Source organism: Amphibalanus amphitrite, unplaced genomic scaffold (assembly GCF_019059575.1).
Source record: "Amphibalanus amphitrite isolate SeventyFive unplaced genomic scaffold, NRLGWU_Aamphi_draft 000759F_arrow, whole genome shotgun sequence".
Classification (NCBI taxonomy): Eukaryota; Metazoa; Arthropoda; class Thecostraca; order Balanomorpha; family Balanidae; genus Amphibalanus; species Amphibalanus amphitrite.
In genome coordinates, this window is record NW_024882253.1 from 275698 (window position 1) to 346684 (window position 70987).

The following is a 70987-nucleotide window of genomic DNA, read 5'->3' on the forward strand; positions in this document are numbered from 1 at the left end:
TATAAACCAAATGCTTACTTCTAGCATTACGACAGATTTGCGGCACAGGTTAAATGCAAATGCCATTGCAATGCCCATTTACTAGCTAAAATGTTCATGACTCATGAGTCATGCATAGGTACCTTTTTGCGACTAACCTAACAAATTGGGTGAACTATGGGCTAGGTCTATGAATGCAATAAATTTAACCAGCAATATACCTATATCGAATGCGTACTTTATCAGTTGACAAGTGTCACGTGATGAAAACATCTTTGAAACTGACAATTCGGTGATAGGTATGCATGGATAAAGAAGAAACTGTTACTAAGCAAATGTTTCAATAACAGTCCGTTGTTCAATGCAAGCCTTGAGGGGTACCTATATGGCCGACGGGCACATCATGTGTAGGGCACCTACCTATATATGTGGGACCTTTGTGGTCGGTGCTACCTAACAATTATCTGACATTCACTATTTTAGATTATTTAAATTTTCAAAAGAAATGATGGAATGTGGATAAGCGGGGAAGGCGATCAATTAGCTTGATTAATGAACATTTTTAATTATTGCCACTTGGGCAAATGCTTTTAGCTCGCGCTCGCGAGCTACAAAAAAGGGATACGTAACAACCACATACCTCGGTGATGATAAATGACAGAGCCCATTTTGGACCGTCCCATATCCGCAAATCTAGAGATGTATCCCGCAAGCACCCTTCCCCGAATGGCTGTCTGAATGCCGGGCTAATTGTGGAATGGCGGACTGTGGCTGGGTAATGGCTGGCCTGCGTTGGTCGCTCTCTGTTTATGGGCCGCTGTTAGATCATTCGTCGCGTCCCCGCTGGATGCCACAACTGGCTGCCACGTGGCCTGGTGTCGGTACTGGCATATACAGGGGCTGCATGGGGCACAGCTGCAGGGGATAATGGAAGGCGTCCCCTCCCGCATACCAGCCATTCGCCTCTCCGTCAGAGGAACAGCAATCTCCCTGCTGACAATGGGGTTAGGTTTGATCCCTCTCCTGACGCTAAACTCGTGCCTCGTAGGTCGATAATTCCCAACTACTAACTAGCGTCAGGAATGCTGATGGAATTGAATGGCATCATATGGGTATTGTAGGTGCAATCAAGTGCACATGGAACTATTTGAGTCAGCCCTCGTGACAACTTGTTAAAGTTTCCGGCAATTCATCTTATACAGGGGCAATTTATTTAACTCAAAAGCTAGGCTTTAAAATGACTAAATCTGTAAACGGTTACTTGTCTTAATACCGTTAAAGTTAGTGAGTATAGCGCAACTTAAATCGCAATTCAGCATGACGAACATTCAAGCCGGGCTTTCGTGTGAATTGCCCGGCCTCACAGGTTTGGCTCGCTATGAATTTCAAAGGAACTATGATAATCTGAGCCGCATGACATACATAACTTGCATACGTTTACTCATTACTCCACAAAAATGAGCCTTTGCTTGCTGTTGTTTAATGCAGGGGATAAACAACTTCATCGCTTCATCGCTTCCCATCTCACAAACCGACTGTCTCCGTCTATGTCTCGGCGTGGCCGGGGCGTCCCCGTCCGTCTGCCACGCCCGTCCGGTTGCCGGTGCCTCCCACGGTGTGGGGCGATGACGAGATCGCCGCCGCTGCCGGTTCCCGCGCCAGCTCCAACATCAAGGCCGGTGCGCAAGGAGGCGTCACGGCAACGCGCTGCACGAGCGGCCGCGCAGAACCCCCGGCGCCGGGGCTCTTCGCTCCGGCGAACCCGACACATGGCGCCGGCACCGGCGGGTGCACGAGCCGTGCCGACCGATTTAGTTGCGTTTCCGGCGGCCGTGCCCTCCCCGATCGCGCCGGAAACGCCCCAGGGACCGCCTCCCGCGGCGCGAGCCGCCCCCTGAGCGCGCGCGCGGCGGGCGCCCGGCGTCTCCCCTGCCTGTATCCGCTGCGCGCAGCGGCCGGTCCTCCCCCATACGGCTCCCCTCCCCCGCCGGGTCTATTTCTATCCGGGAATGGCGTCTCTCGGCCCGTCTCTGGGCTGTTTGCGGCGGCTGGGAGGAGACCGGCGGGGCGGGCGGGCGGCGGCGGCGGGGCGGAGTGGCAGCTGGCACGTGCCCGTTCGCCGGTCCCGCGCGCGTCCCCTCGCCCGCAGGTCATTAACGTGCGGAGTATCGACCGCTGCTGGCCACACGGCACGTAAATACACACCGGACACGGGGGACTCGGCGGACACACCGGACACACCGGACACAGCGCGGACACAGCGCCGGCCGGCGTCACGCGTCCAACAATGAATGGCCGGAGCCGCCGCCACGCAGCAGCTATCGTAACTTCCGGCCGAGCTGCGACGAGCCGCGACAGCCACTGTTGGAGACAGGACGGGAGGGGAGGGGTGACGCCACACCCGACCCGTCCCCGTCTCCGTCTGACACCGGTCCGGCCCGCGGGCGCTGCTGGGCCCCGCGTCTGTGTGTGACCCGAGTGACGAGTGGGGTGGCGTAACCCTGACCTCTTGAGCTCAGCTGGGAACTGTCCCACAGCGAGGCTGCAGACTCGACCGGTGCAGCAGCTGCTACGACACAGGCCTGGGGCGATGTGTGGTTGGTTAGGTCATGTGGTAACAAACGTAGCATGGAAATATAGCAGCAAGCGTAACCCGCATGCATGACCTTTATCCGCATGTTTGACGGTATACGCTGTGTGTGCCGGGATAACGAATCCGAATGTGATTAGGGCCGAACAAATAGCTGATTGAGGTGCATGGGTTAAAAAAAAAATAGTTCAAAGCGATGCCGCGCCTTACTATCGAGATAGGTCCGGGTGGAATATAACTGCGGATTCAGGGCTGCCGGCCGGGATTCCGCTTTGAGCAGTGACGGTTGAGGTGTCGCGTAATCATCTTTTCCACGTTTTATGCAATACCTCCTCTCATTCGCTTTCAGATCTGCAAGACAAAAGTTTCAGGCCAAAAGTTATAGATTTATTCATTTCGGAGCCAATCACGGACTAAGGATGGTCGTCAGCTTACGTAACCCCGCCCACTGATTGCCAGTGTCCACAACAATCGTTGACACTGTTAGGGCGTGGTCGACGTGACACCACCTCTCGACCCCCACCCAGACGCGTCACTCTCAGTCGAGGTCTTCTCTCTGTTATGATTTCTCACGTCTTATCGGTTCGCAAACATCGATCGATGACTTTTCACACGGCCTGAGTGATGAGTAGTGCGTAGGTACTCTCTCGGTGTCTTTCCTACTTGGGGGCTCATTGAGCATATATCAATGATTTCTTACATAATTACGAGTAAAATGCACCTATGTAAATTTCAATGTAAAAAGTACCTATATAATTATAGACATTCGCACATATTGACAAGCTATTGGAAGTGCATATGAATATCAAAATACAGGCATAGGAAGTTACTAATACAGCAATGAACTTTGTCGAATGTTTTGCGGAAAATATTTATTGCTTTGCTCGTTAATCAATCGCTAGTCATTGAATCGTTATAAATTATTATAATCGTGATATCGCTTTGGATACCTGATATGCTGTGAGACTGAGTCTCAAGAGAGACTGTGTCTCAAATGGTCACATATCATTTCCTTGTTCTCATTTGAATCGTGCCCAGTGAAATGCGTGTCTCACGAATCACGATATCGCTGGCTCAACTCAACTCACGACACATTACGACCACGAACAAGAAATTAGAAAACCGTGAACGTAGGGGACTTGGGACACAGTCCTACGTACCAAGCCAGTCATATAGTGTCTCGGTACGGTTCGAATCGGTGACGCCCGATGGCGAATGCCAGTGCCCATAGATCCGCGTGGCACCCCTGTGCAATGACCAATAGCCAACGGCCCAGGCCCATGAGCGCGGCGAACCCTATGGCTGTCGGCTCCTCGGCGGGGTGGACCCCACCTGGTCCAGCACCGTCCAGACATGGGGGCGGAGGGAGGGAGGGGGAGGGTCAGCAGGCATCTGTCGACCGCGCACATGCCGCTCGTCACAATAGATGGGAGAGGATAATTTCCGCCACGCGCCCGACACGCGAGAAAACAGCTGCGGCAGTAGCCGAAAGGCGAAGGACCAAAATCCACCTTTCAGCCGCGGCGAATGAACGCTATCGCCGTGACGGCTGTCGCGTGCGGCCATAAGGGCGAGTTTGCTGTGGTAGGCGGCGGCGGATGGCCCGTAGTGCCGGAGCCAGCTGACGCGGGAGGGGAGAGGCGGCTCGGCGGCGGCGTGCGGGCGGCGCGCGGGACCCAGTCGCTGGCCGGTCGGCGGAGGGGTTGGTGCGTGCGGCGCGAGCGGGCGAGATCAGCTGCGATGTCACCGGAGCAGTGCCGCATGGAGGACTCAGCCGTCATCTCCTGCTGTCCCGACCTCACCGTCACCATCAGGAAGAAAATGAACTCGTTCAAAAAGTTCAAACGGAGGATGGGCCTCGGTGAGTACAATGACCGCCATTTACGCAAACGCATGCCAATGTAAAATGTTAGTAATTGTCGGTCGTGTCATTAATTCGGAAAGGTGGTTAGAATGGTAGCTCACTATTCGACTGTCGTACCTATGTTTGAACTGGAACGTCGATGGAGCTTGAGCTTCGTGTTGGAACACGAATGTAGTGTCTTGGTAGCGTCGCTGGAATAATGACGGACGACTGTTTGCTGCGTTCGCTGTCCGTCTGTGACCTCTGGGGTCATGACACCGTGACCTGAGGTAACACCGCCGTCCCGCTGGTGACCGTCCTGCGCCCTGGGCTGTCTGGGTCGGCGGACAGCGCCAGCCAAGTTGTCAGTCACCCGATACCGTCCCAGAAACGGACCATGGACGACTTACTGCTGGTGTGGATTAGGGGGATCTAGTGTCGGCTGCGGACGGCGGACCCACGGGGATGTGTGGCATTACCGGTCACGAACCGGGCAGGCCGACTCCGCTTGCCAGCCGACTCCTCAGCGGCGTCACCGACGCGCAGCACGCGACGCTGCGGTCTGGCCGGCAGACGGTTCCCTCGCCTTACCGTGTGAGCCGATCCCAAAGCCTGATACCGAGCCAGAAACTATGCAAATCCAGCCACATGCGGCCACCTGCGACGGCGGCGGGCGACTTTTCGAGGCTTTGGCCGTGCCCAGTTCTGTGAACGGTGCAGTGCCACGTCTACCGTGACTGTCAGTCCGCCATGTATGACCGTCCGTCCGTCTCTATGTCACTCCGTAAGCGCTGATACGTTACTTGACCTCATCGAGAAGCCGTCGCCACCTCACCCCCTCCCGTGACTCCACCCTGGCACCAGACGACTGACCTGGAGAGGAGCCAGTCTGCGCGGACTCCGAGCCCAGCCCCACTGTGTCCTCGAGTTGACCGGGCTGGCTGAGGAACTGTGCCGACTTTGCCGACGCTCTATGTTGCCGTAGCGGCGGACAAGTTCCATGCGTTCAAAAGTTGACGTGTCCGTCTCAACGGTGATGTGCGGCGCATTGTTTTGGTCTCAGGAGGACCCGCTTGTCCTTGTAGCTGACCCAAGGTCACCCTCCATCCCCGCTGCCACCACGACCGCAGCTCGACGACAAAGCTTCTGTTCTTGAGCTCTTCTGAGGACAGGCCGGGGGCCATTTTAATTGTCTTCTTGCACTGTAGAATTCTCAGTGAGTTCTCTGTACGGCATTGTTGCTGGTTTTTTTTTTTTTTGCCGAGTCTGGTTCGGACACCGTGAGAGCGCCGACGGTCGGCCGGCCGACAATAAACCCACCCCGACGGCCGGATAACATTTTACCACCGTGGAGTGGTGGTTTTTGAGACTGTGCCGGCGGTCGGTGGCCCGCGCGCGGTCTGATTCTCACGGCTCTCGACGGGTTGTCCCATGACGGTGTCGCCGCGCGGCTGTTCTCTCTGCCGGGCGGTGTTCAGACCGGTGACGGAGACCGCGTTCCTCCGCGCCAGCAGCCCAGTTTCTGCGGTAGCGCACGCCGCCGGCGGTCACGTGAGTCCGACTTCTGCGGTGGCCGGCGCCCGTCGGCAGTCACGTGACCGGCGCTGCTACGGAAGCGGGGTGACGCGCCCCACTCTGAACCGCCCACTTCCCTTTTGAACGGTGGCATTTCCCGCGACTTTCGTTAGTCATTAGGCGCATCCTCTGTGTGCCACATTCCCACCGGACGCGCCGGCGGGCGGGGCTGGCGGGGCCACCCTCGCGCCTGTCCGCCGGAAGGACAGGACAGGCACAGGGGTCCGACGGTGACCTGTCTGAGCTCCGGCGGGTGTCCCGAGTGTCCAGTGTCCACTGTGACCAGTCGCTGGTCCCCCTGGCTCCGGTATGCTATACGACCCAGCTGTCTGCGGCTGGCACGGCTCCCACGCGGCCCCAGCTCGGCCGAGGAGCGCGGTGTCGGGTGCCGTCCGTCCCGTCCGTCCTCGTCTCATGTGACACGGCGCCGGACGTCTTTGTTTCGCCGCACAGCCGTCACGGTATACGGATGCACGGCTGGGTGGCCGGCCCTCCGCTCCGCACCCCTCTCGCTCCCCGCCGCTGTCCCACCGGCTGAGAACTTCTCAGCGCCGATTAACCCCGGCGGTCCCACAGTTTCTAACAAGGCCGGCGGCGGAGCGTGCGCAGTTCGCCATTAGCGCCGCGGCCGCCACGCAGCGGCTCCTGCAGTCCCACACCGCGCCGCAGCCCTTCCCAGGCAGTGTCGGAAAGAACGGCCGAGAACGGCGCCGCGGAACGTCGACAGAGGAACGGGCCGCGGAACGGTGCGCTGATGTCGAGCGAGGCGTGACTGGACGTCAGTCATGTGACGGCTGATGTCAGCTGGATACGGCTGATGTCAGCTGGGTGACGGCCGATGACGGGCACTTCCGGCGGGTGTTGACAGGCGCTGCCGTCATGTCGCGTGAGCGGTGACGGATGACGCGGCCGGCCGTCTGATGACTGATATGATGGCCGGGGACAGATGGGGTCGGACGGCTGGCAGCTGGGGACTGATCCACGGACCTCCCGGCGCTGCGGCTGGGTGCGTGTGTCGCGCGCTGACCAGCGCTGTAACACTTCGGTGGCCATCTGCCGACCGCCGGCCGGCGCTCGGCCTCGCCCCGGCGCTCGCGGCAGCCATATGACGCCGGCCTCACGCCGAGACCCACGCGGCGGCCGGCGGCTAATGGTCGCAGTAAATCCCCGCCATCATTACCCGAGTCCGGGATGAATGGGTGCCGCGCGGCTGCCGTTCCGCGACCTCCGCGCACCAGCTGCGCGTCAGCCGCCGTCCTGCTGCCGGCTCCGACGGACGCCAACTGACGGACGTCGTCTGTTTTCGGCGGATGGCAGCCGGCACACAGCCGCCAACTGGAGCAATTGCAGACAATTGCCCGACAGCATACCGCAGGAGGTCGGCGCGGCGGCGGCCCGCCGAGCTGCGTGAGGCTTTCTCCGGGCACGAGGCCGCCGAGTGCGGGTGCCGGGGCGGCCCAGGGCGCCGTGCCGCTCCCACATGCCTCTCGCCAGTGTTCCGGTACCTTTGTTTTATACCCGACCCGGCCACCGTGGGAGCGGAATGCGCTGGTGACGGGTGCAGTCGCTCCAACAACAATGAGCCCCGTTATATACACATGTTTGGGCAATATGACGGCGCTGCTGAGGCCGTCGACAACATCCCCTGTCAGCGATAGCATCAGCCGACGCACGCCACCAGTTCCGAACCAATCAAAGGGTGAGAAGGTGTGCTCTGCCCGCGGCCACCATTGTTCCCGCCGGCCGATCTCGCGGCGGCCGGCAGGATATCGGCGCCGGCTGCACGCGGCCCGGCGCCCGGCCGCTGCCGCTGCTGGTAGCGGCTTTGTGTAGCCCGCGTCCGGTGCCGAGCGGCGACTTTCCTTCGGCGCCAGCCAGGTGCGGAAGCGGTGCTGCGGCCGGCTGCCCTCGGAGGGCGAGCGGTCGCCGCCGCATCCGGCGCCGTCCTCCGCTCGGCCGAGCGCCGTCGGCCGCCGGCGCACGAGCGAGGAAACGCATTTCCGGCGCCGTGCCGGCCGCCGCCGGAGACACGGCCCGCTGCCGGCCGTCACGGGGTTAAACGAGCCGGCCGGCCGTGTCCCCTAGCCACCACCGCCGCCGCCGCCGCCGCCGCCGCCGCCGCCGCTGCAGTCAGTGACGGAACGAGCTGCCGGCCGCCGGCGCCCGCAGCCGCTCTAGCCGCGAGTGACGGTCGGACGGCCTCGTGACGCACGTCGTTCGTGACGGACCGTCGCGCTCGGGGACAATAGCCGGAACCGACGGCACTTGGTGTGCCCGTCCCGGCAGCGTCAGTGTGTGATAGTGCGTCGTGTCGCGCGGTCACCTCCGCGCCGCGAGGGACCAGCAATGAAGCTGAAGGCGCTCAAAAAGCTCAGGAACATCGGCGGTGGACTCGGTACGTAGTCGTGCGTGTGTGCATGTATAATGCACGTGTCCTCACGCTGATGGGGGAGCCGGCGAGGGGACGCCAGCAGAGCTCCGCAGGGAATGCGGCCCCGTTCGCACGGCTTTGTTTGGGCGCCGGCTGGCGGGGTGACGCTATTCATCGATTTTTGGCCGGCTATCGGCGGCAGCTGGCTGCGGTTCATGGCCCGGACCGGGACGGGGAGCTCAGCTGGAGCGTGCCGGCCGCGTCAGCGGGCCCGCGGGAGCCGCGCGGAGGGGACGCCATTCCCAGGGGGGTCGTCAGGCCTCTGACGTTCAATGGGCGCCGGAACCTGCGCCGACGGACGGCCCGGCGCCGGCGCTGAATGGAAGCATTCAGCAGCAAAAGCGATCCGGCCGTGGGGCGGGATCCGCGGACCGCGCCCTGTTGCGTAATTTGTAGGCGTTGTGTGGTCCGTGCGTGCCGACAATCAACGGCAAAAATACTTTCGAATTTGAACCATTTGGATGAGAATGAGCCTAATTGCTATTGAATTCTTGTATTCGACTAGCACAGTTCAGCTAAGTATTCACTCTCGGTCCCTTGTTCTGCGGCGTGGAACCGGAGACCGGTCATTTCGTTTGGAATGTTGGAGACGAATGTGCGCGTGCGAGCTCCATTAGCATTCCACTCCGCTTACTAAGCCGGCCGACAGTGAAGTGCTCGTCATCCCTCCTTGTGTTATACTTGGCACTAATTACGGACTCGGAGAATGCCCGCTCGCTCTCCCGGAATGCCGTGCCTGCGAACCAGAGCGGCCCGTATCCGGGTTCTGAGGTTACCTGTGTCTCTGCTCCCGGCTCTGGCGGCTGTCTTTTCCTGTCACCGAGATGGTGATCTCAGCGGAATTCCTCGCACGGCAAATCACAGCCGTTCGGTGTGTTTTATCTGCAAGTGCATGAGAATTAAAACGTTCTGGATATAGGACATTTGACTTTCCACAACGAACTCAGTATGATGACGTCTTTGCCCTCGCGACGTCGTCCGTCTCTCAGTTTGTCAGTTGACAGCGCCGCTGATGTCTGAGAAGCCATGGGAAAGTGCCACCCCGGCGCCCCGGTGGACACGGGACAGTGCAGCCGCGGTGGACACGGGGCGGTACCCCTGCCCGGCCGGACGTCGTCGCCCCCGTCGGAGCGTATAGCTAGGGACCGGACGCGTCGACTCGTATCCGGTGTGCGCACCAGTGCGGCTCACCCCGATGAGGGTCTCATCAAGCCCCTCAGTCCACCCCACCTGGATCTGGGTTACCGACGCTGCGGCTCGCTACGGCGGCCGACTGCCGTTCACACTTGGCCAGGCGACGGAACCCCTTCTTCCGGCGTGGGCGGCGGCGCCGGAAGCCAATTAATTCCCGGTCACGGGTCGGCGCTGAGCAAACACCTCCGTCCGGGCCGGATACAAAGGCCAGGACGGGGCGGCGCCGCCGGATGTGTCGGGCGCTCCTCGGCAGCGCTGGGTCCGCCCTCGGCCGGCCCGCTCGGGCGCGCACGTGCGGCCCGGGTCCGCCCTGCCCGACAGGAATTCCAGCGGGCGGGTCCCGGTCCTGCCGCCGACACTGAGGGAGGCGGGAGCGGCGCCGGAAAAAGGACGGGAATAGCGCCGGGCGGGGCGGCCGAGGGGCGCCGCTGTCTCTCCCCTGTCCCGGCTGTCAGCGCACCTGGCGAGGGACCGGGACGGAGACGGACGGGAGACGGGAATGACGGCGCGGACAGACTGGGTCTCAGGGACGGCGGCGGCGGCCTGGCCAGCGCACAGCTGTCGTCGCTCTGAGCACCGCCTGCCGTATAACCGTGGGAATTGGCCGCGTCAGAGGAGACATGTGAGCTCTGTCGGGCGCTGAGCGGCACCAGACTGAGCTGCCGGTGTCTCCTGACGGAGACAGCTCAGCCGAGACGTCGCCTCTGAACGAGCGGGGTCGACTTGCCCTCTGAAGTGCAGACGCGCGCTGCAGAGTGCAGGCTGTCGCGCTGATGTGCTCAATGAGGTGGATTGGTAAACGAGTGCAACGCTTTAGAGCGGTGACACTTGGATCGGTGGGAATTCATTACAGATGATTTGGAACTTGGAACGAACTGAAAAATGAAATAAAATAAATCAACAAGGACTGAGCTGAACGGCGGACACGCCGCTGATAAAGGTTGTTGCTGTACAAAAACCGGCGTTTTGTCAACGTCAGGCCAGTTCAAGTCCTACATAGTCGGTATATTGGGCCTTGGGTCAAGTACTCGTGGACCTGAACTTGGGCGGCCGCGACCGGAGACCTCGTGTGTGTATGTTTACCGATAACCACCCCGGGCCGATAGGAATCGTGTAGTACGATAGCCGCCAGAAACATCACTTTTTCTGGGTGAGAGGGGCCACTCGGCGGGAAGACCACAGTCTCGAGTGTTCGCGCATTTTGTGAAGTCATTGGATGTCGTCAGAAGTCATTTCTTGGAATGTCGGTTACTCTTTTTCCCCTGACCATTGTATGCATATCAGCCAGCACAATGCTCAGTTACGCCCCCTCAAACGCTTACGATCTGTCAAGGAGCCATCTCTCAGCCTTCATCGCTCTCTTCCCACACCTACACTGCAGATGACCTAGCCAGCTGATCTGACCTGATGTGACCTAACCTGCGTTCTCGTCTGTTGCAGCATCGTCCACCAACAACAGCAACCGGTACCAGGCCACCAACAACCTACCTCCGCTGCTGTTCCACCCGTGTCACGGCGAGAACATCCGTCTGATGAACGGCGGCGCCCGCGCTCAGCGCGTGGACTCCTACTGCAAGGGGATCGTGTTCAGCAGCCGGCCCGTCCGCATCAACGAAAAGGTACGCACCGGCTCTCCGCTGCCTCACAGGGTGTGCTCTTGGTGGGAGGGATGGTTGAGTTTTGACCAGATGTGCAGTGAGTGGGGTCGGGATGGTGTGCGACCTTCCCTTTTTCTTGTATCGCTCCGGCTGTTATCTTTATTTCGTCCCACCCCACCCTGTCCTGGCCTCGCCTACTATGGTCAGATCGACCCAGCCCGTCTGTCCCATTTGGCTCGTACCGGAACGGCTCGGCTTGTTAGTCCCACGTGCGCCCCATGTTTTACAAGCCCCGACTCCTCGCCACGCCACCCCTGCCCCCGGCGTAACACCGCCTCCATTTACGACCGATCGGCCGGCTCCCGATCCGCTCCTCATTAGAGCTGTATCTCATTACGGCCCGCTCCGCCGCGATAGGGAGCCGCACTGTGGCTTCCCGGGAGGGCTGATTGCAGAGGGGACGCGGACGGGACTGGGGACCGGAGGAGGACAATGGACGGGGCGCGGTCTCTGTGCACAGGCGTCCGCTCGACACGGCCGGCGCGCATTCCAGGAGGTGCACCGGATGTTGTCTTTGTGCGCTCGGCGGCCGCGTCCCTCCCGGGAGGCCGTCCGTCACTCTCCCCTCCCTCTCTCCCCTCTGTCGGCGGAACCGGCGCGGGGAGGTGGCGGCTCCGCTCGACGGCTGACCCGGCGCGCCGGTGGGTATCCAGCCGGGCCGTGTGGCGGACCTTGTCGGGCCGTCACGCCCAGCCGACCCTGTCGCCGGTCCGCCTGAGAACGGAGGTCACCCGACACAGGCGGCCACGCTCAAATGCCCCGCGGCACCGCCGGGTCACGTTCGAATCCTTTTTTTTTTTGAATTTTGCTCCCGACAGGCCGAGGCCCTGGTCGGGGTAGGGGGAAGTTACTAGCTGGCAATTAGCCAGATCTTCCGTTTTACTTTACTTTAATGCCGGCTATGTTATTCCGGCCCAAGGCAATATTAAGAACAAAGTTTACGTTAGCCCGGCTCATGTGACGTCCGGTGGAAGCAAGTGCAAGGGAAAGCCAGAAAGGGTGCCAGAGTGGCAGTGCCGAGAGGGATTTTGAGTACTTACATTTCTTGCTGCTGAATCTTGATGCTGAAATGTGGTAGTGTTGTAATGTGTGCTGTTGTTGTGTTGTGAGTTCCACCAGGAAAGTCCTAACTAGAAAAACCTGGTGCCTATCTTAGAGGGCAAAACCTGTGCGCTTTTGCCAAATTGCACAGGAAAAATCCCTTTGCTTTGATATTACGTTACGTTATATCGCTAATGTGTAAGTGTGTTTGCGGAGCTATGTGTCTCGAGTGGGCCTCAACCTTTAAGAGGGATCCCTGTCGAGAACCGCGAGAGGGATGGGCAGGTGCCGATTGCCGCCGCCGCCGCCGGAGGGACGCAAACGCGCGCGCTCGCAAACATAGACGAAATCACGGCGCAACAAGAACAATGGAAACAAAAACAATTACGATGAAACCACGAGAGAAACCAAGAGAAACCAAGAAAAACCAAGAGAAAATCATGTGTCCAAGGAGTTGGGGGAGGAGCCCACCGCCGCGTGCCAATGGTCCCCGCGGCGGCGGCTGGTGCCCGTAAGCTCGGGGCTCCTACAAAACCCCCACCAAGTGCTGACTGGTATGATTACAGAACTGACGTTTCAGTGCGGACTCCAGTGACGTAACTCCATTAAACGGGTCGTTGCGGACGGCATAGTGCCGACACCTCTTTCTCCAAGCAGATGGGGGGCAGAGGAGCCCGCCGCCGCGTGCCAATGGTCCCCGCGGCGGCGGCTGGTGCCCGTAAGCTCGGGGCTCCTTAATTGACATGGCCAGTATCCAGGAAATCAAAAAGATTGAGTCCCGCGCCCAGAACCGCTATCGACGGCTTGCCGACCACGGAACTGAGCGCGAGACTGTGCTATATGGATCGGTCTAGCCTGGAATTCTTCAGGAAAGAGAAAAGCAAGTCGAGTAGATCCGGGTGAGAATCGCCGAGGAGAGTAGGAATTGAAAGTGCAAGTTGGTTGTGGGTGATATATTGGATTATAGGTTGCCTCTCTGCTTGATATTGGGGACAGTGGATCAAGAAGTGTTCAATTGTGTATCTTATGTTACAACGTTGGCAGATTGGAGGGGGGCCTTGATCAAAGATATATTCATGTGTCAATTTAGTATGTCCGATTCTAAGTCTGGCTATAATTACTTCTTTAAGCCGGGTATTTTGATAAGCAGTCGACCAGTGTCCGATAATTGGTTTGATTGGGTGAAAGTAGTAATGTGGATTTACGTCCCATTCAAACTAGCACTCTTCGAGGCCAAACTTACCCAACCGATACCCTAACCCTCACAGTCACACCCTGGGGCTGTTCGATCCTGGAATTGTGCGTTATTTCTTGGAAGGACAAAGCTCGTGCGTGACTCATGAATGGTGTCCACTGTCCAGTGTCCAATGTCTAATAGACAGCATAGACAGTGTCTATGCTAATACTGTACCTACTGTAGCGCTGACGTATTTTGCGTTTCATTTTCAGATCATGCTGCGCCTGGCTGATGTGTCTAACCAGTGGAGCGGCGTGGTGCGTCTGGGCTTCACCAGCGTCGATCCGCGCACGCACACCCACGGCCTGCCCAAGTACGCCTGTCCTGGTGAGTATTTCGCCCCTCGCGGCACACTTTTTGCCGTATCTGTTGGTCAAGTAGGGCGGGGCTCCAGTGTTGTTGCAAGCAGGTGCGAGCTCTTGATTCAAGTGGAGATTGGCCTTGTGAGTAATTCTTGGTACGTTTGCGTAGCGTAATATTTAGGTCATGTCAGCAATCGGCACTTTGATGCGCGCGAATAAAGTTCCACATGAGTTATCGGGCACACGGGGCGGGTCAAAGCTCGTTCCTTTCGAGCCGTCTGCGTGTTTGTGTTACCTACTGTTCAAATCGTCTTGCCTCGAAATCAAAACACAGCTCTGTTGACATTCGCGAAAGCTCGGCAAAGCTTTTTGCGGTTATCATCGCGCTGTTTTGTTCGGCGTCTGACTGTCAACGTTTCGGCAGATTTGACCAGCAAGCCTGGTTTCTGGGCCAAGGCGATGTCGGAGCGCTACGCTGAGCCGGGCTGCGTGTTCTTCTACTACGTCACTGCCGGCGGCGATGTCCACTTCGGCCTCAACAACGAGGAGAAGGGCATCTTCTTCTCGGGCGTGGACGTGTCGCGCCCGCTCTGGTGTCTGGTGGACATCTACGGCAACGCCACCGCCCTCGAGATCGTCCGTGAGTTCCCACAGCGCCTCGCCGTGTTATCCGCGCTTGTTTCGCTATCTCATCCGTGTAAACGGCCGGTTCCCATCACTGGCAGGCCCACTTGACTTTAGCTGACCCTGCGACCGAGGCCTTGCTGAGCCGGGTGCGCCGCATAGTTTTCTTTTCTCCATCGGGTCTGCCGGTTTTTGTGGAACGGGACAGCACAGTGAGCACTTGATCTCCAGGGAAGGTTCAAGGCTCGCGAGCCCTGTGGCCGGGCTGCCGAGATTAGAACCTGACTGGCGATAAGTCGCGCGCCCACTTTCCGGGAGCCCGGGAGCGGCGGGCGGCTGGGCTGACCGGCCGAGCGGCGGCGGGTGACGCGTGGGAAAGTGTCGGCCGACGGCGGCGGGCGCGGCGCGCCGCGGCCGATGCGTGTCGCTCACCGGTCGCTGTCGACACGACGCCGAAGCCGTGACGGGCGCCGCCGCCCGCCCGCTGGGAACGGAGAGCAGAGACGGCCGCGTTACGTGCCGCCAGATTTCCCGACTCAGCTTTGTGCTGAGTCGGAGTGGAGTCACAGCGCCGGGCGCTCTCACACAGTCGGCTCTCACGACGGACATTTGGCAACAAAGACGCAGTCCAGGCGTAAAGCGCTCTAGGTCGGCGCGGCCTACCGTGGGACTTTTGTGCAATAATGGAATCATTTGCTGGGCGCAGTTACGAGTTTCGAGTATTCTCTGGTGCTCTCCCACGATTGTCTGAGCACCCAGTGGATGACCGTGTGCTTCAGTATCCATTGTTTGACCGTGTGCTCTCCTTGTGTCCTCAGAGCCGCAGCCGGCGCCTCTGCCCGTGCTTCGGCCGACCAACGAGGAGCTGGAGCGATGGACGCGACCGGCGCTGGCCGCTCTCACCATCAACGCTCCACCGCCGCACGCGCAGCAGCCTCCGCTGCCTCTGCCGGCTCCGCAGCCGCAGCCGCCGGCGCTGGCCGTCAAGTACCACACCCACTGCGTCTTCTCCCCGCTGCTGCTGCACCCGTGAGTATACCGTACCGGGGCGGAGCGGGGAGTCCCGCTGCTTTTCCGCAGACCCGCCTGTGGTTTTCTTGGCACGGCTTTTGATCGGTTAGGCTGATGTTGGCGGTTGGCTGGGGCGGGATGGGGGCGGGGCTGTCAGCGGTCTGCTCCCCAGAAGTCTTTGTTTTCACGGCCAGTCATGTAGCATACCGTTCTCCGCTGTGGCTACGGTACACGAAACCGTCAGCCGCTATCAACGGAACGTTTCGTGATAGAGCTTTGTTCGGTAACGGTGATTTTCTGCTCGGCAGACCGTTTCGATTTGACTGCTGACAACGCACAGTGTCGGGCCCATTCAATCCATGCATTGTACTCGGCCGTCGATATGCCTCGTGCGTTCAGAATCGAGCGCTCGAGTGACACTACTGTGCCTTTCGCCCGCTTCCGGCGACTTTCGCCGAGTCTAGCCATGCTCTGCCTCGTCCCGCTGACATGAACAGTTTTCAACCGTTCTCCGCATCTAATCGATCCCCGCTGCCGTTACCCGTAACTGACGACCCTCCTTCCATTCCCTGTGTCTGACGGCCTTCCTTCTCTCCTTTTCTCTGTGTCTGACCATCCCTCGCCTTCATGCTCTGTGACTGAACTGCCCAGTACCCACGTCTCTCGTTCTCCACGTCTGACGGTCCTCTGTCTCTCTCGTTGCAGGCGTGTGCGTGGCCGGAACGTGACCGTCTCGCCGGACCGGACCGTAGCTGCTCGCCTCGAGGGCGAGTTCTGTAACGGCTACGTGTTCGGCCAGCGGCCGCTGCGGCTCGGCGAGCGGCTGGTCGTGCAGGTGCTCTCCCGGTGCAGCCTGTACGTGGGCGGTCTGGCGTTCGGCCTGACCTCGTGTGACCCGTCTCGGCTGACGCCCGCTGAGCTGCCCGATGATGCTGACCTGCTGTTGGACCGGCCCGAGTACTGGGTGCTGGCGAAGGATGTGGCACGCACCCCGGCGCCTGGTGACGAGCTCAGCTTCAAGATCAACGGCACCGGCGCCGTGGAGTTCTCGAGGAACGGCGGCGCGGCTCAGGTGCTGATGCACGTGGACGCCTCGCTGGACCTGTGGCCGGTGCTGGATGTGTTCGGCGGCACCGGCCGGATCCGCGTGCTCGGCGTCACCTCCGAGCTGACGCCGGGCTGCGCGGCCCCTCCGCCGGTGCGCGCTGGCTCCGAGCACAGTCTGCCGGTGCCGGCGCGGCCGAGCCAGCCGCTGCCGCCGCCGCCGGCCGAGCTGCAGCCGGCCGCCGCCGCCGACTGCGCCGTCTGCTTCGAGCGCGCCTCGGACGCGGCGCTCTACTCGTGCGGCCACGTGTGCATGTGCTACTGCTGCGCCGTGCAGTGGAAGGCGCGCGGTGGTGCAGTGTGCCCCATTTGCCGGGCGCCCATCAGGGACGTGATCAGGCTCTACCGCAGCTAGGACAGGGCGCGGCGGTACAGAGGGACAACTCGGGACAGTAGGTTGGCGAACTCGCGGACCAGACCGACTGTGGGGTACAGAGTTCCGTCTGTAGTCAGGTGTGGCACTGAGCGATAGTCAGGACGCCAGACGAGCTCCGGCGGCGCCGCAGAGGACAGGTGGCGCCCCCCACCGAGCAGAGAGTGTAAGATAGTGAGAGCTGTTCTTCCTCTGGACAGAGCAACAGGCAGCTGGGCTTGCACCGCACGGGAACGGGAGTGGAGTTTGGGAAGTGGGAGTTGATGTGACAAGTTTGTCGGAGGCGTGATATGCTAGTCAAACAATTGCCTCCTTCCTCACTTAGTGTGCGTGTATGTGTGTTTTCTGTATACCATGTAAGTGTTGTTTCTTCGTACATCTGTCGTTGACTAGACACTTGCTAATCTGTTTTCTTCTGCAAGGAAACTATCCCCTGGTTGATTCTAGTCGTAGCCAAGAAGTTGACATATTATTTAACGCAAGAGTATATATGCACATCGTGATTATGTTGTGTATTGTGGGCGCACGCAATACATTTTCTACGTAAATGTACTAATTAGTTTGTCACTGTGACATTTGGATTTTCGGTTAGTCTGGTGGAGGGATGGCCCAGTTACGGTTTGTGAGGATAAGCAGACAGTTCGACGAGCAAGGGAGCGTGGAAATTCATCCGACTTGATAAACCTCCGATGACAAGTCCGTACCTACTCAAAACATTATATGACTCACTTGAAAAGCAAAGCAGATAGTGACAATTAGGATGGGTTTACGCATCAAAGATCGCAAGACGGTTGCCTTCTAGATTTAAAACACCCAGGTGGTCACCGTACAAAGCCTGCCATACCTAAACGCATTAGTTTGGAACTAATCCAGACCGTGCGTTCCTCATAATCAAACAGCGGAACTAAGCCACGTCCGGACCCCTACACTTGACCCCGACCTCTAAACGTCTAAATCATCTCTGGAGACCTTGGCCAGGATAATGAGGATCCAGCTCGGCAATGAGGGTTTGTTTCGGGAGTGAGTAGAATTTCCGCCGTTTGTTTCGTGTGTTTCACCGCTCCTGACATGAGGCCTGTCGCCGGAACTTAGGACAGCGCTGGCTGACGACTGGCTCCCGCTGACGAGCGGTGATGGGATCTGTTGGGAGACCCGTGTTGTCCTGACGGGGTTACATCAATGCCCTGTCGAAATATGACGACGTATCGTGGGTGGGAAAGGCAGAAGAGTAGGGCACTGGGAGACAATCGAGACATGACAGGGTAGATATTGTAACAATGTAAAAGAAGGCGAATTTAGAAACGCTCACCATGATAGGGGCGATTTGATGTAAGGGCAGCATTGCAGCTTTAAGTGTCTAAGAAGCACCGACGGATGAGAACGTAAGAAGCTAGTCGTGTGAGTCTGGAGAGAGTAAAATGATCTGTACTGGGGTCAGAACAGCTAACCCAAGATACGCTGAATGGCGAGCAACGTCTGTGACGGTCAATACATATGGGAACTGTTGGAAGTTTCCACGTATGTACATATCTACGGTACTGCGAAACCACTAATCATTCCTAGTCTGATCAAATTCCAATTCTGCCCCAAACGCGAGCGACTCCTCTGCTCATTTCAGACCCAGGTTCAACCACAATCCGGGTCGGATCACTCATATCTTCTGCTCTCCCGATAACAGCACTTTTCCACTTCAGCGGAAAAAGGAGCGACCAGCGGCACGCGCCCGAGCAAAAAAGGCCGGCACGTGCCCCTCGCCGAGATAAAATAACTGACCGTTGGGATACAGTCGAGAACTGATGGAGAGCGGCGCGCCCGGCGCCCCTGGGTGGGTTTTTGTACGGTCTAGGGACGGTCAGTCGTGACAGGACGGTGATGAAATCGCCGGCAGGAGACCAGAGGACACGCTCAAAACGGGCGGCGTCAGATGCGCCGACGCAGATAGGAGAGAACAGCAGCGACAGCTGGCCATCAGTGACAGTGGTGAAATGTCACATCTGGAATGAGCGAGTATCGGTAACGCAATCGTAGTCAGTACACCTCAGACGTTCTCATTTATGATAAAATGAATGCCAGATTCTCAGAAGTCCATTCCAAAACACAGTAAATTAAGTTATCAGAAACACCATTTATTATATCCGCATTGAAAATGCACGACAGATTTACTCCACCAAACACACATACACACACCACGATGAGTGCCATAGTTGTACACTGCAGACAAACCAAAGTACCAGAGAGAACACAAGTGGTCGAGCGCAAAGACGGAGACGAAAGATTACGTCAAAATCGGGCAGTCGAGTTCGCCTGATGAGCCTAGATTTGCCCATTATTCAGTGACATTGCGATTTTATACCAACCCAGATGGCCAAGTTGGTACAAATCAACAGCTGAAAACGATATAATCAGAATTGGACAGGAGCCACCTCAAGAACGCAGAAGAGACAGGACGAGGAAGGTTTGCTTGTGATGGTATAGGAATTGAAGGAACCAAATATGAGATCCCACATCTAAATACAAATGTACTAACGCTATCTATCCGATGGCGGCAGCGTTCCATTACCTCAGAGCCGAACGGAGGGAGCGGGGAGGATCGATGAAAGAGGGACACGGCTGGGCTGCACGGCCGCAGCGTCCATGCACACACACATGCTACCAATGAGAGCTGGTCGGTGGCTGATGTAGGCATCTGTCACACTAGCCGCGGACCCAGCCCGGGGCGTAGGACCGGTCACCGAGCGCCAAATGGTGATGGCGACCACTGGACCACCACATCGCCAACCAGTCCAGAGGAGACCCAAACAGAAACATCTCAAACAAATCAGTACAAAATATCTAGTGAAAACCAAACCAAACTAAAAACACTAGCTGAACCAAACCAAAATACCTCTAAAATCAAACGTATCTATGCGCCCGCACTAGCAGGGCGTCACATAACTTAACAACAGAGCGGCGGGGACCGGGCGGGGCCGGGGAGGGATGGAACCTCACCTCCCCGCGGTCCGGCCGGCCGTCCGCCGCTCAGAAAGGAACACAGCCATGGGTCTGCCCCCGGTTGACGAGCTCGGCTTCCTCAGACGCGCGACAGCTGGTGGAGGATGTTGGAGGGCAGGATCGCCTCCAGCTTGTCCAGCACGTACTGGATCGGCATGTACGACCAGCTGAGAATCTGTCGGCAAGAGAGAACAGCCTGAAACAATGCCTGCGGAACGCAAGTCCACATAAGAACGGGATACATAAAGGCAGTAAAAAAAGAAGACGAGAGCAGCAATGGAGAACTCAAAACAATGAATAACAGCACAAAACACGAGCACGTTTTCACCGAACACAACACAAAAGCTTGAACAAAAGATGGGTCTCCAAACACAGGCCCCGGCAATGACCACCACCACAGACCGGACCTTGACCATGGATGGATCACGGGCAATCATGGTCAATAGTCACGTAAAACAATGCACGGAACGTCACTGACCGTTTTGGCGACGATGCCCATGGGCTCCGGGTACTGGTGGGTAAGCAGCGCCAGGATAGCCGTGCAGGAGCACAGCGCGCCCGTGAACAGGATGAAAAACGGCAGCTCCTTCTTCGGGTACACGCTCACCTCGTGGAACGCTGAAGCAAAACGAGGGGTGTGCGAGTGAGACAGCTCAGTAGGAACTCCCCAGGAGAATGAATTATACAGAAACGGATGGGCTTCCATCTGGAGCTCAGGCTAGCTGTACAATGTACTGCAACAATTTTCTCTCTTCAACCACTTACGTTAATGAATAAAATAACCAAGTGAACTTTAAGTTATACATTTTATCAATATAATTGATGCTAAAAAGCCTCAGCCAACCAGACATTAACAGCCATGAGCACACCTCATCTTTGTACTCACAGGGCAGCAGCTCCCTGTCGGCGAACTCGGTGCTGTTGGGGTAGGGGAAGAACAGGTGTCCCTTCTCCAGCGGGTAGGGGATCATACGGAACGTGCCCTCCCACGTGCAGTGGAGCAGGTTCAGCGCCCCGTCCACCCGCTTCCAGTGCGGCAGGTGGAAGAAGGAGTAGGCGATGGCCTCGCTGTCACCGCGCTTCAGGATGTGCTCGGTGGGTAGGATGAGCGGCTTCATCTCCAGCAGGTACTTGGGCACGTGCGGGTTGAACTCGACGGCCCGGTGGATGGCCTCCACGGCGGCCAGCTCGGCGGCCGTCAGACCGCGCTTGGTCGCCACGTCCGGAGAGAACCTGTCCGAGGGAGCAGATGTTGAGCGTCACGTCACCACGGATCGAGCTCGGCAGTCAGCTCATCCGGCAATACTAGATAAAACGGAGGGTGATGGGTCAACATAGGCATTGCAACATAAGCATTGTTCACGGAGGAAACAACTGTAGCACAACTTTTTTTGTCGGCAATGACAAAAAAAAACTAAAAAATATCGTTTTTGTAAAAATAATATGAAAAATACGCTTTCCCAACCGTCTTCATTCGGCAAACCCACAGCAGTGAGCAGACCCAGCAATATTTTTTCACAAATTTTTCACTTAAAGAGCCCGCCCACTCTAGTCCCATCCACCTACTTGTCCGCCACGGCCCTGGCTTTGAGCAGCGCGGCCGTGTAGCAGATAGTGGCCGACTTGGGCAGGCTGATGTCGTCGTAGCGCGCCAGCACCGCCTGCGCGTCCACGTACGCCTGCGCCTCCAGCAGCGCCTCCAGCAGGTTCTCGTGCATGTTCAGCACCGACATCCACGGAGGCGACTCCTTCAGGAGCTGTACGGGAAAGGAGAGAATGTCAAAGAGAGGGAAAGTCTGATTCATGACAGGGCTATCAATTTTTAGCTCCTACGTACAAAACTACGCGAAACCCGTGTCAGCAATCGATTAATTATTATAACATGAACAAAATAAGACCAATTGTGTAGATTTTGAAGCTTCAAATCTGTCCACCACCGTCTCACACCTAGGGCAGGGACTGGGGAAAAACGACACAGAATCACCACCACACATGTGGCAAGGTGAAGGGAAGCTGGTGTGCGGTCACTCACGTCTCTGAACATTTTGATGGCCTCCTTGAGCCGGCCGAGCCGGCGGGTGCACATGGCAACCCGCCGCTTCACGTAGATCAGCACGTTCATGTCGCGTCCTGGGGCAGGGAGAACGGCGTCACAACGCTGCGACAGGCTATAAATGGCTGGCCACTGAACGGTCACAGATCTCGTTTAGCTTTACTACCAAATGGCTTTGTGAGTTAGTCAGTAGTCAGGTGCGAGTAACAAAGAATGAACAAACTTAATGAGTAACATCATCATTTTCGCGTCAATGTCTTCAGCCACCACTCCTTTCCAGTAATTATTTGTTTACCAGTTACCACGGAGACATTCCAGCAGACGGTGCTTCATTGTCATTCCCTTTTCACCGCTCCAAAGCCACCCATCAGGATCACCAAGCCCAGCCAGCCAGCCCACACACTCGTCAACTTACTGTGCAGACTCTCCTGTGGCGAGTTGCTGTCGCGATAGATGACCGTTTTGCGGAAGTTAGCCTCGGCCACGCGCAGTGCCTGTTTGAGGATACGCTCCACCTCCAGGATAGTCGTGCCCTCCTCCTCAGCCAGTAGGATATAGGCGGCCGCGCAGTCACTGCTCTTCTCCAGAGCTTCCTTGGCCAGCCGGATACGCGCCTCCGGGTTACGCTCTCGCCACGCCGTCTGCATGACTGTCGGAGGGTGATGGAAGGGGTAAGTGGTGGTTCAGACGACAGCGGAGCGAGTAGTTTAGTTTGAAGCTCTTATGAGAATACTGGTGGGCCAAACAATAAACAGTAAACACCCTTCGTGATTTTAGACCAATATGATATTCAACAAGGTGCTTGTCTCTCAAACATTGCGTAATCTCGTGGTGCGGCCTTCAACGAAAGCAAACAGCATAGCGGTAAGCAATCAAAAGTGCCGCTATTGATACTCCTAGTGGTAAGTCAGCAGGGTCGTACTGATTTACAGTGCGGGAGAAATTCAAGATTTGGGTGCTGCACTGAATACAACAACGCGTGTTGTTGGTACTTGTCTTTCACAATAACACCTCACAAGATGTTGCAAGTTTGCAACCTTTACTCAATTCGTGCTTCACATTCATTGAAACCAACAGACCGCGATCGCCTCTGTCCACTCACTTTCATACTCGGGCTTCCCCGAGTCGGCGTCACACGTGAAGAAAGTCTGGTGATCCTGAGCCGACAGGTTCATATCGTAGTACGTCAGTGGTTCTCGGTTTCGGGCCGCCTGAAACCGCTGGTACTCGGCGCCGCGAAACAAGTTCAACGGATTCCTCCACATTTTACATTCTGAAAAAAGTCCGTCATTATAAGGAACTTAGTATCTGCGCATCACGAACAACGAACAGGCGGTAAATACTATTTAATCATTCTAAGATAGTGCGATATCGTACGGATAACTAACAAAGTCAATAACACAATAAAACTGCTCTTAGCAACAACGGCTTACTCAGACATAGTACTGACTTTACGACTCGACAAAAAGCAGAATGCGAGACGAGTTCCACTTATAGAATAATGAAACCATCTGAGATGAAATACGGCTGGCGCTGAAGTGGCATGGCGAAATGGTGCGATAGATAACGGACACGCGCTATGGCTTGTTTGGTTTGTTTAGCTGATGAGTTTGCTCATAAAAATCCATCCAGAGCCTCTGGTCCTTACAACAAAAACGCCGATACTGTATTAATGGTACTTGACTCACTAGTCATGCAGTAAATTAGCTGAAATAAACACTCCAAATGCCAATCGTCAGGCGGTCAAGCCGCTCATCATATCAGGCGAGTGATGCTTTTTTGGTCGAAAGGCACTTGAGTGGCTAAAGTTCCTAACAATCAAGCAATAAATCTACCAGAACGGAGTGATTGCTAAAAAACTAATCACCAGTACGGATTTTGCAATGGAAGTAAAGGACGGAAATCTCGCTGAATTCGAAAATGAATGACTTCAAGGTACTGACTAAATTGCTGTCTTTAAGTGATCTGCATTTCTCCTTGGAACTAAGTGGGGATATATAAAAAAGGATTAGGTAGCACAGTTAAATGAAAAATAAATCCTTATAAAAAGGCGAAGATAAAAATACTACTACTTCAATGAGGTGTGGAGCACGAGCCCAACGTACACTTACACCAAACAAGATTATTGACAGCTAACAATTAAATGCTATCTCAACATAGGAATGAAATGAGAACACCCAAGAAGTGGCGAACGAAAAGAACACTCTCCAGTATCCACACCATTACTGCACCGAACACTTCAGGACACACTGTCCGTACATCCTGCATAGTTCTGCTATATCCGTACGCCCCGGAAACAGGATACGAAACGTGCCTCTATCATCGGCGGTTTCATTCGGCGACCAATCAGCTGCGGTATCCGGGTCCGCGACGCTCGCAGCCGCGGGGACGGGAGGAAAGAGACAGGGATGGAAGCAAAGAGAGGAGGAGGAAGGCTCGACGGGGGGAGGGAGAGAGTGATTATACGAGATACACAGGTCCACGTCGAGCAGTGGGGAGAACTACCATGGATCAGTCATCGGCAACACTTTGAAGGCTTCTGTAAAACGTGGATTTAGGCGGGAGCAAGAACAGCGGAGGCCACAGACGTCAACTTTGTGCACACTGCTGCTTGTATTCCACGCATTATACCTACTACGCAATCATTTAACGATATCCCGTCGTTTCCACGATATCCCGTCGTTTCCACGATATCCCGTCGTTTCCCTAGCCCCTACGTCTGCCCCAGTGCCTGTATCCACACCAAGCGCCTGTTCTGTTTCATGTTTCAATTACGGAAAGTTAGTTCACACCAGCCCCTATCGTTTCCCTCCCTGTGTGCGCATCCCCGGTATTGCTGCCGTCGTCTGAGCCTCCTCTTCCTTCCCTCCCTACCTCCACTTTTCCATACCTCCCTCTCCTCGCCAGTAAGTACGCACCTGGCGTCTGTGACTGTCCATCTCCGTTATTTCTGCAGTTGTCCGATCATCCCCTCCCTACCAACACTCCATCCCTCCCTTTCCTTTCCATACGTACCTGGTCTCTGCGAATGCCCATCTCCGGTGTTGCTCCCATTGTCTGAGCCTCCCTCCCTAGTCTCTCCCTCATCCTCTAGTCTCCTCCCTGTCCCTACACCCTCACCTCCCTACCCAGGTACACACCTGGCGTCTGCGACTGTCCATCTCCGTTGTTGCTGCCGTTGTCTGAGCCGTCCGAGCCGTTTGCCCCTGCGGTGGCGCCCTCAGTCGCCGGGTCCCCGCCGCCCAGCCACGGACTCAGGTGTGTCAGCGACACCTGCTCGATGAACGAGGTGCCGTACTTGCGGAAGTACCACCACTCGAATATCTGTCGGACACAGCGGGAGCGGCGGTCAGAAGCAAGCAGGTTAAGTAAGAAGTTCTTAGGTGTAACAGCAGCCAGTAGCCACACCATAACACCATAGAACACTCCAGGAAACTGTACCTAAGATATCGTAATAACGACGGCGGTACGGCAAAATATGCGGAGATGACGGCAGCCGTAATCAAAGTCGCCGAGTAATTGTTCAGTCAGTGCTAGATGAGAACGAATCAACAAAGTGAAAACGATGCATTAGTAAACCGACAGCGTCGCAGAAGCATCTCTGTGTGTGGATGTGAGCATGTGGGTGTGGGATAGAGCATTTACAACTGTTATGTTACATTCGTTGTCAAGGCGACGCAAATAATGTATTTACAATCACCAACAATGCCCAGTGCCCACCCACCATCCATCGTCAATCGTCATATGTCAGAAAAAAAGGTGGCAGATGTCAGCAAGGTTTATAAATCCAAAAAAAGGTCTGTCCATTTGTCGAACAATATTATCGACATAAAAAATACCCGTGACCTCAATGCAACAAATGTTTGAGCAGCTTAGCGGGAAGTGAGAACCGAGTAACAAAGGCGATCCCGGCGATAGTAATAGCATAAATGTACCAACTACCAACGATCAGCAATACAGTGCTGTCTGCAGTTGATAGCTGGCAGGATCCATTCAAGCATAAACAGACACTTCATGCATATTATACACATTCCGGGACTTGGGCTCGCGCCAATGCACCGGAGCGGGCGGCACGGTGGTATCACGTGATGACATTCCACAGACTGCCTCCCCACTCGACCTTAGCGGCTCGACTAGAGGTCCAGTGCACTATCAAGCCTTTTGATTTATCACTCTGTCCTTTCACCATACTCTTTCTCACCCTCCACCATACCTCTGCTAAGCTAGAGCTCTCCTCTCGCTGTACCGGACATGAGCCCGCCCCACCAAAAGAGAGGGTCACCAAGGTCCAAAGAACCAGGGACTCTCCACCATCCACTACATACTGCACCAGACTTCCCCTTACAACGTACTACAGCAATACGTCTTTTCCCTTAGCACCAGAGACACAAACAAAGCTCTCCACATCATCAAGCCTGCACTGCAAACCCACCATCCACCATGGGTGTAGGAGCGCCAAAAATATTGGTGAAGGATGCCACCTGAACCTTATGAAAAGGGACAGGACCGTGCCAACCAACACGCACAGTGCAAGGGGGGGGGGGCGAATTTCGCCAACCCCTGTTTTTCGAAGATATCTTACGCCCTTATCATCCCATTAACGTCAAATTTTCATTGCCTGCCTAAAATTGAATTGTGCATCTTGCCATGACAGCAAGATGTAAATCAGGGCCTCGGCTAAGGAATTTTGACTACTGGGGCAAATGGTCAAAGTGTGTTAACCCGCGCCCTGGGGAGGGGGGGGGGAGGTTTTTGAACACCCACCCACCCCCCCCCCCCCCTGTGGTTTTTCGCGGATATCTGAAAAACGGCGGCACCTTATCACCTATCAATGTTATACATTTTGTGAAAATTTCAGACCAGGGTCCTTCAAGGTCAGGTCACCAGGTCGCTACAAGTGACCTCACCTCATAAACACATCATAAAATGTTTCAATGTATGCCATAGACACCAAGTGACGGATCGCTTTGAAGCTTTCAGCAAATGATAAGTGCAACAGTATGTACAAAATTCGGAATTTTCATATCGGTGACCTAAGGTCGGGTCAATTTTGCGACCTCTAGGTATTATAAGTCAATGGGAGAAAATTCAAAACCGTCTTTTTCGGACGAAAGTCATTCTAAGCACTCTCAAACACTAAATTACAAGTAACTTTGGCACACTGAACATGAAAACGGCCCGTGACCCCTGTTTATGCCCCTGAGGTCATCTCAGGTCACGAATGGTATCTAACAGTTTTTTGCGACTAACTTTTGAAAGAGGCATGCTAGAGCGATGAAAACGCCTTATACCTATATGTTCAGCTCAACGATACAGATCCACTAATATGCAACATGACAATGTCCGGTCAAATCATGACCTTGACCAGAGGTCAAATTTTGACATGAAAAGTTGAACTTTCAATGTCAAATTATAGTTCATTCGATGCGTCTTGACAAGAGGAACACGATGTCGGTAAAAGAAAGCTCGTGCAAGGCTTGAGTCAAAAGTTATTGCAGAAAAACTGTTCCCGAAAAATCGTCTATTTTGGCAGTTTTTGCCCCCTGCAGGCAAAACCGTTGACGTTAGGTCAAATCTGAGCGAATTACTCAGAAAGGGCGTTAATAGGGCTATCGAATGCGCTTTTTCGTGGCGCTGTAGCTCTATTGCTTCCCGAGCTATGCGTTGGCTTCTTGGAAATTGTCGACATTCGACCTGGAAATAGGCGAAATTTTGCCTTCAATGACCTCTGGTGACCTGACCTTTGACCTGACCAAAAAGTGACCAAAGTGATTTCGTCATTATTTTTGGCGCTCTTTCGAACGCCGCCTTCCGCGTATCGCTACGTGGCCCAGGAGCCGAGTTAGAAGGGGGGTTCAACACCCCCCCCCCCAGCAGGGCGTGGAAATCCAGGACCCCAGCCGGGCGCGGGTTAAAGGGACACTCCCACCTTAACATTTTGAGTTGAGATAGCCAAATTGGTGGCCATGGCCTGCAAATACCGGTTTGGGCACTCACAACATCGAAAAATGCTTTAATTCGAAGATATGGAATTTCAAACTTGCAGTTTTCGGATTCTAAGGGGCTAATGCATTGCCCCCTTAGAATTTGTGACGTCAGCGGAGATCTAACGATTTTTAAATCTTAGACTAAAACCATCGTTAACACGTGGTGGTATACGCTGCTTTGCGCGCAACGTCTGCCGCACTTTAAGGCTGCCAAATTATTGCTTCCAAATAAAGTCGCTAGTAACAGGGGAGATCCCAAAAAGTAAACAAAAGTAAACGCCTAATATCTTGAAAACCAGTGAATATTTTCGGTGAAATTTGGTAGATATTCGTTTTCGCTCTTTCTGAGCCAAGGGACATCACTTTCATGCCAATTCATTAACTTTTTTGAAGGTAGGAGGGTCCCTTTAAAAAACAGACATTTGATCAACCGTCGAATCCAGTAGTTCTAAGCATAGGTAGGTGAAGACCCGCCCTTGCATTGTCCAAGATTGGTGAAGGATCGTTCACCAATCTGAAACTTTGGTGAAAGGTATCCTTCACCAAAGAGATACGTTGCTACACCTATGCCATCCACGCTTACCAGTATCAGTCCCGAGATCAGCGAAGACGTGCCGTGAGGGCCACGTAAAACTTGGGACTGAGCGTGCTCAAACTATTCGCTGAAACGGAACACAACGGGCGTCAGAGATCATCACAAGAGGGTAATAGGCCCAGAAAACCGAGAAAACAGACCAGGCCTTGGCTCTCTTGAGCGTTGGGCACAATACAGCCCGCGCAGATTCACTTCATATAAACGCAGCACAACACATCGAGAGAAGAAGCTAAAGCAGAGCTCACACCACTTCCTCCACACCGGACCGACCGTGCGCCGCGAGCTGATTCACGCAGTCGAGGAGCCGACCGAACACCTGCAGCGCGGGTCTGAGTATCTCCAGTGTTAACATCATCACAGACCTCCGACTCACACTGGGAAGGGGATGCACGATATCCACCGGGGGCCGGGTAGGGAGAAGGATGGTGTTGGTTACTTCTAGGAAGGATCAGGACGGCCGCGAAAGGAACGCACGCAATGGTAGACGAGACAGTAGCGCTGAAAGTACGATGAAGACTGGATAGTAACAAGCAAGGTACAGTATTCTGACACAGAAGACTCACAACATATAACTTCAGTGACAAGCATGACATGTGGGGCTTCATTGGGGCTCAGTCAAGTAGGATCAGATTTATCGTTCGTCGATATACCGCGGTAAAGAAAGAACTCTAAGCACTTTTCTTGTATTGCATTCTACTTTTTGCAGGTAGGAGAGAAGCCTTTCATTTATGACTTGCTGATTGAATATCATTGGCAGCTTAACTATTACTTTCATAGGTACTTTAGGAAAAAGACACAAGTCCCAGACACCCAATGTGACTAACACATATCCCAAAGATAATAGAGCAATTAAGACATCTTACAATTTTTATTTGACATGAATTTATACCTCTCTATTCTGATGAGTGCTGTCTAAATGAAATAAGGGAGTTAGAAAACACCATGGGTTTGAGGCAAAGGACTTCCATCAAATGTCCAAAATACCTGAGCTCCTATAAGGAATAAATATTATCCACTCAAAAATTTCACATTTACTGCATTGCAGCAGTAGGTATGCAAAGCAATGCTTCAGAAAACTACTTTATACTATAGGATGAGCACTTACCCATGTTCATTCCCAATCCTTGGTCTTCTTTACATTGCTGAAAAAACAATACCATGGTCAAGCAGGACAGGAAGAAAGATTATGACACATCACCATCAATGACCCATTTGTGTCACATCAGTATTGAAATCATACACAAACTACCTACTTATAACTAATGTTTATAATAGTAAGAGGCCAGCATTTAGTACATTCTGTATCACCTGGCTCATACAATATGATTACACAAAATAATCTGGCTTATACAATATGACCTTTGTTCAAACTACTACAGATAGGTAGTGGAATGTTGATTGGTGGGGTACTGGTACAGATAGCTGTTTGGTTTCCTGCAACCTTTCCCCAATCCCATCCCAAGGCCTTAGAAATAGGATAGGCAGCCCAATGACCAATGGTCATCTAGCAGGCTCCTGTCTTGACTCCAAAATTCAAAAATCTTCAAAACAAAACATGTTTTAAAACAAAAACAAATTGCTAATTTTAATATAAACATCATATATGTGGCTACATGTAAAAAAAGTCATGAGATGCCAAGAATAGCAATAATTGAGGAAAAATTAAATGTTTTACACTCTAATGTTATGGTTGAATGTGGCATCACCTAATTCAGCACCATTCACAAAAAACTGTCTTCCCCTAACATTAATAATCCCTCTCATCTCCTTTCCCTATCATCTGGTTGCACCTTCTACCTCACATGATCAATATGTTAATCAACTCCAACTAGGTACATAGGTACTTATTTGCCAGCATTAAAGTACCAATGAAATAAATCACCAATGGAGGCTGGAAGAAAGAGAAAAATTATTACAATTGGTAAAATGCCATAGCTGATTTGAAATTTGACAAATGAAAATCCTTATTCAGTCTTTATCGAATCAGAGATAAACTAAGCTGACTCTGGTGTAATCATTCATCTGTCAACACACCTCTGGTGGTATTAGTTTAAACTCACTGAAAAACACCATTTAGGTAGGGATTTTGGCTGTATCAAATCATGCCTCACAAACAGACATCAATGCTTAGAATTTAAGAGTACTAGACCCTCTTTTCAAACTATTAAGCTAGGAGTACCCCAAGGCTCTATGCTCAGTTGGGGAAACTACGAGGAGCCAAACAAAAATTGGATTAGCCAATCAGCGGCTGGAGTGGGCGGGGCGATGACCATATATGGTCATAAAATCAGACAACTTCATCTTTTCAATGCATTTTAGCATTCAAATGAAAAAATAAGGCATAAGAATGTTTTTTAACCACACAAGACCTACACTCAGCCGGTGCATAATTAACTGGCGGCTCTAAATCGCAGAGTTACAACGCAAGGTCAAACCGTGATTGGCAAATATGGCGGATTGAAACAGACGCGCCAAGAAATGTAAGCAGTACCGTGCTTTAAAAATGTCATTATTTTTATTAATTTGTTTATGGTTTTTCTAATTGTAGTTAAGTTATTATTTTAGAATTAAATATTTTTGTTTATTGTAATTAAATTAATTCTTTTAACAATTTTCTTTAAAGGAAAAGGGCCACCTTCGTGAAATATGAAGATATCGTTGTTTTTCATTTTGACATTATTATTTTTCATTTTCTTTTTAAAACTGGTGCCAGAAGTGCACAATTCGCGAAAAAGTATTTAAAACTATTTAACATATTGGTACTATGTTGATACTCTCTACGGCACCTACTGTATGATGGCATAGCGATGACGTCACACTCAAGCCAATCAGCGTTCAGAAGACAGACTCGTCGGATTGTGTCAGATAAGCTGATTGGTTAAAGCTGAGCTGGTTGGAGCTGATTGGTAAAAAACCAAAGCCTCGCCGCGGGTGGCTGTATTGTCGGATAAGAACGCATTCCTGGGATAAGGACGCATTCCTGGCGTATTTTCTTTTAAAATTGCCGATAACTACGAATGGAGGCCGAAATCGGCCGTAAGGAGGAAGACAGCCAGGTTTTCGGACACGGGCTACAAGATGGCTATCTCAGTTTCAATCCCCATGTTAAAGGTGGCCCTTTTCCTTTAATAAAACCAATCCATTTATTGAATGGCCAGCTGATTGTGACACCCAGAACCTGCAGAAATGCCGTTTTCCTATCGCCATTTTCGTGTCAATTCGCCGAATTTAATCAAATCACGCTAATTCCTAGTGGAAGATGGAAGCCTTTTCTCTCCAATAAGTGGACGCGATACCGCAAATACCTGCTTGTTATACCGTTTTTCACCCTTAGTAGCGGGGGCTGCATTTATGCCCATATATGGTCATCAAAAGTCCATTTATTGACCAATCCATTTTTTGACATTCGCCTCGTAGTTTCCCCAACTGATGCTAGGGCCCCTACTCTTCCTTATAAGCATAAATACCTAACAGTTAAAAATATATGCAATAAATACCAAAAATTGGAATGCCTTCTACATGTTGATTGAAGGATGAGGTGGGAATGCTCAAGAGCTACAAGAAAATATGAACAAGTAACTTGAAGCTGTATCCAATTCAATTTCAGTTTCAATTTGGCTTGAAGCAAACAAACTCACACTCAATTTCAATGTAAAAAGCACTTTTTAAAGGGTGATTGGGAGATAACCAATCTATATCCTGCAGCTTAAGGCACCCAATATCAATTACAACTATCAATATCAATTTAATTGCTATCCTTAATTAAAAACTTTCACAGATTTAGCTTGAGATTTAGACTCACCAAAGAAACAGACGCAATGTCAGTCAGTTGCTGATATCGATATCCTCTCACAATGAAGCAAAATCCACTGCAAACTGAAAAATTGAAATAGATTTAATAGATATGCAGCTGTTAATCGTTGATCCAATACAATATTGATGCAATCCAATCTTGATCCAATCAAGGCAATGCACCGGATGCAACTGTTCTGTTCAATTTCACTGTTTCTGGCTGATTCTACATTTTGTACCAAAATTTATCTTTTTAAATGCAAGACAATTTAGGATATTTTTGATAGCAAATGAAATGATTGGATTTTAAAATGACTAAAAAATGTTTTGATGAATTGGAAATCTAATTTAGATTGTTAAGCCCCTACAAAACCTAAAAGAAAACGCAAATTGTTATGGAAACCAGCAAAATATTGTATTTACTAGCAGGACACGCCAACTTATAGAACACCTTGGCACCAAAAGTGGCGCAAGTATCAGTCACTTTCGTCACTTTTTCGAGCTGCTTGAGCAATGCTTGAGAGTTGCTTGAGAGTCGTAATTCCAACGTAATTCCAATTTTATTTAAGGTTATTGATTCAATTTCAGAGGTTAATTGAGTGAAGTTAAAGCCAAAGGATTCGATCGATGGATTTGCGGGTGCATTAAATTTTTGCTTCATATCAATATAATTGTAGGAGCAAAGGCGCGGCAGTAGAAACAAGGGTAAGGGTTTTAGTTTCAGAAAATGAGTGGTTTTATTCCAGAGGCCAGTTTCTGCTGGCAGGCAGCTATTTTTCTGTTGGTAAAACTGGCCTCAGATTGAGATTCATAAACACTCAATTCATGATCCTGAGGCCAGTCTTACCAACAGAAAAATAGCCGCCTGCTGGAATTTTTCCTTAAGGCTGCTTCACATACAGACTGTAAACGGCAAAGCCTTATCCGCGTTCGATATACGTGCCCATCGTGTTGGCATTCGGTACCTATGTGAAACGGTCTTAAGGTAAAAAATTCAGGCAGGCGGCTATTTTTTCTGTTTGTAAAACTGGCCTCTGCATTGTAGCACTTCAAAGTTCAAACCAAATGCGAAAACTGAACTAAGTATGCAGGTAGTTGCTCTTTCAGTTTCGATGGAGACATCAAACTTGAACTCGGATGCCCTTTTTTGACTGACAAGTGACAAATGAGTTATCAAATGAGTTTAAGTTACCTAACACTATTGTAGAGTAGATGAAAAGTCAGGATTGCTCCCTACTCCCTAGGGTCATTTCCACTTTTTTACTCTCTAAAACTGAGCAAATAGGCTTAGCCTAGGGTGAGGGCGCAAAAGAGGGATTTCATGCTCCCCAGACTCATGATATAGTTATGACCACAATCACATGTGTTGGTAGCTTGTGAATTGTATTAGTGAGTGGAGAGCACTATGCAATGAAAAAGGGTCATAATTAGCTCCTACCTACACATAGATACTTACCAGTTGACACCTACCATAGACCTCACTCTTCACTCCAAGCCAGTTACCTACCTTACTGGGTCAGGAAATTACTGCTGTAGCTACCAATGATGTTATCTTTATCATGAATTCCATTCTAGTAAATTGCAAACAGAAAACTTAAAAAATGAAAATGCCTAGTTTATGTTTTAAATTCTGCCACTGAATTGATTAACTTTTCTCTAGTCGCTATTGATGTAATTTTAATTGCATCATACAAAATGCATTACACACATGAGATATGTTTGTAAGAACTGAATTAAAACACTTAATTCAACCTGCCTAACAATTGGCTGATCCCTGGTGTTAGCTTTTCCTTTAATGAACTAGTTTCTTGAGCCTCATCATTAGGGTGGTCCACATTTACATGGTAAAAAATAAAGTTCGTCAGATTCATCGGGCCGGGTCGGAATTCTTGTCGATACTATAGCACAAGCTTCTGTGCAAAATTTCATTAAGATTGGATGATTTTATCCCGTCCCGCAAAGCGGTCAAAGTTTCCATTATATGAACCAGCCTTCAGTATAGGGCGAATACTTGTCTTTCAACATTGCCCAGTCGCGCCAGCGGCTATCTACCAAAGAGCTTGCATGCTCAACGCACCAACCCTCTCTAGCCTTCTCAATGATAGATCTAGTCTTCCTATCAGCCACAGGCAGGAACGATAATCCACAGTTCCTGTTGCAGTTCCTGTTCTCAGTGCCAGGAGCAAGGCCCTGTATGCCAGGAGGTGCGAATGCATTACGCTAGTTATGAATTTGCCTGCGTCTGGGATGGCCGCTGAAGCTGCAAAAGGCACACGCTCAATCACCGAAATGTGGCTTGTTTTGGCAGCCAGAAGCAAATCCTTGCTGGGTGAAACAGCGCCTCTTACGAAATGCATGACGCATCTTTTCACTTTTCACACCATCCGCCTTCCGTCCCGGGACTCCCGAGATCCCGTCCTTCAAGCGGTTTGTGAAGTGGTGGCAGCTCACGGACCGAGTGTCGCTCAAACCGCTCAATGACTTCATTGACTTTGCCGACAAGATGATCGTCACCTGACGCGCGTTGCTGATGAAGCAGCGGCCCCGTGATGACTATCTATCGCAATGTGGTGTACTTCACCACCGCCGTGATGGACGGTGACTTGGAAGCGAGCATCCTGAAACCGGTTGCCCTACAACGTGTTCGTTGGATGGCAAAGTTGATCAACACGTAAGATCTCTCAAGTCAAGAACACTCTCAAGAACACTCTTCTGTCAGCCTCAGCTTGCGCTCACCGAGCACGAGAAGAGGACGATGGTCCGGTTCACCACCTTCATCGTCACAAGGTAAGTAGCACCGTGGCTGTCTGCCCACTGATCGACCTCAGCATCGTGAACTGACACCGCCCTCCGCAAAGGCTCCTACCGCTTACCACACAGATATCGGACGGTAACCGGGCAAGGTGATGGGCAAGGCCATCGGTCTCTCCTTCTTCAACGACGGGACGACGGTCGAGGAAAAGAGGCGATCGCCACCTCCATGCAGCAGCGGCTGAGAGAGAAGAACCCTGCCGCGCCAAAGTCGCCCTCGACGCAGTGGGGCAGCGCTCGCTGGCGTCGTTTGCATCTGTCGGTCGGTACATCCCTCGGGGCCAGCCACGATTTCCTCAAAGTCGACTCCGCCGAGTGGTCAGACAATGACGACTTGACCACTGCTCATCGGCGACCGGCACATATACGGGTGGTGAACGACTTTGCGAGAGCTGGGTATTGCACTGTTGCCCTCACCAGTGGGAAATTTTTAGCGCCATCGCGCACGGCAAGGAATAGTGAAAGCACTTCCTTCAGGTCGAGGAGCACCACTGCACCGGGCGTTGCATCCGAGAGGGATATTATTGGTACTATTGGTCTCAAGATAGGGGCCCAGGAGACCTGTAGTTCGGATGCGGTGAATACCCTTACCCTCGCCACAATTCGAGTGGGGGTTGCGCTGGGTGGGAGGAGGGATGCACTCGGCCCGACCTGTGGGGAGGGTAAGGGTATTCACCGCATTAAAACTACAGGTCGCCTGGGCCCTTATATTGAGACCAATAGTACATGATGGCATGCACGGTGGGTTTTGTTCTTTTATCTATACCAGATATGCTATTTTCACGGATGCCCATTCCACTCTGATGTGCTTCTCTCCTTTGCTGTTCTTTTTTAATGACTGCCAGTGCGTATTGAGCGAAAAATGTGGACTGAGTGCGAAAATTCGTATTATCGCTCATCCCGTTATTGAAAACATAGGGAAAACTTTAGTCGCTTTGCGGGACGGGATAAATTTATCCGATCGGAATAAAATTTTGCACACAACCTTGTATCATGGTATCGACAAGAATTCCGACCCGGCCCGAAAGATCCTAGAAACTTTTTCAAAATGGACCACCCTACTCATCATTATATCCTGCAGATTCTGATGCTTCTCTTGTTTTTAGCAAAATGGCGCAGTCATCCACTGCTCCCGTTTCTGCAATAATTCGCAACAAGGACCAGGGTGATGGCGGGGAGCCAAAGAAGAAGACAAGAGAGGAATGGAAGCAGGCCAAAGAGCTGGAGGAGGCCAGAAAGGTAAAGTCTACTTTATGTTGTGCTCAAATCATTTGTCACTGTTTCGCTTTTCAAGAAAACGGTCTCTTTTTGTCTATCATTGGCATCTCTACCTTAAAACACAACCTACATTATCTGGATCATATATTTGAACCTGAACATTGTCTTTTATGTAGTCTGACATGATAAAACCAACCATTTTCCTTCATCTGGTCCTTAACTTTCCCATGTGTAAAAAAAATGTTTGGCTGCCCATGCCTGCTGACCCATATCTCCCATCTGGAAGCTCCTTACTCCCTGTTTCTGCTGGCATTGTGATGGTCCAGTGTTGGAATTGTGGTCTGTTTCTGGTCCTGGCGTTTTATTCTGGTGGGTAAACCCCGTCCAGCGTTCAACCTTTCGGGACCCGCTCGAAGCCGCGGTTATTTTCACCGGTCGCCCTAGTCGAGACGCAAAGTTGGTGGTCACATGAAGCTTATTTAGGGCCAGCCGAACCGGCCTAGTCCAGTATTATTGTTAGTGTTTGTATGTAGATGAAAGCAAGGGCCTCGTAGAATCGATTTACTTTGAAGTCGTGGATTCCGGGGCCCTAACTAAGCTTCGTGGACTATTAACTTTGCATCTCGATTGGGGCGAGCGGCGGAAACAACTGCGGCCCTGAGTGGGTCCTGATAGGTTAAACGCTGGACGGGGCTAACCCACCCAGAGAATAAAATGCCAGGACCAGAAAGAGGCCACAATTCCATTTCTAACGCTGCTATGATCGCCTGTATCTATTGGCCCCTGACCGCCTGCCACCCCTTCACTGGACGCTGATCCTTCACAGTCCTTGCTTGTCAGTCCTGACCTTCAATATCTACAACTGACCTCTGATCGTCGTGTCTGACAGGCATCGGCCACCCTTCTGTGACCTCTGGGGCCTGACTGCCATTTTGCCGCTTATTGACAACTTGCTATTCGTTTTCATCCTTATTTTCCATCCCTGTGACAGCCGTGTCCCGTCCGCCGAGCCTCTGACTGCCAGTCTGCTGACCTGTGACCGCCGTCTCCCGTCCGTCGGGCCTCTGACCTCCCATCTGCTGACCTCTGACCTCCAGCTGTCTCCGGTCTTCTGACCCCTGACAGCCCGTACCCCGTCTGCTGATCTGCTGACCTCTGACTGCCCCTCTCCCGTCCGTCGGGCCTCTGACCAACGGTCTGCTGACCGCTGACTGTCGGTCTGCTGACCTCTGACTGCCCCTCTCCCGTCCGTCGGGCCTCTGGCCGCCGGTCTGCTGACCGCTGACTGTCGGTCTGCTGACCTCTGACTGTCGGTCTGCTGACCGCTGACTGTCGGTCTGCTGACCGCTGACTGTCGGTCTGCTGACCTCTGACTGTCGGTCTGCTAACCGCTGACTGTCGGTCTGCTGACCGCTGACTGTCGGTCTGCTGACCTCTGACCGGCCCTCTCCCGTCCGCCGGCAGCTGGGTACGGTGCCGGCGGCCGTCGACGAGGAGGGCAAGGATATCAACCCGCACATCCCGCAATACATCTCGGCGGCACCATGGTACTTTGGACAAACGGGGCCCACACTCAAACACCAGCGGCCCCAGCCCGAGAAGCAGAAGGAGTTCTCCCGGCTGGACGAGTGGTACAAGCGCGGCGTCGACACGTCCCGCGTGGCCACCAAGTTCAGGAAGGGAGCCTGTGAGAACTGCGGAGCCATGACCCACAAACGCAAAGACTGCTTGGAGCGACCGCGCAAAACGGGCGCCAAGTACACTGGTAGGTGACAGATTCGCTTAGAATGATCAGCTCCATGTTTTTTCCTCAGAGATGGTTTTATATTTTCTGCTTTTTGTAAGCGATGTTTTCAATATCAGGACTTCAGGACAATATCTTTCAACACCTGCATCTCGTCCAGTCTCGCATGTTATCTTATGCTGCCACCTGATTCCTGTGACGATTTCAGGCCTTGACGCCACGCCGCTGTCCTCACCTCCTTCCACCAGGTACCTCCATAGCGGCTGACGAGCACGCACAGCCGAATCTGGCGCTCGACTTTGACGGCAAACGGGACCGGTGGAACGGCTACGACCCGTCGGACCACAGCCAGATCCTCGAGGAACACCGGAAGATCGAGGAGGCCAAGCGCCAGCTGAAGGCCAACAAACTGAAGGCTGGAGTTACAGGCGAGGAGGTAAGCGCGGTGCTGGATACATTGTCGGGAGCTGGGAAGGAGAGGAAAAGAGGGCTTCAAGTGTGTAACTTTGAATTGGCATTTCCTGCTATCGGTGTTTTATTGTGCAGCCCTGCCCAGTATAATGCATTTTTGGCTCTGAAAATTGTATAATTTTGATCAATGTGTAAAATCGTAAGCTTAATTGTACAGAGCCTCGTGCTGCGGACATTGTTAAGATTTAGTTGTGCGCTGCTTTTCAGACCCGATTTACATCTCGCTGTTCACTGCTCGCTTCGTTCGCAGCTGGCGGAGTATGACGACGGTGGCGCCTCTAGCGAGGACGACGAGAAGTACGCTGAAGGTGTAGACATGCCGGGAACAAAGGTGGACTCCAAACAGCGCATCACCGTGCGTAACCTGCGTATCCGCGAGGACACGGCCAAGTACCTGCGTAACCTGGCGCTCGACTCGGCCTACTACGACCCGAAAACGCGCAGTATGAGGGAGAACCCGTACGAGGCCACCGGCAAACAGGAGTGAGTAATTGGTAGGATAACCTGGACTTCAGGGCATGTTTGAAGGGTGTGTGCTTCTCTTTATTTTTGGACCTGTCGTCAGTTGTCACATGTAGGTAGGTATAACTTATTTATGTTTTATCTATGTGCAAGCCTAACTACCGCTTATCGCTATCTTGCTTCGTGCTCGAGATCTTCAGTTCTACAGATTTGGGACTAACACGCGCCATAATCATTTAGGATGAAATAACGTGTATCCTCCACCCCTCCGCCACTCTGTGTCGCTTTCATTTATATCATAATTATTCTAACCTACCCCGCATCTTGTCTCGTTTCCAGCGTCGACTACCAGGGCGAGAACTTTGTCCGGTTCACCGGCGACACGACCAAGCACGCGGCGTCTCAGATGTTCGCCTGGGATGCGCACGCCGGCGGTGTGGACGTGCACGCGCTGGCCGAGCCCACCAAACTCGAGCAGCTGGAGCGCGAGTTCCGCAAGAAGCGCTCGGAGCTGAAGGGCGCGGCTCGCGGTGGTCTGTTGGAGAAGTATGGAGGGGAGGAGCATCTAGACGCGCCACCGAGAGAGCTGCTGCTCGCACAGACGGAGCACTATGTGGAGTACAGCCGACAGGGCAAAATTGTGAAGGTAGGTGGGAGAGTGTGGGTTTCACCTTGAATTGGAAAGTTTGGTTGCATTGGGGAGTTGTTTGTTCCAGTGGGCACATGGATTTCGTGATTCTTTAGCTGAGTTTTTGTTTGCTATGCTTGATTTACTTTCAACTATGATGCTCAGCCCACAAACCATCATGCTAGCTGTCACCTCATACCTCGGTCAACAATCACCAAGCATACACTCATGGCACTTGTCAGTCTTATTTTCAATGACTGCAGAGTATTCTATCAACCGATGGTATCTCAGTTGTTTCTCTTTTCTCTCCTTTCCCGTCGTAATGCCCACTTCTTTGTGGTTATCGAGTAAAACAAAAAATAAATTGTTATATACGAGTAAATATTTGGTTTTCAGCTCAGTTCAGTTCAGTTCATTTTATTGAGTGATACAAACAAAACAATAAACAAGTTCAGTGAAGTGTACCAGCTGGTCGCGTACTCAATTCGTCCGAACTGGTCTCTGACTGTATCTGAACTGTATTTGACCTTATTTGACCACCTCTATGATGTTCCAGGGCGCGGAGAAGGAGGTGGTCCGGAGCCAGTACGAGGAGGACGTTTACATCAACAACCACACGACCGTCTGGGGCAGCTACTGGCGAGACGGCCACTGGGGCTACAAGTGCTGCTACAGTCTCATCAAGGTAAGCTAATTACTGAGCGGCGGGCACATTTTTCTACACCGCCACCCATGAACAGTTGACTAGGAATGCCCCCTCCCTCTATGATTACGGTGACCAGCCCCTCTCCCTCAACACTGCTGCTACAGTCTCAAGGTATCTTAGGTTAGATGAGCCACGAACGGGGCGCCCGGGGCAGGAACCCAGGTGGCGCTGGGTGGTTTGGACGTGGATCGGCCCGTTGTTGGTCAGAGTCTGCCTCCAGTCATTCTATTGGGCCGGCTACCGCTCAGTCATATATGACTGTCATATATGACTCAGTCATATATGACTGAGCGGTAGCCAATTGCCTGTGCCTGTGCGGTAGCCTGTAGCCTGTGTGGTAACCAATAACCATAGCCTGCGCAGTTACATGCATGTTACCGCACAGGCTGTACTCTTTTTAGATTATTCGAGTTTTGAGTCCGAACCATTGCTCACTTCTCAGTTCTCACTCGTTCAGTTCTTTGCACTAGGCTTTGTCTTTACATCAAACATCTGACCATTTTCTTTTGTAAACCGTCTGAGTTTGTCAGACGTCGCTGTTATGCAGTGACTTACACAGGATTTGATGCGGTAACATTGTGATGTAATGCTATTTAAGGATCACACCAGTTATCGTTCGTTGTGTTTCTCCAGATCTTCTCTCTCGGACCATCCAAAGTCCCACTCGTCTTCAAGAACAACGAACGCTGAGATCTAGTTAATCCACTGAAATTTAGCACGGCTGCCTGTATCTTACCCACCCAACATCATTCAAACGCAACCCTAGGCTAACTCTACGAATACCTCCGTTCCGTTAGCTGCTGCCGCCTAACACTGCATGTCCTCATCTCTCTAAGATATGTATAAGGTACCCCAGTGGCCGAGGGCCCATATCTCTCTCCCCATTTTTTTTTTTTTTTTTTTAGCGACCGCACTACATATGGCTGCAAGCTTATTCTGCACCTTCCGTGTTTTATATGCTGTACCGCAAATAAACCAAAGCGGCCGACGACTAACTCTTCACATGTCTCTCCACAGAACTCTTACTGCACGGGCGAGGCGGGCCGGGCGGTGAACGCCACGGACATGCTCACCCTGCCCCCGGCCACTCGTCCTGACGGAGAGGGGGAGGGAGAGGAGGGTGCCGGGGAGGGCGACTCCGGTGCCGGCACGGCGGGGGCCCTGGAACAGGCCGCCGATACCGACAGCGGCGCAGAGGAGCGACAGAGGAGGAAAACGCTGATGGAGGTGAGGCGGGGAACTGTGCTGAGAAGGTTATACCGTCTGACGAGTGATAGTGCAGGCCGGGATACCGATGCTGTCTATGAGTCCCTGACGGACTGGGCTATGCGAATCGATGACATATCAGGCTACCTTACTATACATATAATAGAGTAGTTAGTCTCAAACTCATTTGTATTTCGGCGATGGTAGGACACGGACCTTATGATCACGTAACGCTGGTGTCTGACCATTAACGAGTGCCTTCTGGTGTAGGTGGGAATGATAAGAAATCGATCGTAGCATATTTATGTTCGGGGTGGGCTGTGGTGAGTGCCGTCCAGATGTTGATTGATAAACGGGTGGGTTGTAGCCAGAGATATATGGGACCAAGCTATGGTGTGCGGCTCTGAAGGTGTTGAATCGAATAAGGCCACCAAGCGTGAAATTGGGGTTGAACTCCGATTAATTCAAGTGAGAGAAAGTGTCATATATTTTCTCTAGACTTACTTCATTGCTAAGCGAACAGATGGGTGCGATTTCTTCGGGCAGCGTATTTCGTTTTAGGTTGTGATTGCGTTTGCAAGGTGCGCAATTTGAAATGCTCCTGAGTGACTTGCAAGAATAGTTAATGCGGAGATGAAGCTAATTTAGGAGACACGACCCGCAGACCGCAGTTGTGCAATCGCTTAAACAAAGTGCTTCCGGGCAATTTAACGCTGAAGTCGCATGTTAAAGCTTTAGGTCTTTCTATCACTTGCTTCAATGAATATCCATGGCGATTCTCCTTATTCGTTACATGCGTGTATTCCATGTATTTGACGGTCCTTTTATTCTGATTCTCATAGGAGCATGAAGAGAGGATGGCCAAAAAGCGTGAGAAGAAGAGGAAGAAGAAGAGTAAGAAGCAGAAGAAGAAGCGCAGGAAGAAGGACTCGAGCTCCAGCTCCAGCGACTCCGAGTCCGAAGAAGACGAAGAGGAGGTGAAGAAGAGGAAGATCCAAGAGGTAAGTTCACCGATCAGGCTGACATATTCCGCCTTGCATCGCATTTTCGCTGGTCGCCAGCGGTTCTTTATGCATTTGCCGTCCATTTGTCCATTGCGCTGCAGGCATTTATTTTTTTTTTTCGCAACGACATCCGGTTGTTTGCGTGCACATTTGACGACGCGAGTGAGTCGCGTTTAGCTGAAGCTCTCGTGAGTTCATCACATTACTGTTACGTCGCTAGTTGCTTAGTTGAGAGGTGATTACTGACAACAGGCAGTTGCTAAGCTAACTACTCGACGCTCCCTGTGACACTGGAAGAACCTCGTTAGTTGCAGAGCTACCTCGAAACACCCTCCAGGGACTTGTAACGGTCATCACGTCTGCCTTATCTTCCTCCAGTATTGAGTCGTGGCTCCCAGTCCAATTAGTTCGTCTGGGAAAACCACATTTTTCTGTCATCTGCCGATATATTTCGAGCGCCATCCACGACTCTCCGTTGTTGGGCTGAGCAGCCGCGTCGTCATCTCATGTGCTGTTTGTATCGTCCATCGTCCTTGGACCCAGTCCCGGGCATTTTTTGGTAACTTCTGCACCAGCCCCTGTCCAGCTCGGCGCCGCGTACGGATCTGTGTGCCGGAGATTACCCCGCTCCCCCGTGGGACCGTCCGTCGGACTCACGGCCATCCCTGCGCTGACAACATGTCGTGTTTGTCCGCCGATTGCAGTCGTGTCTCTCTCGTCCACGTTCACGATGTAAACACAGGCGTACGTACGGCGGCACTCCTCATACGAGCGCCGTTCTCGGTTCGGAGGCGAGTGCGCGATTCCTCAGCCAGCTTAGCAGCTGCTGGCGTGTGTCCGGGTAGGAGGGTCCCGTTAGCGCTACATACAGCCTATTATGTCGGCGGTGACGCACATTTCTTAGTGTATTTGCCCGGCTGGTAAGTCCGGCCATTTAGCACGAGCAGACGGCTACCCGCCGGTGATCTCAGTGCTCGGCTGCGGTAAGGCGTTGTTCTCAGTCTTATCATACGCATTAGAGCATTTTGCATTTTGCTCCTGCCTGATTAGGGGAAGCGTGGTTGGAGATTCTAGAACCTTGCACTATGAACGACGCTTATCTTCAGTGTTGTGATTCTATGAATAGTTTGTATGAAATTACATAATCTTGATGCATTTTTGTTGCTGAACTATGTCGAACACAAATGTTCCACTCAAGCCTGGTCTTCATGTCACGAAATCCATTTTTCCTCGTCGTGAGTACTCTGTGGTATTACCAGGATGTTCATTTCGCCAGCATTTGTCCATTCGTGTCGTTCTACTCTCCCTTCCTCCCTAATCCCAAATATCAGACTGCACACGCATCTGTGGTTCCCATCTCACGCTGTCGTATTTCCCAATCTGGCTATCTGCGGCATTACATAGTTCGGCACCGTCTGCGACGCTGCGCTGTGTCGGCGTTGTGTTTAAGTCCCCGCTGTGAACGTGGTCGTACATACCTGGGATGACGTTACATCTCGGTATGTTCACACACGCCGTGTGTCGCGCTGTGCCGGGCTGCGCCGCTGCTGTCTGCATGACTGAGTGATCAGGGCGCTGGGATAAAATGTACCAGCACCACCCCACCTGTCTGTCCAGCACTCGGCTTCAATGCTCAATCACAGCCAGTCTTGCAGGTCCTATAGGCAAACCCAGTCGAGGGGAGGGAGGGGTGGTGGGGGTGCACGACCGGTGTCTACCGGTGCATGGTATCCGTGCCTCCCCCTTCCCTTCCCCCTCCACCAATACACTGCAGACGGGGTGTGGCCGCGACGTACAGAGGCCAAGGGGAGAGGAGTGCACACAGCAGTGCTGTGGCGGGGGGGGGGGGGGGCTGCCGGGTGTCCAGACTGCTCCGGACCACACCCAGCCGCCTGGGTCCGGACCCCCTACTGAGAGGCGCCGGTTACCTGTGGTGGTCCGTCTAGGGCAGTGGTCGGCAGGTCCTCCGGGGTCGTGCCCCCTTTTTTGGCGCCAGGCAGGGCCATTACCCCCACCTACCAGACCCCATTGCTGATACAACCACGGTTACTGAAATTCCATACTTTTCCGTGACTCTTTGGGTACCATATCTGCGAGAAACCGCAGGCCCCCTCCCCTGCGGTTTCTCGCAAATATCTCAAAAACTTTGGCACGGAGCGCTACCATTTTGGAACAATTGATCATACATCGTTTCTGCAGATGTTGTGAATATTTCAGACCAGAGTCACTCAAGGTCAGGTCACCAGATCACGTCAAGTGACCTCACCTCAGTAAAGACTGTAACGCCTGCTTTAGCTGCATTGAGTGACAGGTCTCTTTCAAACTTTCAGGAATTGATAAAGGCGACAGCATGTACAAAATTTGTATCTCGGAGATTTGATGTCGGTGACCAAAGTTAAGGTCAATTTCACGCCCTCTCCCATTATCAATGGGAGAGGGCGCAAAGTAAATGGTAGAAAATTGAAAGGCGCCTCTTTTGGACCAGTGTCATTCCTAACACTGTGACACTCTTATTTACAAGTAAACATGACCGCTGAACCGGAAAATTGCACCCGTAACCCCGCTGTATGTCCCTGAGGTCATTTCAGGTCGTGAATGGTATAACAGCTTTTCGCTAATAACTTTTGATAAAGGCATGCCAGAGCGATGAAAATGCCTTAGATGTGTTCAGCTCGACGATACGGATCGACTGATGTGCAACAAAACAAAACCTTCGATGTTTCTCGACGGGAGGATCACGATGCTGATAAAAGTGAGCAGCTGCAAGTTTTGAGTGACAAGTTATTTAAGAAAAACTATCAGCAAGCAACGTACATTTTGGCAGTTTTTGTCTCCTGCAGGCTAAACCGTTAATCTTCGGTTGAATCTGAGGGCAGGCATAAGAAAAAACGTTAAAGAGAGCTATCGAATGCGTTTTTCCGCAGCGCTGTAGCTCTATCCTTTCCTGAGCTATAGGCCAGTTTGTTGAAAACTGTCAAAGGTTGACCTGGAAATTGGCGAAATTTTACGTTCGATGACCTCTGGTGACCTGACCTTTGATTTGACCTAAAAAGTGACCATATTTTTTTCTTCATCATTTCTTACGCTCTTTCGATCGACGACTACGGCGTTTCGCTAGTGACCCAGGAGCCAAGTTAGTAGGGGGTGTTCAACCTCCACCTCCAGCAGGGCGTGGAAATCCAGGAGCCCCAGCGGGGCGCGGGTTAACCCCCATACGTATAGGGGTAGCGGGTATTTTTCGGGAATAGATCACGTTAAAATGGTCGGATTACGCAAAAAAACTGTACCATTGAGCCGATCATTTTTATCTGTCCTGAAAATGGCATGACCTTAACCCCAATAACCGTTGATTTGTGGGATCTTTCTTGAGATCATGGCAGGCCACAAAATCTCACTTCAAAAAGTTACAGCAGGACCCGATTTACTCGGCAGTTGTTATTGACCTATGGAAGGTCATCCAATGACCAACGACCTTTAAATTGGGTAGCAGCGGCTGCTTATCTTCACGGGCAACACGCTCAATTTTTCTGCAAAGCTCCAGCTCAGAGACCGAGGTGCCCAGGTCAGGGTGCCATGGACGACTCCTCTCCCTTGCGTTAGTGACTGTGAAAACGCCAATAGACGAGCGCCGGTTGGTACATGACAGTTACTTTCAACGACTGTACGGAATGGTGAGCAGCTACATGAAAATTGACATGCGCCAGCTCATCAGTTCATGCTTTGTGCGTTTGACCTCGACTAATCTTTGAATCCTGGGGCACAACAGTTGCGATGTCTGTCCCATCAAGGGAGCCATTACATCTAAAAAAGATGAGGCTTTCTCAGAGGCCCTCATTACCCCCCGCCGAAGGGCGCCATTACCCCCAAAGGGGGCATGCCCCACCATTTGCCGACCCCTGGTCTAGGGATTGGTGGGGTGACCATATTGCATAGCGGCGAACTTAAATAGGATGGCGAACTTAAATAGGATGCCACACTGGTATGTGTGCGCTAGTTAATCGGATAAGGACGGGTTTGCTTATACGAGCCGCATTCCACCGGTATTATGAAGGCTTCAAGATCCAGGGCTTTCGCACTTTTTAGGCTTGGTAAATAATGATTTCAGAATCACTTCAAGCTTCTTCACTCTTCTACAGATTATTGATCTCCTTCTTGACTCTTTTGTACAGAATATTTATCCGTTACTTGATTTCCGTCTCGTTTTGTTTGCTGTCTTGTCTCTAGTCTGGAGAAGTGAAAATAGATACTAGACACTAGGGTTACCCGCGTGCTCCGCAACGCGAAGGGGGGATTTTTTGACCGGTGAGTATTGGGTTGGTCTGTGTCGATTTGGTTGGTAGATATCCATTTCGTTCGATTGCTTTTTGACGGCCAAGCATTTTGTAAGAAAACAAAAAGATACATCGCGTCGAGGTGCCCGTGTCGTATTATCATGCGGTCTACTTTAGAATGATTCGAAAACTGGCGTGAAGTCTTTTGAGGGCCATCGATGAATTTCGCTAAAAATGACAATGTAATGGTTTGGAACATTTACATTTTTAAGGATACTGTTGCTAATCATGCAAAAAATGAAGAGTGAATATTGGACAGAATTGAATGCTCTATCCAATGGTACCATATTCAATTGCCAAAGGTATCAGGTTATGCAGCAAACCCCGTGTGATTAATAAACTGGCACAAAATTGACAAACACCATTTTCTCCTGTGATTTGCACCACCTTGATTTGGATCAATCAGCTTTTCACAATTTTTATATGAGAGGCGGTACCTTTCTCTTGCAAATAGGCGTTGATTCAACTCACTCCATTTAACGGTCACTTAAAAATAAAATCAATTCCAAAATCCGCCCAAAACCGCAATTTTTCAACAAAAGTGCCCTCCCCGGTGCACGTGGCACGTGCCATCCACTGCATCGCACACCATTCAATTGCCCATTCAATTATCTACACGATGCTGTTTTCCCCGTGCCGGTCGGACCCCTGGTCACCAAGATATTGCACGGGAACTGGACCCGTGTCGGCCAAAATTAGCCGTTTTCAGCCGATTTCGCACGCCGATTTATACATGTAAAGTCTATGACGCGAATTTGCACTTTTTGAGCACGCGCCACGCGCTCCCTATCAATCCAATCGAGCTGAGACCCCTCAAAGGCACGTCGCGCATCCTTGATCTATAAGTTGTGCAAGTTTCACCGCGCTAGGTGCAACGGTCTGGCCTGTAGTCCACGCAAAGCACGACCAAGTCGGGACCTCGGTAACGGACAGACGCACCCTCCTCAAATAGTAATATAGACAAGCGGCTGCGCCACTTGCTTTGCTGCGTGGTAGGAAAAAATTGCGGCACCAGCCAATTTGCTTTCAAATGGTGTTTGATTCATGTCGATGTGTCGTCTAGAAGCATAGATATGGACGGAAATGTGAAGAGAATTTAAAAAAGAACTGTTCTGAGGGCGTTGTTGGATGAAATTTGGGTGATACGGGGTCAATACGGGTCAAAGGGGTCAGCCCCGGTCACTTTGGGTCAGGCCAGATCACATAGGTCACCTCTCGTCCGCTGGGATCAGCCCGGGCCACTGTTCTGCTTTTGCCTCCACCACTACCCCTACCCCACCACTACCCCTACCACTACCACTACCACTACGTCTACCCCTACCCCTACCCCTACCACTACATCTACCCCTCTCACTACTACTACCCATACTCCTACCCCTACCACTACCCCTACTACTACCCCTACTACTACCCCTACCACTACTACTATCCCTACCAGTCCCCTACCCCTACTACTACTCCTACCACTACCCCTACCCCTACCCCTACCTCTACCACTACCCCTACCACTACCCCTACCACTACCCCTACCACTACCCCTACCACTACCCCTACCACTACCCCTACCACTACCCTACCCTTACCACTACCCTACCACTACCCCTACCCCTACCCCTACCAACACCGCTGGGTCATGTCAGGTCACAGAATAATTGGATCCAATCAGTACTAAAATATCAGACTTAAAGTGTTCCCAGCCCTGCCCCTATTCGTGCCATTCCATTACGCTTAATCGTATTTGTCAGAAATGGCGCTTTGTGGCATGTGTGGCGCATTGCGACAAACGCGGCGCATTTTCACCCGGCGATTGAGCACGCATCTTTGCACCAAATTGTACCCGTATCGGACCATATTTGACAAAACTGTGCGGTTTGCGGCAAAAATGACGTCTTGTCACCAATGTGACGCATTGCGGCAAACGTGGTGCATTTGTAAATTCCATCACAAATTGTACCCATTTAGCGACAATCAACACATTTTTTCGCCACTTTTTATTCAAATTAATAACTTGCCCATCCGCCAATGCGAGGCACCCGCCACCGATCGGCATGCATTTAGTTCACAAAGTTTGTCGACCCCGGCTCTCAATGAAGATCTACGAACCGATCAAAATTTCATTGGCGTTCTTCCAGCGCGCGCCACGTGCCAACCGTGCACCCCAGCGAGTCGAAACCTGGAAAAGGCGTTGACCCGCTCTGTCACCTAAAAGGTATGCAAATTTCAACCTCCTACCCCGTACCGTCTGCCCTGTAGCCGTAACAAATTGAACCTACTACACAGCGTGGCGGACACACACACTCACACACTCACAGACAGACGGATTCTGTTAGAATAGAACCGCAATTTTTCAACAAAAGTGCCCTCCCCGGTGCACGTGGCACGTGCCATCCACTGCATCGCACACCATTCAATTGCCCATTCAATTATCTACACGATGCTGTTTTCCCCGTGCCGGTCGGACCCCTGGTCACCAAGATATTGCACGGGAACTGGACCCGTGTCGGCCAAAATTAGCCGTTTTCAGCCGATTTCGCACGCCGATTTATACATGTAAAGTCTATGACGCGAATTTGCACTTTTTGAGCACGCGCCACGCGCTCCCTATCAATCCAATCGAGCTGAGACCCCTCAAAGGCACGTCGCGCATCCTTGATCTATAAGTTGTGCAAGTTTCACCGCGCTAGGTGCAACGGTCTGGCCTGTAGTCCACGCAAAGCACGACCAAGTCGGGACCTCGGTAACGGACAGACGCACCCTCCTCAAATAGTAATATAGACAAGCGGCTGCGCCACTTGCTTTGCTGCGTGGTAGGAAAAAATTGCGGCACCAGCCAATTTGCTTTCAAATGGTGTTTGATTCATGTCGATGTGTCGTCTAGAAGCATAGATATGGACGGAAATGTGAAGAGAATTTAAAAAAGAACTGTTCTGAGGGCGTTGTTGGATGAAATTTGGGTGATACGGGGTCAATACGGGTCAAAGGGGTCAGCCCCGGTCACTTTGGGTCAGGCCAGATCACATAGGTCACCTCTCGTCCGCTGGGATCAGCCCGGGCCACTGTTCTGCTTTTGCCTCCACCACTACCCCTACCCCACCACTACCCCTACCACTACCACTACCACTACGTCTACCCCTACCCCTACCCCTACCACTACATCTACCCCTCTCACTACTACTACCCATACTCCTACCCCTACCACTACCCCTACTACTACCCCTACTACTACCCCTACCACTACTACTATCCCTACCAGTCCCCTACCCCTACTACTACTCCTACCACTACCCCTACCCCTACCCCTACCTCTACCACTACCCCTACCACTACCCCTACCACTACCCCTACCACTACCCCTACCACTACCCCTACCACTACCCCTACCACTACCCCTACCCCTACCCCTACCAACACCGCTGGGTCATGTCAGGTCACAGAATAATTGGATCCAATCAGTACTAAAATATCAGACTTAAAGTGTTCCCAGCCCTGCCCCTATTCGTGCCATTCCATTACGCTTAATCGTATTTGTCAGAAATGGCGCTTTGTGGCATGTGTGGCGCATTGCGACAAACGCGGCGCATTTTCACCCGGCGATTGAGCACGCATCTTTGCACCAAATTGTACCCGTATCGGACCATATTTGACAAAACTGTGCGGTTTGCGGCAAAAATGACGTCTTGTCACCAATGTGACGCATTGCGGCAAACGTGGTGCATTTGTAAATTCCATCACAAATTGTACCCATTTAGCGACAATCAACACATTTTTTCGCCACTTTTTATTCAAATTAATAACTTGCCCATCCGCCAATGCGAGGCACCCGCCACCGATCGGCATGCATTTAGTTCACAAAGTTTGTCGACCCCGGCTCTCAATGAAGATCTACGAACCGATCAAAATTTCATTGGCGTTCTTCCAGCGCGCGCCACGTGCCAACCGTGCACCCCAGCGAGTCGAAACCTGGAAAAGGCGTTGACCCGCTCTGTCACCTAAAAGGTATGCAAATTTCAACCTCCTACCCCGTACCGTCTGCCCTGTAGCCGTAACAAATTGAACCTACTACACAGCGTGGCGGACACACACACTCACACACTCACAGACAGACGGATTCATTCTGTGCCTATACCCGTTTTCAGATCGACCCTATCATAAAAACTGACGGCCTGACGGCTATTTCCCCCATTCCTTGCATTTCACAATGCTAGTATATTTAAGCACCAAAATTGACCCCGTGCCACGGCACGTGCAATAGCACGTGCGCCACGTGACCACTAGTGCGACAAGCTGGACTCATCTGCTCACCGGCTGCACTGATTTGGTGTCGCTAGCTGAAGTCGTTTCCGCGCCATAGAACCCCAAATAGGCCAATGTCGGATTTTCCCGGAGGTTACCCCATCAAACACGTTTGCACGTGGCACGTGCTTTTCAATCGCCCCATATCTGACCCATACCATGTGGTAGCCGACACCCCGGGGCACAACATATTGGAACATTTTCAAAATCTAACGTGGAAATTTTTTGCAAAATCGATTTGAAAATAATTTTTCGAATTCGCCATAGGCTCAACATGGGGTAACTGTTTGTGACGATTACCCGAAATTTTGTCAATTATATTTTAAATAATTACCACCGTCAGTTGGGGTGCCAGCCCGAGATCCGACCCTAAAAATATCAGCAAATATAATTGACGAAATTTTTCGCAAATCGAATTTCCAATTTTCCCCCATGTTAACCCTATGGGAAAATGCACGTGCCGATTACCCCAAAACGGGTTAATTATATTTCAAGCGACCGATGCCAGCCGGTAGCTCCCCGATACGGGACCAAACGCTGAAAATGGCAAGAAATTCTACCGTGCCGTTTTCGAGGGTATCAAGATGACCCAAATCGCGGCCGAAACGCTAAACACCCCCCTAGAGAGGTAGCTCAGGTTGGGATTTTCAATAGAAAATCACAATTCTAAAGAATAGTGATTGTCTAATTGAAAAGTCCCAACCTAGTGATTGCTAGGTTGGGACAAGCGGCTGCGCCACTTGCTTTGCTGCGTGGTAGAAAAAAATTGCGGCACCAGCCAATTTGCTTTCGAATGGTGTTTGATTCATGTCGATGTGTCGTCTAGAAGCATAGATATGGACGGAAATGTGAAGAGAATTTAAAAAGAGCTGTTCTGAGGGCGTTGTTGGATGAAATTTGGGTGATACGGGGTCAAGACGGGTCAAAGGGGTCAGCCCCGGTCACTTTGGGTCAGGCCAGGTCACATAGGTCACCTCTCGTCCGCTGGGATCAGCCCGGGCCACTGTTCTGCTTTTGCCTCCACCACTACCCCTACCCCTACCACTACCCCTACCCCTACCCCTACCACTACCCCTACCACTACCACTACCCCTACCACTACCACTACCCCTACCACTAACCCTACCACTAACCCTACCACTAACCCTACCCCTACCCCTACCACTACCTCTACCACTACCCCTACCACTACCCTACCCCTACCAACACTGCTGGGTCATGTCAGGTCACAGAATAATTGGATCCAATCAGTACTAAAATATCAGACTTAAAGTGTTCTCAGCCCTGCCCCTATTCGTGCCATTCCATTACCCTTACTCGATTTTGTCGGAAATGGTACTTTGTTACAAATGTGGCGCATTGCGGCAAATGCGGCGCATTTTCATCCGGTGATTGAGCATGCATCTATGCACCAAATTGCACCCATATCGGACCATATTTGACAAAACTGCGCGAGTTGCGGCAAAAATGGCGCCTTGTCACCAAAGTGACGCATTGCGGCAAACGCGGTGCATTTGTATACTCGTATCGCAAACTGTTTCTGTTGAACGAAAGATCTACACAGTTTTTCGCCACCATTTATTCAAATTAAAAACTTGCCTATCCGCCAATGCGAGGCACCCGCCGCCGATCGGCATGCATTTAGTCCACAAAGTTTGTCGACCCCGGCTCTCAATGAAGATCTACGAACCGATCAAAATTTCATTGGCGTTCTTCCAGCGCGCGCCACGTGCCAACTGTGCACCCCAGCGAGTCGGAACCTAGAAAAGGCGCTGACCCGCTCTGTCACCTATGAGGTGTGCAAATTTCAACTTCCTACGGCATACCGTCTGCCCTGAAGCCGTAACAAATTGAACCCACTACACGGCGTGGCGGACACACACACTCACACACTCACAGACAGACGGATTCTGTTGGAATAGTAAGTTAGATGACAAGGTGGTTTCTCTGGGAGCTTTTATCGGAATCACACCTCGTGAGTTGTCATCACTGACACCTAAGCCGTCGTCTCGCCTCATCCTTTTCCAGACATCCAAGTGGCAAGGTTAGATAACTTTCACCGATCCCTGGCCCCTTAAAGGAAATAGTTCACTTTCACGAAATTATTTTTTTGCAACGGATTTATGATTTTTTATGTTCAAAATAATCAGCAAAGAAAATAAAACCTTTTTATAACAAAATATTATTTTCTATATTTTGATATAGGAAGAACTTTTCAGTTTCTGTAAGGCACACGCGATCCAGTATGAAAAGAGCATGGGTCCCGAAAATTCTTCAGAAACAGAGAAATTATCGCAGCCACCGGCATTTGGGCGATCTGCTCGATCTGATAATGTTCCCCTGAATGTCCTAATTGATCAGTACGAGAATTTCTCTAGAGTTCTCGTAGATAATTTCTCTAGTTTCTGAAGAATTTTCGGGACCCATGCTCTTTTCATACTGGATGGAAATATATGCAAGGCACACATCCTCAACGCAAGACACCTTTTTCGGGACGAGAAATAGAATATCTTTGCCTAGGGTGATCGTTGGGCTGTAAAAGCTCCTGATTTATGCTCGTCTCAGCCCAAGCTACGGAACTGCTATTCCAGTTCAAAACCCATGTTAAAAAGTGAACTATTTCCTTTAACAGTTAATCCATTTCGCGTAGTCCACTTTGGATTAGCGCAGCATGAAGCGTTGGCAAGTTCCTGCGATGTTTGCATGCACGTTGATAAGATAGGTGTAGACGGTTCGCCATGATCGCTCGTGATACTTGAGGTTAGGTTAGCTGCGAGGATAAAGACATGACGGACGTCGTTCCGCTATAATCCGAAGTCATCATGGTTCAGTGCATCGGAGCGGCAAATCCGTGGCGGCAAACTGGTCTGAAGCCGAGCTCGCAGCATGGGCATGCTATGACGTCTCACCCACGCGAAAAAGGCGGTACAGAGGACACTCCGAACCGGGTGGCCCTGTGTAGCGGAGGACCCCTCCGGTCCCCGGCGCGACTCTGCAGCACTGCAGCTGTCCTTGGATCGGCTCGAACCCGGCCGTGGTAGCCGCGCTGTCACGAGTCACGACTGTGCCGGGCGGTGACTGGTACCGACGCGACTGACCCGCCGCGAGACTGCCGGGCCCCAGGGGTGATCAGGGGCCCGCTCCGCACCTGTCGGAGACCGGACTGACCTGCAACGGCCAACGAGCCTCTGCAATGAGCCCGTGCAATGAGCCCGTGCATTGATGAGGGGCCCCATTGACGTCGTCTGGACTAGTCCGGCGGTAGTCGGCCGGCTCTGCCTGTAGGCCTCTTCCCGGCAAGTGCCATTGGTCAGGTGGACTTGTTATGTGCCGTCCTTGGGCCTTTCCGAGTTTTTTTTAGGTTAGGGGAGTCCCCTAAAGCTTTCCTTTCCGTCAAAAACTGCCCCACGGAAAGCACCTGGGCATGTCCCTCACGACTCATACTCGTATATCATTCGTTCCACCAGTTTATGCTTATCGTTGGGTCATGACTGGGTTTAAAAACGTAAATTGCTTTCCACCGGCAGCGAATTTCTAGTGTCGACCTCGCCGAAACAATTAAGGACGGCTGGAAAAGTTTACTTAACTCAGTCGAATATTTGGTATGGTCGGTAGTCATGCCCTTCTGGCCAGTTCCAATATAACAGTTCCCGCGCTAATATTCGTCATCTTGGAGCGTACCATCGTACCTATTACAAAAGACGAGCTCTCGAGACTGCGTGCTAAGTGGGGTTAAACGAACAGCTTGCTGGGGTGTCCCATCCTGACCCTGACTGACCGACCTTTCTTTTTATGGTGACCCGTTGGACAGCTCTGACCACAGGATGGTCCGCTCTCTGACCTTGTGAAAACCTTGGACCGATATTTGTGTAGGTATTCTTCTAGTAGTTTAGTGTTATGTTTCGCTTTATGTTCTGACAGCTTATGCGGGCAAGCTCATCTAAGAAAAGATATTTTTATGTTTCCCTTCGCTTATAAATGCAACCCTCCCCGCCGCTGAAGGTTTCTGCCGTCAGCGCCATTCGATCTTGAAGCTGAAAATGTCAGTCTTATCCGAAAAAGCGTGTCAATGGACGGTTTCCAAAAGGAGACATACTGGTTGACATTTGTTCATTAATGTAATAACCTGTTGTGGTGGTGTTAATGGCAATATTACGAGTACGTTGTTTTCAGATGCCCACTTACCCGACAGAAGATTGCTTTCAGGTTTCCTCATTTGCGGATGATTATTATGACTATGGACGATGTTTGTATCTTTCAATATGTTTGATATTTGAACAGCATATGACCATGAAGATTTCGGCCGTCAGCGCTGTGCGATCTTAAAGCTGAAAATGTCAGTCTTATCCGAAAAGGCGTGTCAGTGGACGGTTTCCAAAAGGGAATATACTGGTTGACATTTGATCATTCTACGAAAACTTGCAAAAACTGCTCGCTGGAGGACTTGAATGCCTCGACGAAGAAAACTAAGGAAACTGGAATATTTTCTGAACGAATGTCTTCAAAATATGCGCCTGAACCCATCAGTTGAGGAGAGCAGCTCGCTTTCATGGTATCGTGTTGATGCGCCGTGATTGGCACCTTTATTGGTCACAAATACAACCAGGATATCCCTTTCCCAACCCACTTCACCCATCCCCTGACCTCACCAATCCCCGGGGGCCATAAACGTATCGCTGGGAACGCCCCCGGGTATCATTCAGCTCTGCCTGCGCCCCCGGACGCCCCGTCAGACGCCCAGGGACGCCCCCGAGGGCGTCTCAGTTGTCTCGGTGACCGTCCGGCCGACCCGCCTTCCGCGCGTTTCGCTTTCACGCTAGGAATGTGTCCGGGAATACGGCTTTTCACTCAGAACTGGCCGCCAGAGACGGGTGTGGAGCCCCTCTGTCGCCCGGCCGCCGACCCCGCTGACCTTTGGTGACCTTTGGCCGCCCGCGGTGACCTGAGGTGACCTGAAATGACAGTGGTGCTGATTGTGACGAAATGCCACCCGACTAAACGTGTTTACTTGCTGAGATGAGCTAACCTTGCGTCGGTAGCGTAAATTATCGTGTTATCAATCGGGGATTCTTGTTTTCGGTTGCTGAGCGCGAATACCCCTCACAAACAAACAAGCTGCTCAAGGCCGGACCGGTCTGTCCACCTTTGGTATTTCGTCGCCGCCGCTATCGGTGTCTGCTCACTTACAGGGTTGCGAGAGCGACGCTTCTTCGTGTTACATTTCCCATCGTCCGGTAATCGATTGCGATACACAAATGTCCGTGGGACAGGGCCGGGCTAATGACAGCAAATCCCTGTTTGTCTGGCTCGGTGGATGATTGCCCGATGGCTGGTCTCATGGTTATGTCGTGATCCGAATCACCCTAATACGGCCGTGACGGCTGTCAGCGCCGACCGAGTTTCACGGGCCGTCATATGACGGGTGACGTGTGGCGTGACGGATACGTGACCAACAATGACGTGACGTGTCACGGCGACCAGGGTCAGGGTAAGCAACTGACTCAGAAGCACTGGACTCAGCCGGATGATACTGGATGACGGGGCATTGCGCGATGTCGATAAGGTTTTTCGACTGATCGCTGATTAGTTGCTTTCTCGTGCAATATTTTTTAGACGAAGTAAATGTTTTGTATAGCCTTGCAATCTTGCTTGCATTTTTCGCCACCGAGGTGTCTATTTGTGGTCGTGCCATGCACGAAATGTCACGCTTATCCAGGCGGAAGTTTGTCCAAGCAAAGCCTTTTCATAGACCCACTCATTGCCGGCCCCACCCGTTTCGCCAATGGCTAGTTTGCAAACAGCCGGGCCGGCACAGCCCTTTTACATCAGCGTAGACAATATCCGTGTTGGCCACAACAGCATGTCCTCGGCAGGCAGCAGCACACTCGGCTGCAGCCCGCTCTCGGTGCGGGCCTCATTATCTGGACGGACAACAGGGGTCGTGACATTCCGCAGGGCCGTAATTGAATGTGCGGTACCCGCGGGGCGCCGCGGACCGCAGAGATGGCCACGGACGGCGGTCGTGACGGTCGTGGGTGGAATTTATTCATTTACTGTGGTCCCTGTCTGCTTGTGTTATGGTGGCTTGGATCTGACAATGCGCCACACGGTATTGTTGTTTGGGTAAGATGCTTATTTTATCGGGAAATTACAGGAACACTAGATGAAAACAGATGATTGGTTAGAAACACATACGTAATTTGAACACGGTAATGCAAACTGACCATGCGTAAGCTCGTCATTTCAAACAATGCAGAATTCACCGCTCATATAACTACGGCCTAAGCTTTCCCTGCATTCCTCCGCTTTGTTTATTTTCGCTTGTTGTTGATTGGTTTTCACAGATCTTACACGCTTTGTTCGCTCGTCCAGAGTTCACGTCCGTTACAAATGCCCTCTTGATCCCAATTAACCGTGCTATATCTCAATTGTCTTTTTACCACCTCTCAACGTATTTTCCTCCCGATCTCTAATTGCTCTTGTTGACCTGTGGACTCGTTTAGAAAAAAAGACTACCGCTCCGTTTGAACCATCTGCCGTTCCGTGTGCCCCCTGCCGACAGCGTCGCCGCCCGGATCCGACCTCCTCTGACCCCTATTGACCTCTGGTGACACCTACTAACCTCTGACTGTGACCTGTGTGCGTGTTTCCAGGCGCTGATGCGGCAGGAGTTGGCGGACGCCGCTGCCGATCGGCTGCTGGCAATGGACGAGCGACGCCGACCGTACAACTCGTTCGGAGACGTGCGAGAGCCGACAGCCGAGGAGATGGAGGCCTGGAGGATGCGCCAGCTGCGCAGTGACGATCCCCTGGCAGCCTTCTCAACCAAACGGTGACCTGTGAGGTCAGTCCGTGACCCCTCTGTGGGGTCAGTCCGAGACGCTGACCCCTCGTGGTCCGGTGGGTGAGCCGATGTGGAGTGTGTTATTCTCTCCGAACCCACCGACTCGGGGCGTGGCTGACGACTCCGACAGACGGATGGTCTTTGTTGGTCAGTGGTGCCGTACCAGAGTGTCTATGCCGCGTGGGTGTGAGACAAGAGGTGACCGCGCCGCTGTTGACCATTCAGCCCGCTCTCCGGCGGCTCCTGTCGTGGGCTGACCGGCCGGCAAACAGTCTCCGCGCGGAGAAAGCCCGGACGTGTGCCGTCGGCCGACTCCACCCGACTTCTCTCCCACGCTGGGGTATCGTCTCGGCGACTGGTGGGTCGGAGAGTGACTGACGGGGACGGCACGCCCCGGCACGGCGGACGCTGCGCGGTGGTCAGCGCAGCTCCGGTAGGAGCACTGAGGGGCCCGCTCGGCCGCGTCCCGCTCGGCCGCGCGTGACGACCAGGGACGCGGCCGAGGCGTGCCGCAGAGAGTGAGTGGCAGATGCAGGCCGATCTGCGGACTGTAATCCGCAGTGACACGCAGTCAGATACGCTCGCTCCGTGGCTCAGACGGGCGGGGTCGGCCTCGGCCGCACGACAGGCCGCTCGCGTGCCGAGGAGAGGAGGTGCTTCGCGCAGCATCCGAACGTGTATTACGGAGCGATCTGTGACTGATAAATGAGCAAAACATTGTGCATTGTGAATGTTAATGTACAAGTAAGCGACTCGCGTTTTGTGCGTGTCTGGTTCCCTATCCGCCAGCGGTGGATGTTGGTACGAGCTGTTGTGTGATGTCATCAATAAGTGTATGATAATAAACCACCTCACTTCGACTCATATCGATCCCTCCGAGCTAATGGTAACCATTCACTGGCACTGATCGTTGTCGTGAGGTCGCCATTGTCGTGATGCCACTAACCGTGAACGATATTGGGCAACCTGGGTGGGCGCGGTGAATCTTAAACAATGGGCACTCGTCCGTCGGCACATCGTCTCTCGATGGGGGGTCGATAATAGCCGGCTTTAGATGGCTGGTGATGCGATGTAGGACGGCCGGTCTCGGTTGAGTGGTGGGGGTCGTACGCACCCGTGGTCGTTCTGTCCACAACTCATCGGGAGGGCACAGGTCACCCATGCAGCTAATGAGACCAAGGTTGGGTGACGCGGGACTCAGCTATTGTTGGCTCGTGTTGGGTGGCGGCCGGCGGGTGGCATTTTGTTTGAAACGCGGGTACTTCATTCAGCTTTGTGTCATTCCTGACGGACCTGACATTGATGTGGCCGACCTTCAAGGTAGCTTTGCCGCAGGACAATGCGTGTGCCAGTGTCCAAGCTGCGACCACTGCTGCCCCGAGAACAAACAAAAACCCTAATCAGCTTTGATGAGTGTCTGCTGGTTAGCTTCACACCCGACCGTGTCTGTCGGTGCTGATCACCGCTCGGTCTCAGGGCGCCGGTTTCGCCGCGGCGACGGCAGCGACGTTTGCCGCTCGGACGCGTCCGGCGCTGCACGGCCCACGCCCACCGGCGCGCCGCGGCTGAGGAAAGGAGCGCTGACAGACCACGTCCATCGCCACCGCACGCGGAACGACACGCCAACTCGAGAAATCGAACGCGGGAACGGCTGAGCCGCTGCACTTCCTGAGAAACATTGGCGAATGTGTCAGCCCCTCCGTCATGCTGCGAGCATAATCTTGGAAAGTTCCCAGCCGTCCCAGAGAGGAAAACAGGCGGGCTGGCGAGCCGCGGAGTGTTTTCGGCATGTGTTCAGATACGCTGGTCGGCGGAAAAATGCTAACGGAGCATGGACAAAGGTGAGGTGGACTGCTACCGCAGTGGCCGTGAACTTTGACAGGGCGGAACCTCTCACCCGCCCTTCCGGAATAGGCCGGGCGTGACTTTTCCGTCTGGCCCCCCGTAGGGCAAGCGACGGCATGTGAGTGTGTGTCGAGTGATTGAGTATGGGCGTGTGTGCATGTGTGCATGCGTGGTTTGTCTGCGTGCCATATATGCCGGTGGCTCTTTGTGTCTATGTGTCTGTGCTTGTCTAATGTATTTATACCTGTACACCTGTGTTTGTCTATCATTATGTCTGTCTCACTTTCTGTTTGTCCATCCATGTGTGTGACGTGTGTGCTGAGACGGACTCGGTCAATACGCGGCGACAAACACGACAGCCGTGTGACAGCAGACTGAGCGGCGGTTGATAGGGCGTCCTCCCCGCCCCGGTCTACGTCACAACAAGGCGGGCTTTCGTCCACTCATCACACACTAGCGTGATGCCTAGATAACCTGGGGCCGTATTCACGTCGATCATTTTCGTAAGAATTCTCTTAAGTTTGACCTACTTGTTAAGTAAATTTTTTTACTCACGTGAATTCCGTCGATAAAAACTTAAGAAGTGTCGACGTGAATACCAAATTATACTTACGAAAGAAAATCGACTTAAGAAGTCTCTACTGGGCTAGATCATATAATCACAGTGAAGGTGAACAAAGGGATCATATCCTGACTCGCTAGGGATAAGTCCGCATCGGTAGCTATATTTGGACCGTCTTAGCAAATCTCTTCCTCTTTCGCTTCTCCGTCTGTCTGTCTGTCTGTCCGCCTGCCGCGCGGTCGTCCGCTAGTGAAGCGAATAGCGATGCCCACTCCCAACTGCATGCTGAGTGGACTGACTCCATGCTTTGTTGACCACGGTCATGAATATCAATGTGTGACCGTTTCCGAACGGACTGGTCCTGCCCTGACCTGTGCTGAGCGGGCCTGACTACACTGACCGCACCGAACGAACCGGTCCATGGGTTACCCTCCGCCGACCGGGTCAGGTGTAGGATCGAGTCAACTAGCAGCGGGAGTCTGTCAGAGCGTGACCACTCACCTGTGACTGCTCAGTGCTCTGACTGGCGACACTGACTGCTGGCTGCTGAATGCTCCATCTGGTACCTGCTGATTGCTGACTGCTATGACTGCTGACAACTGACTGTTGGGTTCTGAATGCTCCAGCTGTTGACTGCTGATTGCTGACTGCTATGACTGCTGACAACTGACTGTTGGGTTCTGAATGCTCCAGCTGGTGACTGTTTACTGCTGACTGCTATGACTGCTGACAGCTGACTGTTGGGTTCTGAATGCTCCAGCTGGTGACTGCTTACTGCTGACTGCTATGACTGCTGACAGCTGACTGTTGGGTTCTGAATGCTCCAGCTGGTGACTGCTTACTGCTGACTGCTATGACTGCTGACAGCTGACTGTTGGGTTCTGAATGCTCCAGCTGGTGACTGCTGATTGCTGACTGCTATGACTGCTAACAGCTGACTGTTCGGTTCTGAATGCTCCAGCTGGTGACTGCTGATTGCTGACTGCTATGACTGCTGACAGCTGGCTACTGAGTACTGACTACTGGCCGGTGTACTGATTGCTGACCAATATCTGCTTGCCGTTGACCTGTGATCACTCGCGTTTAGATCGTTGAACACTCTTTGATTAGTGACCAGTCATGGATCGCCAGAGGACGCTGGTCACTGACCATACATCGTGACCAATCTCAGTCATCTCTGACGTTGAACAGTTACCAGATGGAGAGCTGATGACATTTGACCGGTGACCGTGTGCTCATGAATGTGACCGACGATCGGAAAATGGATCAAATCTATAAAATGCTTCAATTAACATTTTCGAATAACAAGACCTTGCTAACGAGCAATGGTACGAAACATTACAATTATCACCCAGAATTTGTTAAAGCTACAATAATCACTGGGACTGACGCAGTGGAGACTGGATACGTTGCTACTCATGACATCGCCCGTCACGATTTCAGACTTTAATCGGTTAGGGCCGATAAAGTAAACGGGGCCGGCTTGAAGCCACAAAATAGCATCTCGTGCTCCCAAACTAGCTACTACTATCCTCTGGCAATTTTCAATTGGCAATCGTGCCATGTACGAGTATCTATCCATGAATAAATGTGGAAAGGTTGTCAGCGTGTAGCGTGTGCCTCCGAGCTCTCTCGTTTCGTATGATAGCCCAGTGGTTTCAAGCTGAGCTGCTTGCTGTAGCTTTGTTAGGCAGGCTTTGTTAGGCTCAGGTGATGGATCTTATCCGTGACTAACCTGATCTTGCGGCTCTGAGCTATGCGGTACACGGACTTCTCGGTTCATTTACAACATACTTTGGTTGACGTCGCCTCTGTCGCCGTCCGTTTTTCACCGTCAGAACGTCAGGTGGACCGCTAAGGCACAGTTTAAGGACGGCTGCTGACACGGGAAGCACGCCTCTGAGTCACGACTCACGACCCGGCACTGACTACCGTTAATTCAACCTTTTTTTTGCGTGCGGTTTGACTCATCTGTCAAAGATCGAACCCCACTGAAGTTCGCGAGTCGATAAAAATAGGATTATATCAGTATAAATCCTGAGAGTGGTTCCTTTCTTCATGGAAGGGAAGTCAGGCTGTATGGCCTTGTTCTGTTCATCTTTGTTCGTGTTCTTTGTTAGAACTTGGCGCCATTGGGACTGTGTAATTGTTCCAGCTCCCACATTTCCGACATTCCTGTGACCTGTCTCAGCCCCCCTCCCTTCCATTCGCCTGCGGCTGGGGATGCGCGGTCCGCGCCGGTGACAGTGGGGAGGGGAGAGGGTCCCATCACATCGCCTGGGGGCTCGATCGTGGCACAGTGGCACGCCAAACTGACCCAATTGGTGTCTGACGCAACTGCGCGCGCGCGCAGCGCTCGGAAGCACGGAGAAGGGCGCTGCGGCAGCCTTGGGGTCGTCACTGAGCGGCGGTGGCGGCGGCGGCGTCATCCAGCCGGAACAGCGCCGGCGCCGCCGCGTGTCGCGTCATCGGCGCACAGCCGGCTCATTTCATTCAATTATATGTGTCTGGATGGGTGGCTGCCCTCGAGGGCCCGCGGCAGTTTCGACGGGCCGGCAAGGCCGTTCGGAGAGTGGACCAATGTCGTGGAGAGGTGGCCACGCTAGTCTGCTTGTATATTACGGATTCGGATTCACGTAGGCGTTAGATTGTGAGTTCTTTCTCACTGGTATGCTTTCAGGACCCAACCGATTCACGTGAAAATACGTGAAAGAAGGCCAGCAGCATCAGTCTGTGAATTGGTGTTATGCACCAACTATCGATGCAGTCTCCATCTGCTCATGCTATCTTCACGCACGCATTGCAGTCTCCGTAGTCACGGTGGGTGTTGTGCTTAAATTTTTCGGGAATCGCTAACACTTTCAAACACATTTGTCCAGCCGATATTCAAATGTCCAGTGCCATCATTTCTGCGACCTCATGGCTACAAATCTACTGTTCGCGTTGTGCCGGATAGATTTGTGTCAGCTCTCAGCAGTACATTTCACTTGCGTTTCTGGTTGGTGCTACTCGCCTTTCTGTAGTGCAGTCTCCAAGTGGGCTAACTATACGTGCGTTGCAGTCTTTGTAAAGGAGGACCTTTGGTGCTAGCGTTATGGCACAGAAGTAGTCTCTGCGTACCTCCATCTCTCTCAATCTCCTACCGTTACCGCACGTGGCCACTAATCTTCTGCATTCACAGTCTATGACCATTTCCACGAACCTATTCCTGCACCCTCACACCTTCTGCAGCTCCCTGTATGTAGCTAGACGGACCGGGCAGACGGTGACCCGTGCCGCCGCCGCAGCCCGGTCCGTTGGTCGGCCGGGCGGTAAAAACGCACACCCCACCCCGTCTGCAACGGAGCCGGGCCGTGGAGGTGAATAGCAATGGACGCCGCCCTCCGACTCTCTCCCCGAAACCGTCTCACACACACTCTCCGACACCGCTGGCGCTTCTCTGATACTCTGCCTGCATTCCTATCACAGGGGGCTCTCACGTCTCTATTCGACTCTTCCCTCTCTCTCTCTCTCTCTCTTCTTACATTCCCTTCCTTTCATTTCTCTCCTTCATTGCAATCTGGTGGAAATGTCGGTATGTGGGGTCAACCTTCAGGTCAGGTCAGGGGCGAATAGCTACTGGAATTACAAACCTAGAGATAATCCTCCGTCATTCGGACAACAGGCCGGCTGCTGTATTATTCCTCACTGTCCACCGAAGCTGTGAAAACGGCACAAAAACTATCTCTCATGAGCGATGTGCCGTTTTTACGAGGCTGCAGTTTTGTCTCGGCCTGTTTTTCGGCCCGTTCGCAGCGTCTGCGTCTGGCGGTATACGTTGGTTCCTGTCCGTTCTGACGGTGGCCGCCGGGTGGATTCTGACGCCTGTGCAGTGCGAGGAGAGGCGCGGCGCCGCTATACGAGAGAGCTCCTGCAGCGGAGTCGCCGCGGGGCCCGGCTGACAGCCATCCGTGGGTCACGGGGTCAATCCGACGGTCGCCCACCCCACAGCCGCCCGTTAGGTATGCGTCGCTTCGAGTGCCGATCATTAAACCCGGCAGAAGGGTCGTGACTCGCTTCTATGCTGGACGTTACAAGCCAATCACCAATGAAAACATGCGGTCGGGACGGGCCAGTTGGCTTCCATAGTCTGTACCGACACCGGTCACAGAGAGAGACAAGACCCGCCGACCATATGCTGTCAGCCTCAGTCACGCCTGGATCAGTCGCCATCTAAATCAGTCACGATTTTTCGATCATACGGTCACCTAAATCACTATTGATGTGTTCTAAGGTGCCCTCCCACTCGCCAGCGATGCACATCTTCATCGGCATTGAACAGGCTGGGGAATCCTGACTGTTATGTAATACCAACAACAGATCTGCAGATACCACACCAGCGCCGAGTCTCAGATGCAGTGGTATCTGATGTTTGGGTATTTGGTGTTGCTACTGACCTATTTCGATGCATCATCTGTCTGCAGGCTCAGCAGGGTAGCCGCTTATCCATCATCTCAGATTGGCATTTTAAGATAAAATCAAAAGTCACACGTTGTGGACTCTGAAGATAATAAGAAGTCAAGGCACATTAAAATGTCAAGCTGTCACGAGCATGCGGTCACAGAAGTTATGGGAAAATGTGCAGGATGTCAGCTGACGTCACGGACGTGACTAGGGGTGCATGACGTCATTCCTTCGGATATTCCCTCGCGCTTTAACGTCTCAGCACTTTTATCTTATCCAGAGATTCCTTCTCGATCCACCGCTTCTCTTACTTATCGATCATTTCCTATCACTAGGAAAATCACTTCCTGTCGTTGATTTATGCCTACCGATATTATTATCAAATATTCATATTCCTAGCGTTATTTTCCTGTCGTAACGTCGTTGTGAGTTGTGACAACTGCCGTGGCTAAGGCAGTGGCGCAAAGACGGTGGTCGTAGCACGAATGCGACTATACTTACGCGGATACGGCAATAGTGACGCTGGGACGACAGATAATAGCGCGGAGACTGTGTTGGTGACATGAAGGCGGCGGTGAAGTCGCAGTAACGTCGACTATAGCGCGGTTACGACAGTAACGACTCGGAGCCGGCGCGCCTGGAGCCGATTGTAGCCGCGCCTCCCTGAATGGCCGGTGGCCCGCTGACCCGGCCCACGCCTTCCCGGGAGAGATCCGTGCTGCCGCCACTTCCGAATGTATGTCAGCGGGACGGCGCGCCGGCCGTGCCGCCGGCCGGTCCTCCGCAGTCCGCGTGACCTCGGCGAGGACCGCGCGGGGTCACCGCTGACCCAGAGTGACCCGGGATGACCCGAGGAAGAGCCGAGCTGGGACCTAGGATGAGATGGTTTTGAAGGAGTAATTGCGTAAGGGATGACCTTACGGAACGATGACCTCCAATACGTGGCACGACCTACAAAAACTGACATTGAAAATATTGCAGAAGAAATTCCACTGTGTGTGGTGCGATAATCTAAATATTTTGACCAGAGAAGCATGTGAACCCTGCGGATTTTCAGCTGTGTAGCGCAGTTTTGCGACTACCCATGAACAGGTGTACGGCAGGAGAGCGGCGCAGACTGCTCAAGGTTCTCAGGACCTGTGCCGTCGGTAAAATGCCGGTGTTTTTTTTTTCATCTTTGGGGCCGGTTCCTGGTAGGGGATGATGTCTGCGGGAGGTGGCAGCCGACCGCACCGTGTGCCTCGCACCGCCTGGCACCACCCGCACCGGGTGCCAGTCCCCAGATGTGCCGTTACACCGCCGATGATGCAGCAGCCACCAGTGATGACGGAGATATATCCGGCGGTAAGCTCGCCTTAACGCCGATGCCAAATTTGTCCATCGATAGGCACGGTCTAGACTTCAAAAATTCCACGTAAAAATGAACAAGGTAGGCAGTGATTGCTCAGTTACGACGCAGGTATGACAAAACGATCCAGATCCTTCTAGGTGATTGTGCGACAAAAATCCTTTCAGATACCTGTGACGAGTAGTAAAGTAATCTTGCCTGTGACAGCCAGCATCTGTCTCTCTATCTGCTAATCACCCCTGACTCAGCGGCGTTGGGAAATCCAAACGGTGCGATAGCCGGAGATCAGCGGCTGCCGGTGATCATGCTTCACTGCTCGAATGAGCTGTGACCAGCTGAATAGTGCAAGATAAAGTGAAAGCGTTTTGAAGCTGTGTACTTCCTCCGCTCGTTGTCCGGAGGAGTTCCGCTGCAGAACGACAAAGCAACAGCCAGCATACCTATGTGATAAATCGAAAGGTGGAAGCATTCCTAGGTGCCTATTCGATCAGACTCTACAAAAACTCCCTAGACTCTGACTGATCTAAACCTGACAAACTCTTGACCATTACGCAAACCATATGTCGAGAGGAAACCGCTTTGTTTTGCTCTTCACAACATCCATGTTGAATATCTGTGTCGATTTTATGTGTGGGCTCTATAAATTCTCCTTGCGAATGATATAAGTTCAATCGTAAACCAGTTAATATCGTCATATATGACCGTTTATGCTTATGCAAATGGATGCATGGAATGTGGCTCAACAGCTTTCAAGGAAAGGAATCCTCGACTATATTGAAGTCATTGTGGTCTATTTCCGTCCCCCCAGATGCTCCATCATTAAGTTCAGACGATTCCAGTAACGTGTCCAACGGCAAGATGAACGGCATTTGACCGGTTAGAGCAATAAAAAGCGCACACGTCTGGGCTACCCCAGTCCTCCAACAGGTATTCTAGCGCTAAGAGCATACATGGATATCCACCATGAAGACTAAAGCGGCTTAATGTTTCACGGACTCCTTGACTTGGCTCTGGTCGCACGAGCTGGTACTCGTATATGCTTGAGTCCGGAAAATCGCCCGGGATACCTGTCGTGCATTCTCTTAGCCATGAGCATAAACTCCATCTTTGAAGACGGTCCTGTATTATACAGATGAAAGTGTCCGTGCTCTTCTAACTAGCAATGTCCCACAGCCGGTGTTGGTGTTGAGCCGTCTTCCCTCCTAGCAAAGGTCCCGGTACACACTGACCCACAATCGGCCGGCGCGCCCAACGGTTGGCCGTCCAATCACGTGCAAATTCAGTAACGGTATTCGTCTGGGGTGCGCGCCTGCAGATGTCTGCCGTCTGCCGTCTGCACGCGGTAGTGAATACGATGAACGGAAGGGCTGAGGAGCGTCGCGCCCGGCCCCTCTGCGGGTGTCTCGGATCGCGCCCGGCCCCTCTGCGGGTGTCTCGGCCGCGCTCTTCTCGGCGCAGCGGCTGCGAGAATCGTCCCACGGGGGCAGAGTGCTGCGAATGGTGTCGAAGCGGCGCCAGGTCATCCGAGGCGCAGCGCCGGGTCAAGCTGCTCCTCGACTGGGTCAGTCCTGCGCTCGATGTAGGACAATGACCTGGCGCGTCTGGAGAACATCGACCGACCGACTTAGCGCACCGGGCTGAATACGCCGTAATTGAGGACTAAAACTGCTAGAAAGTGATACAGCCTAGCCGATTAGGGAATGGTTATAAACTCCAAACGTAATTAGGGTACTAATATGGCAAATCACTTAATAATTTCATCACACAGGATATTGATACCCCAGCTCTGTAAATACAGACCTCAATCAAATACACGGTAATGCATACTGATAAGATGCTTCATCTCAATTTCAATATCACGTCCATCGAAGCCTATATTGTTGTCCGTGCTTGTCGGTATACACAAGCCATTCATCAGTTTACCCGGTCCGGCTGAATTTCACATTCCCATGACATCAGACAGCTGCGGGTACCGGGGCGGTGGGCAGACCCGCTGGCGGCAGACAGTAAATATACACACGCGCATACACAACCAGCCGTCCGCCGCCCTGCCTGCCTGCTCGGCCCCGCTCCACCGTCAAAACACAGCCTTGGCGCTTCTGTGTGGCATACGACACAGCTGGGTCCACACTAAATCAGTCAGTTACACAAGCGCCCGAGCGCGGCAGCTGCCGCCGTGCCGCCGACGAGCATCGACGTTTCGTCACCGGCCGTGGAGGCGGCGAGGCGGCGGTTGTGGCTCATCGGAGCGGCACGCGCAGCACATGGGTGTCTCGGCTGCCGCCGGGCGATCCCCACAGCGGCAGAGGGCTCGTGTTATCTTCACTCCATCGCGGCCTATCTCTGTGTCGATGCTGATGGGTTCATCGATGACTACCGACCACACACGTTGGCATCGGTCGGCATGTGATGGAAGCATGGGTGTTCCGTGTTTGTCGTGATTGTTTATGATTTTCGGTGGTGATACCATTTGATAATAATCAAATCACCAATGATCCTTTACTTAACAGTAACACCAACACCTTTTCACCCTTGTCACACCACTTCTTTCTTGAGAACCATGCCGTACTGCTGCTCAAGACGTTTGACTTCTTACATCCACATAAGAATGGAAACATGATCGATGCCTGCTTTCATCGGTTACCAGTTCTTTTGACGCGGCAGCTGCAGCCCCGGTCACCACCTCGGCTGTGAGGAACACCTGTGTCTGCGCCGGTCGCCCGGCCGCTCCGTCATCAGACGTGTCCGACTCCGAGTCCGACCGGCCAGCCGGAGACGCTGCGCCTTGTCAAAAGGGAAAATACGGGTCAGTGGGCGGCGGGCTGCCGGCGGCGGCGGAGAAAACGCTCGGCGCGCGCAGGACTCTGAACTCTGCCGTGTCCCGCGGCGTTCGGCGGCGATCCGGGCGCGTCCACTCTCTCTCCGACGGCCGGCGGCGGCATCTATAGATCACCGCCGCTGCCGCCGCCGCCGCTGCCGCCCGATGACCTGGCGACCGTCCGCCGCCGCCGCGGTCATGGTGACGGCGAGATCGCTCCGCCCGGCCTCCGAAATACCCGGAAAGTGACCCCGACAGCGCGCCATTCAGTAAATGGTGGTCCTATACGGAGGCTTTTAAATGACAATCAACTAATTATGCCGAAGCTGTGCGGGTAGATAATGAAGAGGGGTATTTGGGGTCACGAGAAACCTTGTCTTCTGGGAATTTTAGTTTGAACAATTGACGATCGATTGAATAGGTACTCTTATTCAAACATCAAAAGGCAAACAGCTATCTGCTAATGGATGTGATTGATTATAGCTTTAATGTATTTATCGTACGATTCTATGATTTTAAAATTACGGTCATCTCAAGCCCGCTCAATTCTGCCGACCACTTCGGTCGAATTTGGTCAGCCATGGCTCCGCGGGTGTTGCTGAGGAGCGACGAGAAGGGCTTGGAACGAGAAGGGCATCGGGTTCCCGCCATTGAAGATGACTCGGCTTCTCTCTCTGTCTCACCAACCCTGCATGAAATAATCCCTCTCATCAATTTTATCCAAAGCTCTGACGCTCAGATTTTGTCGATGCTGCTACGGAGAGAATCTTTGATGCTGGATGGTCAAGGATTGTTTTGTTGTTCCATGAGTCGTTGAACTTCTTCAGCATCATCATCAAGATCAGCTTTCAACACTACTATCCCCTTACAGATGAAAGGGTGCTACAAGGAAAAGGCTGTCCATGTACCATTGTACCAGACAGTAGAGTAGAGTCAGTAGACAGTAGAGTCAATTTAATTGCATGCATTTCTGGTTTTCCTTTTTAATCCACCTCTCACGTTATCTGCAGTCAGAACGCCCTCGAACATCACAATGCAAATAATCCGTGATATATCTCCGTGCCAGCTTGCAGAAGCACACTGTAGTCTGTAGCTGTCAGCTTTTTTCGCTATAGGTAACAGGAGCGCCATCCGCCAGTTCACATGGATTCTGCACAAGACGGTACGCCAGGGAACCGCAACATTGCAGCTGCAGCATGTTCAATGTTCATCCACTAGCAGGAATTGGTGCGCACAGGACCGATGCTTGTTCATCGCTGCTGAGCCGATGTTCACTTTTTCACATCGTTTTGCCAGCATTCCTATAATAGTTCTCACAGTGCGGGGTCACGATAGTGTCACGGTGTATCCAATGGACGGCAGGTAGTGAGGAGTCTCGTCGGATTCGGTTGGTGGAATAGGCAGCTCGCCAAATAACGCCTTATAAAGTGGACGGACGGCTGTCCGACAGACATCGCCTTTTGTAGAGTGCAGCGCTCTGTGCCGGTTCCACGAGACTTGCCCATCTCGACAGACTGTTCTGTCAGACCAGCGCCCATCCAGAACTCTGTTTGTTGGAGCAGCATCTCTCACATCCTAGACAGCCCCCCGGGAGCACACCCCGCGGTCTCTGTGTGTAGCCGGGTGTATGCAGACCGAGCTGACCTTGCCGGCTGCCCGTCACGGGTGATCGCTCCCGGTCGGTGGCGGCCCCGCCCAGTCCAGCCGCATCTGCACTGGATGCCCGCCGACAAAGCGTCTCCGGCTCCGACAAAGCCCCCGTGCCGTGCGTCCTTCAACCCGGCCGGCCGGACGGGCGGGGCGGGGCGGTCACTTTTGGTGGCGCCGCCGGCTGGGGAGCTCCGACGATTCTTGCCTGAAGGCAGGGACGAAG

At 52.4% G+C, this 70987-nt stretch overlaps 3 protein-coding genes across 6 annotated transcripts; 2 read left to right on the top strand and 1 right to left on the bottom strand.

Annotated features, from left to right (window-relative positions):
* Positions 1 to 4203: 4203 nt before the first annotated feature.
* On the top strand, positions 4204 to 17514 carry LOC122365735 (protein neuralized-like). 2 transcript variants are annotated; one of them, XM_043337206.1, is made up of 6 exons: positions 4204 to 4430; positions 11053 to 11231; positions 13761 to 13875; positions 14275 to 14490; positions 15293 to 15503; positions 16191 to 17514. In XM_043337206.1, exons 1-6 carry the CDS (start codon positions 4310 to 4312, stop codon positions 16942 to 16944), a joined length of 1596 nt encoding a protein of 531 aa, XP_043193141.1. In that variant the 5' UTR covers positions 4204 to 4309; the 3' UTR covers positions 16945 to 17514. The 2 variants fall into 2 exon arrangements, with proteins under 2 accessions (XP_043193141.1, XP_043193142.1); XM_043337207.1 differs by lacking the exon at positions 4204 to 4430 and adding an exon at positions 8121 to 8382.
* A 1553-nt stretch (positions 17515 to 19067) lies between these two features.
* On the bottom strand, positions 19068 to 28940 carry LOC122365736 (protein ST7 homolog). Its single transcript, XM_043337208.1, is given in 11 exon segments — positions 19068 to 20128; positions 20432 to 20571; positions 20840 to 21186; positions 21520 to 21710; positions 21986 to 22083; positions 22422 to 22655; positions 23109 to 23279; positions 25147 to 25330; positions 28577 to 28611; positions 28614 to 28655; positions 28859 to 28940. Coding segments are annotated over 11 exon segments (1620 nt in total). The 3' UTR covers positions 19068 to 20032.
* Positions 28941 to 32840: 3900 nt separating this feature from the next.
* On the top strand, positions 32841 to 58968 carry LOC122365734 (pre-mRNA-splicing factor SLU7-like). 3 transcript variants are annotated; one of them, XM_043337204.1, is made up of 10 exons: positions 32841 to 33085; positions 36298 to 36430; positions 37874 to 38174; positions 38402 to 38589; positions 38875 to 39107; positions 39426 to 39732; positions 40271 to 40399; positions 41438 to 41647; positions 42469 to 42627; positions 57908 to 58968. In XM_043337204.1, the coding sequence occupies exons 2-10, from the start codon at positions 36302 to 36304 to the stop codon at positions 58088 to 58090; spliced, it is 1839 nt and encodes a 612-aa protein (XP_043193139.1). In that variant the 5' UTR covers positions 32841 to 33085; positions 36298 to 36301; the 3' UTR covers positions 58091 to 58968. The 3 variants fall into 3 exon arrangements, with proteins under 3 accessions (XP_043193139.1, XP_043193140.1, XP_043193138.1); XM_043337205.1 differs by having other exon boundaries at positions 32872 to 32928; XM_043337203.1 differs by having other exon boundaries at positions 32886 to 33081; positions 36296 to 36430.
* Positions 58969 to 70987: the final 12019 nt, after the last annotated feature.

Excerpts from the sequence above, each read along its gene's own strand:
- LOC122365735 (XM_043337206.1), top strand. The coding sequence starts at position 4,310 with ATGTCACCGGAGCAGTGCCGCATGGAGGACTCAGCCGTCATCTCCTGC. Across the intron at positions 11,232-13,760 it reads CCGTCCGCATCAACGAAAAG|ATCATGCTGCGCCTGGCTGA; the intron begins GTACGCACCGGC and ends TTTCATTTTCAG. Across the intron at positions 15,504-16,190 it reads TCCCCGCTGCTGCTGCACCC|GCGTGTGCGTGGCCGGAACG; the intron begins GTGAGTATACCG and ends CTCTCGTTGCAG.
- LOC122365734 (XM_043337205.1), top strand. The coding sequence starts at position 32,894 with ATGCTTGAGAGTTGCTTGAGAGTCGTAATTCCAAC. Across the intron at positions 38,590-38,874 it reads CTGGAGTTACAGGCGAGGAG|CTGGCGGAGTATGACGACGG; the intron begins GTAAGCGCGGTG and ends CTTCGTTCGCAG. Across the intron at positions 39,108-39,425 it reads GAGGCCACCGGCAAACAGGA|CGTCGACTACCAGGGCGAGA; the intron begins GTGAGTAATTGG and ends TCTCGTTTCCAG.